The sequence below is a fragment of the Podarcis bocagei genome (genome assembly GCF_964188305.1).
Source record: "Podarcis bocagei genome assembly, chromosome: 5".
NCBI lineage: Eukaryota > Metazoa > Chordata > Lepidosauria > Squamata > Lacertidae > Podarcis > Podarcis bocagei.
In genome coordinates this window covers 4,880,310-4,950,720 of record NC_138129.1, presented here as the reverse complement: position 1 = coordinate 4,950,720, position 70,411 = coordinate 4,880,310, and the positions used below count along the sequence as shown (strand labels likewise).

Genomic DNA, 70,411 nt, shown 5'->3' with positions numbered 1-70,411 from the left:
AATTCAGGTGCTTCTGGGATAGCTCAGTCGGTAGAGAATGAGACTCTTAAATTCAGGGTTGTGGCTTCGAGCCCCACACTGGGCAAAAGATTCCTGCATTGCAGGGACTGGACTAGATGTCCCTTGTCGTCCCATTCCACTCTCCATTTCTATGATTGTATGATTCAGGGCTGGGGGACCTTTGGCCCTCCAAATGTTGCTGGACCACAAATCCCATCATCCCTATCCCACTGGTTGCGTTGGCTGCAGGGGCTGATGGGTATTGGAGTCCAGCCACATTTGGAGGTCCCAGGGTCTGCAGCCGTGCTTTGAAGAGTGGTTAGCAGCTGAATCAAGTACATTGCATATTGTTGTTATTGTTTAGTTGTATAGTCGTGTCCGACTCTTCGTGACTCCCTGGACCAGAGCACGCCAGGCACTCCTGTCTTCCACTGCCTCCCGCAGTTTGGTCAAACTCATGCTGGTAGCTTCAAGAACACTGTCCCACCATCTCGTCCTCTGTCGTCCCTTCTCCTTGTGCCCTCCATCTTTCCCAACATCAGGGTCTTTTCTTCTCATGAGGTGGCCAAAGTCTTGGAACCTCAGCTTCAGGATCTGTCCTTCCAGTGAGCACTCAGTGCTGATTTCCTTCAGAATGGAGAGGTTTGATCTTCTTGCAGTCTATGGGACTCTCAAGAGTCTCCTCCAGCACCAGAATTCAAAAACATTGCATATAAACAGATGTAAAAAAAACCCCACAAAACCATTCCCTGCAGTTGTAATGAACATCGAGCAAGAGAGGGAAGAAAGGGAGGAAAACTTCTCACTATCTGCTTTCTCAAGCCTGCCCCTGCTAGCTATTCCCGAAAGAAAAATTGCGTACTCAAAAGCAAAGCCTGGGAGCAACATCACGTGTACTTTGGGAGCAAGACCCTAAAAGCCTGTTGAACCGTAATCCTGTCAGAAGAAAAGAATTCTCAGTGGACATTTAAAGGCCACAAGGAAGCACCATTCATTTGCTCCACCAATAGTGAAAAGGACTGTTGTTCGGGAAGCGTTCTTGAAAGCGTAACTCTTTAAAACAAACTTTATGGTACTCTCGGGAGGCTGAATTTCAAAGCAGGATTGAAGGGGTCTGTGATCTCCCACTGGGAAGGCTGGCTCGCTTCTGCCTCTGACGTCCTAAGTGATGACTCCTTCGCCTCAGGTGAAATTGAAGCAAATGTCGGAGAATCTCTCCATGCAAGGAACTTGCAGGATTTTCAGGCATGCCCAGAAGAGGTTCCTTAAGACTTGCAACCTTTCTCAGAGAAGCCTCCTGTCGTGTCCCTCCTCAGAACTCATAGGAGGGGGCCAGCTGAGCCAAATTTTCATGGTTTTTCATTTTCTTACTAAAATTGACATTTCCAGCAGACGGGATTTTTTTAAAAATCCATTTTAAAAAGTGCAACTCTATCTCCATCTTTTGCAGTAAAGTGTAGTCGTGTGAATCTACATACTCAGATTTCATGAAATTGTTACTCAGTGATACAGAACGCAACACCTCTGGGCTCTAGTAAATGTAGTCTGACAATCAAATCCAATAATAATTAAACTAGGGAATCTACTACCACAAAATTTTGCCATGCCCAATTTAAGACAATTATAAAAGGGAATTCGGCAGGTGACGGTAGCCAATGGGTCACAAACCCTTGGTTAGTTAGGTATCTACCCTGCTTCCAAAGACAGGCTCCAGTGGATTGAGTGGACAAGATCAATAGAGGGTTCACTTTGCCAACAAAGGTCCGTATAGTTAAAGCTATGGTTTTCCCAGTAGTGATGTATGGAAGTGAGAGCTGGACCATAAAGAAGGCTGATCGCCGAAGAATTGACGCTTTTGAATTATGGTGCTGGAAGAGACTCTGGAGAGTCCCATGGACTGCAAGAAGATCCAACCTCTTCATTCTGAAGGAAATCAGCCCTGAGTGCTCACTGGAAGGACAGATCCTGAAGCTGAGGCTCCAAGACTTTGGCCACCTCGTGAGAAGAGAAGACTCCCTGGAAAAGACCCTGATGCTGGGAAAGATGGAGGGCACAAGGAGAAGGGGAAGACAGAGGATGAAATGGTGGGACAGTGTTCTTGAAGCTACCAGCATGAGTTTGACCAAACTGCGGGAGGCAGTGGAAGACAGGAGTGCCTGGCATGCTCTGGTCCATGGGGTCACGAAGAGTCGGACATGACTAAACGACTAAACAACAACAACATGGCCAAGAAGGCTGTTTCTGCACGTGTTGTAGAGGGAAGTGAGGGGCAGATGGGGCTTGTCAACCTAGGAAGGGAGCCCATCTAGGAGAAGGAAAACTCTGGTCGTAAACCTCTCTTGCCTTGCAGATACACTCATTTGCGAGAGAGGCTTCAGGACTAAAGCCTGAGGAACAACCCATTCCCCTCTGCCTTGCAGGACATTTTCAGGAGAAATAATGGCTAAGGAGTAACCCCTTAGGAGTCCCTAAGAGAGTTGGATGGCGCCTTGTCCGCCTCCTTCCGGCAACTCCCACAGCCAAGCTGTTGCAAAATGTATTGCTCTGCTTTCCTTTGGACCACATCAGAGAGGCTGAGAGGGGGATCTTGAGAGCCAGTGTGGTGTAGTGGTTCAGAGCGGTGGACTCGTAATCTGGTGAACCGGGTTCGCGTCTCCGCTCCTCCACATGCAGCTGCTGGGTGACCTTGGGCCAGCCACACTTCTTTGAAGTCTCTCAGCCCCACTCACCTCACAGAGTGTTTGTTGTGGGGGAGGAAGGGAAAGGAGAATGTTAGCCGCTTTGAGACTCCTTCGGGTAGAGATAAAGCGGGATATCAAATCCAAACTCTTCTTCTTCATCATCCAGTAAGCCTAGGACCTCCATACAAACTGTCCAGGCTTGCCTGTCTTCTGGGGTAGGTGGGGAGGCGTGAGAAACGTTTAGCAGAAAGGAAAACACAATTGTGTTGCCTTCGGCCACCTCACAACAATTCCAGAGAGCTGTTGTTGCCAGGCTGAAAAGGCTGGGTTGTGTGGTAAATGGTGATGCCTTCACATATTCATCACGGAAAGACCATGACTCTTCAGGAAACGAGATGCAATTCAGACCAAGTGCCAGAGCTGATTACTGGCTGAAGACGTTTTGCTTTCCAGGCTCAACATCTCCTCTCCAGGAGGACCTCATAAGAAGTTCCAGTTGCTGTGACTTTTGCAGAATCAGAGCCTCATCTGAGCACCGTTCCCAAACGTTCCTCACTGTGGTTCTTGGTCAGAATTACTTGGTGGTATGGAATGTTGGCTGTGCCGTTAAAGGATCACGGCGGCGTCACAGGAAGGTAAGAAATCCCTTCCTGCTTCGCCCTTTTCCACCCTTCCCAAAAATGCCCAGCTTTATAGGAAGCCACTTCTGAATAATCAGGCAGCAGCAGCTGTTGTTTTTCCATTGCCAATGCACAATCATTTCGGGCTGACCGGTGGATTGAGAAATCTGTTTTCTGTCCTGCTTGTTAAAGTCAGATATTGCTGCAGTGCCCTTCTGCGAGGAGCTGCGAGCCAAGGGAAAACCACGGAGGCCAAGGAGGAATGTGGTTTGCGTGACGGTGGTGGGGCAGCGTGCTAGCTTCTGTGGCCACTGACACATCGTTCTGCTGGCTGCGTGCAGCTGCGCTCAACATCCTCCCATCATCAACTGAGCGCAAGGACGGGTCTCATTTGCCCAATCCTAATCATCCGAGCATGGGACGCGGGTGGCGCTGTGGGCTAAAGCCTCAATGCCTAGGACTTGCTGATCGAAAGGTCGGCGGTTCGAATCCACGCGGCGGGGTGCGCTCCCGTCGTTCGGTCCCAGCGCCTGCCAACCTAGCAGTTCAAAAGCACCTTCGGGTGCAAGTAGATAAATAGGGACCGCTTACCAGCGGGAAGGTAAACGGCGTTCCGTGTGCTGCGCTGCCTCGCCAGATGCAGCTTGTCACGCTGGCCACGTGACCCGGAAGTGTCTCCGGACAGCGCTGGCTCCCGGCCTATAGAGTGAGATGAGCGCACAACCCTAGAGTCTGGCAAGACTGGCCCGTACGGGCAGGGGTACCTTTACCTTTACCTTTAATCATCCGAGCATAACTAGGATGGGCCACCACCTGGTCAGGGGCACAAAAAATAGGCATCATAGAATTGCGGATAGCTGGTTGCAGGCTTGTGTAAGCCTCTCACTTTCATACAATTCAGTACAGTCATACCTTGGGTTACAGATGCTTCAGGTTGCGTTTTTTCGGGTTGTGGACCACCAAAACATGGAAGTACCAGAACTGGCTACTTCCGGGTTTCAGCAGTCGTGCATGCGCAGAAGCGCTAAATCGTGCTTTGCACATGCGCACCGAATCGCAACACGCGCGTGTGCAGACGTGCTGCTGTGGGTTGCGGACGCTGCAGGTTGTGAACGTGCATCCTGCACAGATCACATTCGCAACCTGAGCGTCCACTGTATTGAATTGTATGTTCCTGGTAAGTTCCCTTTTTCCCTCTCTTAAAAAGAATAAACACACAACAATCTGATTTCAAGCATACAAAAGAAGTTTACTCACATCAGTTCACAGATGGATCCCTGAAGGCAGACTTAGTTACAGAAATATACATGTGGATCTACCCCATATGGGGGAATGATCCCAGTGACTGCAAGACAGCAGTCACTCCAGCTCACATGACAAAATAAAGATGGAAGAGAGAGTGTGCTGCGTGCCCTGTCCTTTTGTTACCTGAACACGTAAGGTCATGCCCACCTCTAGTCACATTCAAAGGAAGTATGTCCCAGCTAGGAGGAAACAGGAAGTTTTTGACTGGCTGGACCAAACATTCCCCCACATGTCCACTCTAGGAAAACAAGGAATGTTGTGTTTGACTGCTCCCAGTCGATTAAATCCCACAAAATGGAGCAGAGTCCCCCACCTTCAGAGGTGATGGCGTTTCGTATATTGCCAGTGATTAAAATTTTGAATAGCCAACATGATATCCTCCTGACATTGACTACCACTACCATCAGCCTTGACCATTGGTCACACAGGCTGCGGCTGATAAGACAGAAATCTAATTACATTTTCAGAGGGAAGCATTGGCTGTTCTTGAACGAGTTTTATTTTTTGTTTCTGTGTCTGGTTCAAATGATTAAACATGTTTCCAGGGTGAAGGACAAGTGCAGAGAACCCAAGCAATGTCATAAGGAGTGTCAGACAGGATCAAAGCTCCATCTGTTGGTTTTTTGTGCTGACCTTTAAAGCCCTAGACGGCCTCAAAGGCCCAGTATACCTGAAGGAGCATCTCCACCCCCATCGTTCTGCCCAGACAATGAGGTCCAGCTCTGAGGGCCTTCTGGCAGATCCCTCACTGCAAGAAGCAAAGCTACAGGGAACCAGACAGAGGGTCTTCTTGGTAGTGATGTCCACTCTCCCATCAAATGTCAAAGAGATAAACAACTACCTGACATTTGGAAGACATCTGAAGGCAGCCCTGTTCAGGGAAGTTATTAATGTGTGACATTTTAAGGTATTTTTAATCTTTGTTGGAAGCTGCCCAGAATGGCTAGGGAAACCCAGCCAGATGGCAGATGGGCGGAGTACAAATAATACATTATTATTATTATTATTATTATTATTATTATTATTATTATTATTATTAATTTGGTTCAGCCTCCTATTCCCACGGTGGCTACCTAGACTCTTCCTGGTTTGCTTTCATCTCCTCCGTGGCCTCTGCTTCCTCTTCCTTCGCTGATGCGGCAGACGTGCTTCCAGAAGTGCCACAATGGAAGAAGGAGAGTGAAGGAGACAAGGTCGGTTATTTCTCCAATTTATGGGTTCCGTGCTCCATTGGGAGCCAACTATCTCATGCCACAGTGCAGAACGGGGGGGGGGGGATACTTGTTGTCTTGTCCTGTGCTCTGGTGTGGCCAGAGCATTGGAACCAAAATTGGACACATGGAGGGGAGAGGACGGTCAATGTCAAAACAAGATGCTGGACTAGATGGGTCAGTGGCTGATCCAGCAACGCTCTTCTTATGTAGACTTCTATACGCAGGTTAAACCACAGAGCCTAGGACTTGCCACTCAGAAGGTCTGTGGTTCGAATCCCCACGACGGGGTGAGCTTCCGTTGCTCGGTCCCTGCTCCTGCCAACCTAGCAGTTCGAAAGCACATCAAAGTGCAAGTAGATAAATAGGTACTGCTCCGGCGGGAAGGTAAACAGCGTTTCCGTGCACTGCTCTGGTTCGCCAGAAGCGGCTTAGTCATGCTGGCCACGTGACCCTGAAGCTGTACGCCAGCTTCCTGGGCAAATAAAGTGAGATGAGCGCCACAACCCCAGAGTCAGCCACGACTGGAGCTAATAGTCAGGGCTCCCTTGACTTTTATACATATGATTTAACATGTGCAAATGTGGATCCTCATGGGCCCATGCCCTTGTGATCGGAATTTTGAGGTCTTAGATATATATTAAATGTTCATAAATCTACCAACCAAGCACGTACATAGATCAGCACAGGAAGACCGACCTGAAACCATTTTTGATTCCCAAACTGGCCTCAATTATTTCTCTGCAAGGTCAAAGTGGGAAACCTCACCATTGTCTCTTTCCTCACAAATCCTGTCTTAAGGGCACATTTAAGATATGAATAGGGTGTGAGCCCGTGACCTGGCTCAGGAACTAAGTATTTATCATTACAAAAGACTGGCCAGGCTTCCCAGGCAATCCAATCAAGTGACCATTAAAGAGGTAACCTGGCAGACAGGAGGTAAACAAAGCACTCAGATTTCTGCTGTAGACTGCCCTTTCTGTGATGTATGTATGATGTTTCTGGGGGTGGCCTTGAGCTACAGGGTGGCAATTTCAAAAGTCTATATAGGGACTTGCACACCATTGTTCTGGGTTCCTCCTCCCTCCTGCGTGTGGTGGGTGAGGACCCTGTTGCAACAGATCAATAAAGACCAGGCTTACTAGCTGCTTTGCTTCTCAATATTCTCTGGTTGGCCTCTGTTATTTTCTCCTGCCAATAGGGAACCTACGTAAGGACTCTTTATGGGCTCTTGGATACCCCATAAGGGGGTAAAGGGGGCAGATTTTTGTTTACAACACCCAGCACTTTTTAAGCATCCAGCAATGCCCTCACAGAATTCCCTTTCCTCCTTCTTGCTCTCCCTCTGCCCGACCTGTCAATCAGCTTTAGATGGTTGGTCTGTCCCACTATCTGTGCAACGGGGACTCCATGCAAGGAGCTGTCTCACGCTGCCATAAACACCCTTTGCAGCTCTCACCAGCTAATTAATGGCTCCGTTCAAGTCGCCCACTGCGGTTTTTGTCATTCAGTACCTCCCACAACGTTCCCCAGACCACAGCGATGTGAGAGGAGCTGGGCAGTTTCATGTGGCCTTTGGCTTCCATCATAAAGAAGCCACAGCCCTCGACTCACAGGCTTATGGGAGAGGTTTGCGTGGCTTCCTCTGCTTGCTCCTTGGCCTGGAGGAAAACTGTGAGTTCAGCAGCATTCAAAACTCCTGGCTCCAGCGAACACATTGGCTGCTCAGCTACTTGCACAATGAGTAAGGTAAAAGGAAAAGATAAAGGACATAAGAAGAAGAGTTTGGATTTGATATCCTGCTTTATCACTACCCGAAGGAGTCTCAAAGCGGCTAACATCCTCCTTTCCCTTCCTCCCCCACAACAAACACTCTGTGAGGTGAGTGGGGCTGAGAGACTTCAGAGAAGTGTGACTGGCCCAAGGTCACCCAGCAGCAGCATGTGGAGGAGCAGGGAAGCGAACCTGGTTCACCAGATTACGAATTGAAAGTGACGTTCAGTGATTGGATAGTTACAGAAAGTTGTTACTGTTGCTTTGTAGTTGAGCTCTATATATGCAGGTTGGCTGAACCCTTTAGTTCAGTTCTGTTCTTGCCTGTGAATAAACAAGAGCTGTCTAAAGAATCACTGTGTCGTCTGATATGTTCACCCACAACTTAACAGAAACGTACGGGGAGCCAACGTAGGTCTTTCAAGACCAGTGTTATGTGGTCTGGGTGGTCGCTCCCAGTCACCAGTCTAGCTGCCGCATTCTGGATTAGTTGCAGTTTCCAGGTCACTTTCAAAGGTAGCCCCACGTAGAGCTCATTGCAGTAGTCCAAGTGAGAGATACCTAGAGCATGCACCACTCTGGCAATACAGTCTGCGGGCAGGTAGGGTCTCAGCCTGCGTACCAGATGGAGCTGGTAGACAGCCGCCCTGGACACAGAATTGACCTGCGCCTCCATAGACAGCTGTGAGTCCAGAATGACACCCAGGCTGCGCACCTGGTCCTTCAGGGGCACAGTTACCCCATTCAGGACCAGGGAGTCCTCCACACCTGCCCACCCCCTGTTCCCCAGAAACAGTACTTCTGTCTTGTCAGGATTCAACCTCAGTCTGTTAGCTGCTATCCATGATGATGATGATGATTAAACTTTGGGCCTAAGTTTGGGTTTAGGGCCTAAACAGCAGTGTTGCCAGTAATATGTTCCTGAGCTCAACCTGGCTGCTGCATTCTGAACTAGCCGTAGTTTCTGCATCGGATACGAGGGCAGCCCCACATAAAGCACTCTACAGTAGTCAAGCCTTGAGGTTGCCAGTGCATCGGCCCCAGTCATCAGGTCAAGTGGAAGCAATTAAATGGACAGAATGGAACATTGCCTTTCTTCCACTGCTGATGACGCACGACAGCCCAACGCAAGCACAGCCATAAACCCAACAGGACTATTTTATTAAAAGATAATATAGTTGTTCTGTTTCCCCCTCTGCCTTACGTACTACACTGGTGCAGCTGCCTCAAACGCGGGTTGCCAGCAAACAAAGCAGGATTGCAAACATATTTTTTTCCAACACACCCCCAATTGACTCGGCTTACGTTCCTTACATGGGTCACTGCCTCTGAAAGCTTGCCATGCATTTCCCAGAGCATCTTTCAGATGAGGGAGTTGGGTTTGCAATAGCCTGGTGAAGACTCAGAGGTGATTTCCTAGCCATCTTTATATATATATATATATATATATATATATATATATATATATATATATATGCAGGTTTTTTTTATATATATATATATATATATATATATATATATATATATATATGCAGGTTTTTGGTGTCTTTAATATATATATATTAAACATTCAACACATATTTACCCAACAATTTGCCACATTACAGTTTATGCACGGACACTACACAAGAAAAAGAAAAATACAACAGTAAATAAATAAAAAGGAAATAAAAAATGAAAGTAAGAAGGATAAAATAAACTTCCGATTGTTCTCAGAAAAATAAGTCTTTTTTGTTATTTTTTGCACAGCATCATACTTTGTTTCCTTAATTTCCTTCAGAGAAATATTCTTTAGTTTGTCTATACATTACAAGGATCATTTAAGGTCTGCTAGGATGTTTTTGCTATCAATAATAGGTTTTCAAATATTCTTTAAATACTATCCATTCTTTATTCACCTTCTGAGTGCCCTCTAACTCTCACTGTCATTATTACCAATTGGGATGTATTCTGTCATTTTCACCTGCCATTCTGACTTTGTGGGTGTAATTTCACTCTTCCAATTCATCGCGACCAGAATCCTGGCAGCAGATGTTGCATACATAAAAAGTGATCTTATTTCTTTCTTGATTTCAGTTGACATTATCCCTAATGAAAAGAAGGCCTCTGGTCTTTTTGTGAAAGTGAATTTGAATATCTTTTTTGATTCGTTGTACACAGTGTCCCAAAACTCTTTGATTTTTTTCCCCTGCATTCCCACCACATATGCATATATGAACCTCTCCCCTTTTTACATCTCCAACAAATTTCAGATCTTCAAATATCTGAAGGGCTGCCACATGGAAGAGGGAGCTAGGTTGGGTTTTGTTTTGTTTTTTTTTGCTGCTCCAGAGGGAAGTAAACACGAATTAATGGCTTCAAATGTCAAGGAAAGAGATTCCAATGAAACTTTTTGACAGTAAGAGCTGTTCGGTGGTGGAACGGTCTCCCTCAGAAGATGGTGGACTCTCCTTCATGGGAGGTTTTTAAGCAGAGGTTGGGTGGTCATGTCTCAGATTCTTTAGCTGTGATTGCGTGGCGATTCCCGCCCCCTCCCACAGATGGAATAAATAAAGACACCGGACACCAGAATTTAGGTTGATGGGCGTAAAATGGCCACAACTTTATTGATTACAGGTAAGAGCGGTATTGGCCTTAGGCATTGGCCCTAACAGACTATCCGGTCTAACCGGGGAGGGTTAAGCACCAACAGGGGGAGCCCCCCAGATGCACTTCCGTAGGCGCTCCCCAAGGGGTTACCACTCGGGAGCGCGCTTTAGGCCCTAGCCTCCGTAGGTTTCCGACGAGGCGACACCCCCCGGAGTCCTTTAACGAACTACCCTCCAAGCATTGGGGGAGGTGATGGCGATCCTCCCCCCCGACCTCATTTGCATAACAATACCCCGGCCATTGCGTAACCGCCCAAACCAAGGAGTTTGCTACGAGGTAGGCGAAAAAACCAAGTGGCTTCAAAATTCAGTCAATTAGCCAAATGGAAAAACTCCTACCAGGCCCCTTGCGGTGACCAGCCGAAGCCCATAGCAAAGTCCGAATGCATACCTAAAGGGTGGGTGGGTGGGAAACCGCGGCTGCTGCAGAGGAGGAAAAGGGGCGAGCCCGGGCTGCCCTGACCTTAAGTGCCCCCAGGTAGCCCCGCCCCCAGCACCAGCCCATTGGCTGGCGCTGCCAGATATGAATATTAATGGGATCCCTGAGTCCCGCGGGGCTGGCGCCAGCCCCGCAAGAATGTGGATGGGGGCGTGCACCCGCAACCCCCCCCCCCTCTGTAGTTCGGGAGTGGCTTTCTTGCATTGCAGGAGGTTGGACCAGATGAGGCTTGGACTCTCCTTCGAGCACGACAATTCAATGATTCTATGAGTGGTGAAGGAAAGAAGTTGATGCACAGAGAAGCAGCCTCAGAGACCTTGACTCATGCCATTCAGGAAAGCCACAGTAAATTTGCGAGTCGAGGACCCACCACCCGCATAGGAGTATAATAAGACACAAGGACACATTATTTTAGGTTAATGGGCAAAATTAGGCCACAACTTTTATTGGTTACAGCATGTGAGTAGTATTGGCTTAGGCATTGGCTAAGATTCCAGCTCCCAGCAATACAAGACTCCACCCCACACAGCCGGGAGTCATATCAGGGTTAACAACCAATGGAAGGAGCTTGCTGATGCAAATACAACTGGAAGCTCCCCCATGATGTCACTGGGGGTCGTGCCATGGCCCTTGCCACCAGCAGGGCATCGGACAGGATCATAGCTGTCAATTTTCAGATTTGAAAATAAGGGATCAGCAGCCTCACCTGTCCCGGAGACTGTCTGCAGGATATCTAACAATCCAGGACAGCAGCGGGAAGCAGCGGGAAACGGCACTGAAATTTCCCGCAAGAAAAGGGAATTTCCCGCAAAAAAAGGGAAGGTTGACAGCTATGGACAGTATCCACGACCGCCAGATTCCTTTAATGGAATACCCAAAAGAGGAGGTGTAGATGATGGCCCATACCCAATCCTCCAACACAGCACAAATATTCCAATGCCTAACCGCCAATACCAGAAAGTTGCGGTGAATTGCTACGGGGTAGGCGAAAAAAACCAAGAGGCTGGTGCCAATTTGCCAAATGGATAAAAAAAGTCCTACCAGGCCCCTTGGGCAACCAAGGCAACCAACCGAAGTCCATAGCAAGGTCAATACGCAAAAAGAAACTGACCTAAGAGGGAGGGAGGGAGGGAGATCTGAAGAAAGCAGGAACCGACTGGGAGCAGAGCGCTGCCGCGGCCGTTTAAATACGGCTAGCCCCGCCCTCCAGCCGGCCCTATTGGTCGGTTGGAAGGCTTGGCCGCAGCAGCAGAAGCAATCAGGAGCAGGGAACCGAGCACACCTCCCTGCCCCAGCAGGAAGTTGCTCCCGCTCACAACCCCTACCCTCTGGGAGGAGGAAAGGCCTTGCCATCTTTTCTGAAATGACAGAGTCCCAAGTCATTATCTGCATATAAATGGAGCAACGTCCAGAACTCCTGTCTGCACTACAAAGGAAGCTCTACCCTCTGTCCAGGATTGCCATGAAATTGTCACTACTTTTAAAAAGAGTTCACTAATTTTTAGCAATTAAACAGGTATAATTTTTTTTAAAGAAACAAAGATTTATTTATACAGTGGTACAGCAAAACATCAGTTCAACAAATGTAATAAATATTTGCAAAAATATTTATAGAATGCCATTTCATTTATAAAAAAAAAAAATCAAAGTGGTTGACAACAGTACTACATCAATAGTAAATTAATAGTACATCAAACCATACAGTACAAGCTGTACAAACCACATAAAAGGCTAAAATGAGTTATCAATTAACTGCTGCAGAAAGATGCATTCTGAACTGCCCACATTGTCGGCATCCGTCTGTCTGGAGAGACTATGGAGTGTGCCTCCGGTATTCTTATTTTAAGCGACCAAATTAGAGGCACTTCTCTCATGAGCCAACTTGCTGCTGTTGCCTGCATCGACCTAGTAGAACAGACATAGGCGTAGATTAGAATCTTTATTTGCATCAGCCACAAGGCATGGCAGAATAGAAAAGTTTCTAGCAAGAAGTTGGCCCAGAAGGTGTTGACTGAATGTCTAGCAACAGAGAGTTCCAATGGGCCAATGACACAAAAGGTGTCAGTTTCTAGCTGTTATCGAATGATCCCTAAAGTCTGTTGGGATCTCTTCTCTTTCCCAGATTTTTTCCATGAGCTTGTGAAATTGTTGTGTAAGTTCAATTAGGCCCACTTTGAAGATTTCGGCAGGTATCCCATCAGGTCCACTGGCTTTGTTGTTTTTCATTTGATTAATAGCTGTGCACAACTCTCCCAGATTTGGAGATATTGCAAGCTCATCTTTCACTTGTTTTTGTGGAATTTGTGAGAGGACCTCAGCAGCCACAGGAGAGTTGTGGTCAAGGAGATGTTGGTAATGTTCTTTCCAGCACAGCGCAATAGCTTCTTTATCTTTTAGAAGTGTGGTACTGTCTGTTGGGGATGCGGGTGGCGCTGTGGGTTAAACCACAGAGCCTAGGACTTGCCGATCAGAAGGTCGGCGGTTCGAATCCCCGCAACGGGGTGAGCTCCCATTGCTTGGTCCCTGCTCCTGCCAACCTAGCAGTTTGAAAGCACACCAAAGTGCAAGTAGATAAATAGGTACCGCTCCGGCGGGAAGGTAAACAGCGTTTCCGTGCGCTGCTCTGGTTCGCCAGAAGCGGCTTAGTCATGCTGGCCACATGACCCGGAAGCTGCATGCCGGCTCCCTCGGCCAATAAAGCGAGATGAGCGCTGCAACTCCAGAGTTGGCCACGACTGGACCTAATGGTCAGTAAAGGGTAAAGGGCAAAAATGGCTTAAGAGGGTAACTCTCAGCTTCAGGAGAGCCCAAAGAAATTTGTAACGGAGTGGGCAGTATCCGGTAACTTGATATTTCACTCAGTTTCATTCCACTTTTGATTTGTATACCGCCTTTCTATATTACTATACACAAGCCAGTTTGCAGCAATAAAATATACAACAAAGAACACATGCCTTATAATAATCTGATCCTATACAGTAAGTCGTAATAAAGCATAAGTTTAAAATGGAACGACTTATATCAAATAAAGTAATATTCAATATTCTATTAGAACATAACAGTACACAATTAAATTAACTCTCAAAACATAAGCAAATAATAATTAAAGTGAAATTCACTCTTAACAATTGCAATAATTGCTGAACTATGGTCAGTAAAAATAACTGCAAGTCACAATGCATAAAATGCCACAATGCGTACAAACAAAGACACACAACTTATAATTTTATTTTATTTTTAATGGGGTCTCAACAGGCAGCGACTCTCCAGCAAAGAGATCTTGGGGTCATGGTGAATGAAGTTTGTTTTTATTTATTTCGTAAAATTTACGCAGTACCACCTCTAAGCAGCTTGTAAGAAGTATTAAGACCATCAAGAAAAAGCAGGTAAAAATATATGAAAACAACTGAGATTTACGGTAAAAGAGATTAAAGCACATCAACATGCATGCGCCTTGATTGGGTTGGCGAGACAAAAAATGACTCAAATGGAAAACTTGCATCTATTTGCAGCGGGAGAGCAGATCAATTCTGTCCTAGGAATTATTAGGAATTATGAGGAACGGGAAGGAAATTGAAAACAACTTGCATCGTAATGATCCGACATAAATCTATGGTGACGGCTAGATTTGGAAGATCGCGCATTGTGTGAGTTGCTTCATCTCAAAAAGGGTATTTTCGAGCTAGGAAAACATGTGTTTAGCGGGAACATGGAGCACTTTCCCAAGAAGGGTGCGCTTCATCAACTGGGCGCCTTCCAGCTGGGGCCGGCGGGAGTTATAGTCCAAACATCTGGAGGGCACCCGGTTGCCAAAGGCTGAACAAAAGCATTGCGAAGTTTTTAATTGGGGGGGGGAGAACTACCGTATTTTTTGCTCTATAAGATGCACCCGACCATAAGACGCACCTAGTTTTAGAGGGGGAGAACAAGGGGAAAAAATATTCTCTCCCTCTCTGTGCAGCGCCTCTCCAGTGAAGCGAAGCCAGGAGAGCAAGCGGGATCGGTGCGCACTGACCCCTCTCGCTCTCCTGGCTTCAGCGAAAGCAACGCAAAGCCTCCGGAGGCTTCGCGTTGCTTTCGCTGAAGCCATGGAGCCTGCATTCGCTCCATAAGACGCATACTTTTTAGGAGGGGAAAAGTGCGTCATATGGAGCGAAAAATACGGTAAGAGGGAAACAGGAATCAGCTTCACAAAAATCAATTATGTCTAGCATGGAGAAAGTGGACAGGTTTTCCCTTCTTCTTTTCTCATTATTCACGCCAGAGAATCATAGAATTGTACGGCTGGGAGGGACCACTGGGGTCTAATCCAGCCCCCCGGAATGCAGGAATATTTTGCCCAACGTGGAACTTGAACCCACAACCTTTCGTGCTCTACCAACTGAGCTATGAATCACTTGCTAGATAGCATCCAGAAGCGATTTTGCAACCCAATAATAACATGGATTATATCTAACCGATCACCAATATAAAAACACGGCTGCGTATATACAACAATATTTGATTGATTACCGTATTTTTCGTGTATAAGACTAGGTTTTTTCCCTAAAAAATAATGTCCAAAATTTGGGGGCGTCTTATACATGGATAGATCTTTTCTTAAATTGGAATCCCCCAAAATAGGAGGCGTCTTATACATGGGGGAGTCTTATAGACAGAAAAATACGGTAACTGAAATATGCATAGACTGCCTTTAAGGGTCAAAACCGTCCCAAGGCAGTGTTTGGCAAAACATGTAAGTGGAAGTGCAGAATTTTATAAATGTCTATCATGTCACCTTTTGCTTGCCTTTCCTTCAAACTAAGAAGTCCCAAACGCTGCAAACTTTCTTCATAAAGGAGTCGCTTCATCCCCTTGATCATTTTCTGAACCTTTTCCAACTCCACAGTATTCAATAAGTTTTTCCAACACTGCAATATATAGAGAGAAAGCCACACTAAAACACTGGGTTTTTTAAATGATGGTTTAAGACACACAAACAAACACAAACTTGATGTGGAAATCTGGCAAAGGGAACTCAAGCATGGGATAATGAAAAAGTGAGAGAAAGCAAAATTGACAGATCCCTCTCATCTGCCCCAAAACCATTCCTAGGACTCTGTTGGAGAGTTCTCGTAAGCCTCCTTGGGATTACTCCATGGCAAAGCGATTCGAGAACCAAATGCCTTCTGGAAACTGAGACAACACGTCAGCCCCAACACCTCTGGCTGACTTCGCCCAGCTGTCTCGTACAAATTGTTTCAAAACCTCGCAACAAGCCGTTTCGGGGAATCGTGGAATTTAAAAGTTGGAAGGGTCCCCAAGGGCCAATTTGTCCAATCCCCTCCAGTGCAGGAATCTCAACAAAAGCATCCATGACAGATGTCCATCCAAACTCTGCTCAAAAACCTGTAAGGAAGGAGAGTCCACAACCTCCCAAGGGAGACTGCTGAGCAGCTCTTGCTGTCAGAAAGTTCTTCCAGATCTTCCAGATCTTTAGTTTTGAATCTCCATTCTTGTTACACGAAGCCATCGGTTCAAGTCCTACCCTTGATTCACCAAGCTTGTAACTCTGCAGAGAGAAAAAAGGAAAAAAGAGATTCATTTGGCTTGACTTGTTTCTGAGAAACCCATGCTGGGTCTTAGTAATCACAACATCCTTTTCCTAAGTGCTCACAGACTGTTGAATTATCAGATAGCTGAATAAACAACTATCTGACGTTTAGAAGACATCTGAAGGTAGCCCTGTTTAGGGAAATTTTTAATGACTGATGTTTTAATCTTGCTGTCCATGGAGGCACAGGTCAAATCTGTATCCAGGGCAGCTGTCTACCAACTCCACCTGGTACACAGGCTGAGACCCTACCTGCCCGCGGACTGTCTCGCCAGAGTGGTGCATGCTCTGGTTATCTCCCCCTTGGACTACTGCAATGCACTCTATGTGGGGCTACCTTTGAAGGTGACCCGGAAACTACAACTAATCCAGAATGCGGCAGCTAGACTGGTGACCAGGAGCGGCCGCCGGGACCACATAACACCAGTCCTGAGAGATCTGCACTGGCTCCCAGTACGTTTCCGAGCACAATTCAAAGACGGCCTCAGTCCTGTATACCTCTAGGAGCGTCTCCACTCCCATCTTTCTGCCCGGACACTGAGATCCAGCCCCGAGGGCCTTCTGGCGGTTCCCTCATTGTGAGAAGTGAGGTTACAGGGAACCAGGCAGAGGGCCTTCTCTGTGGTGGCACTCGCCCTGTGGAATGCATTGGCTATCCCTGCCATAGGGAACACCTGAAATTTATTGTTAGTATTTGCATTATTTAGCCACTTTTCATCCTAAGATCCTCAGGCAGTGAAAAGGATGGGCCGCCCCCAAAGACCAAGGCAGTTTCAATTCCATGAGCAGGCCTGAAGCCGGACTGGATTTCAGCTGCTCTCCCAGGGGAAGTGTCGTTTTATGGAAGAGGTCGGGCTGAAGAGAGCGTTTTCCCCATTTTCAGAAAATGAGAAGCCAAGACAGCAGAACTGATGTAGGGTAAAAATGCCCATGGATTCCTTTCCCTGTCTGCTCAACACATGAAAGACCGCGATGGCGATGGTCAAGGTACATATCATTTAGTTTTAGCAGGATGAGTGGTTCCCTTTGCTTAGCTGAACAGCAGATATACCTGTTCTGTTTTAAATTAAAACAAGCTTTCAAGTATCCTGACTCATGTTGCTGGCTAACCATCCGAGATTTAACAAAGCAAATCCGAATCCATTTGCAAAGAATCCGCTGTGAGCAGAGAGAGAACAATTTGCAGGTATTGCAGAGCAAGGAAGGAGCTGGCTTGCAAAGTGTTTGTTGCAACCAAGCTCTCTTCCGGGTGTTTACCACGCTCGGGAATATTCTTTTGGAAAGTCCCGAGGAAATTAAGCCGAACAAAATGGAAAGGTGTAATAGTTTTGAGAGTGGGGGGCTGGGCGATCAACTGTAGAACTGGGTGCTTCTGGGCACCCAAAGGTGGTGGTTTGGAGTCGCTGCGTTCTGTTAGGAGGACTAATAGAATAAAAACAAAGGCTGAGACAGAGTCTGCTTTGCTAAAGAGCTGGGATAAAGACCAGAAATGCCATCAAAGCCCATTAGCTAAAGACTCCACCTGGCATCCATGCTAGGAATTTCCAGAACCCAGAAACATCCCGTTTTTGCTTAAAAAAAAAACCTTTTATGCCTAAAGAGCCGTGCTGAGTCTTCTAAGAACAGAATGTGGGACTGGATGGGCCTGATCCTGCAAGACCCTTCTTATTTTCTTACTTCAAGGACTCGAGGCATAGGAATACAAGCCGCGCCGGCCTCCGGAGGGTCGCGCAGAGCTGCCTGCCCTCCCGGGGTCCGCGCCGGGCTCTGGAGGATTGCGCAGAGCTGCCTGCATTCCGAAGCCTCGGACGCGCTGAAGAGCGCGCCCGGGCTTCGCGCAGCTGTCCGCAAGCCTGGGGAGACCAGCGCGACTCCCTAGGCTTGCGGATAGCAGGCTGTTCTGGGGGCTGGGGTCGGAGGAAGCTCGGGCTTCCTCCGCGCCAGCCCCGTGCCTGGGGGGGAAATAATTTCTTTTCTTTATTCCCCCCCCCAAAAAAATCTAGGTGCGTCCTATAGGGCAGTGCGTCCTATGGGGCGAAAAATACGGTAACTTTTAGGGTTGGCGTGAAGGCATAATCTGGCTCTTCCTCTTCAGGGGTCTCGGTTGCAAGAGGATTTTCTCGGCCCAATACAACGCAGGGGGACTGGACCCACCCACCCACAATGTACTGGCAAGAACGGCTGCTTATGTACATATTAAACCTGAAACAAGTCTGTCCAACAGCCAACATGACTTCTCCTTTACACAGACATACAGTGGTGCCCCGCAAGACGAATGCCTCGCAAGACGGAAAACTCGCTAGACGAAAGAGTTTTCCGTTTGGAGGTGCTTCGCAAAACGAATTTCCTATGGGCTTGCTTCGCAAGACGACAATGTATTGCGAGTTCCTGCGGGTTTCTTTTCCTTCCCCCCCCCCCTTTTTCTAAGCCGCTATGCCGCTTATCAGCTGATCTGATCAGCAGATAAGCCGCTAAAAGCCGCTAAAAGCCGCTAAAAGCCGCTAATAGCGCTAATAGCGCTAATCTGCCAATCCTTCAATGGGCTTGCTTCGCAAGACGAAAAAACTGCTAGACGAAGAGAATCACAGAACAGATTCTTTTCGTCTTGCGAGGCACCACTGTAATCCCTTCTGCACATCATCCAACTATGGCAAGTCCTTGCAAGCTCCTAATCACAAGTCAATAACATTTGCACAGTAACAATTGGCAGGATGGGGGGAAAGGCAGGAGATCTGGAGCCTGGCATTAAAGGCCGAGGTCCACTAGGCTGCCCACTAACAACGTCCCTGCTGTGCGATGGCTTCTCTGGAACACTCCCAACGGCTTCGGGAAAGAGGGAGAAATAGACACGTTTTCTTGTTGGCATCTGTTTCTCTTGACAGGCAGCGGAGTGGGCCTCCAGGGGTGAACTCAAACTGCTGTGTTAGCAGCACCGAAGTGACCTTTCCAGGATGCAAGCCTGGGCAGCATGAGTGGAGGTCCTGGGCTGCCCAGAGAAGACCCCCCCTCTTGACCTCACGGATGGGATCCAAAGGAAAGCAAGATGTTTGGAGACAGCTTGGCTGCTGCAGCTGCCGAAAGGAGGCATACAAGCCGCCATCCAACTGTCTTAGGGACCGCACTCTGCATTTTTGTAGGATTTACTCCATAGCCTATTATTATTATTATTATTATTATTATTATTATTATTATTATTATTATTTTATTTATACCACGCCCATCTGGCTAGGTTTCCCCAGCCACTCTGGGCTGCTTCCAACAGAAGATTAAAAATACCGTATTTTTTGCTCTATAAGACTCACATTTTCCCTCCTAAAAAGTAAGGGGAAATGTGTGTGCGTCTTATGGAGCGAGTGCAGGCTGCGCAGCTATCCCAGAAGCCAGAACAGCAAGAGGGATTGCTGCTTTCACTGCGCAGCGATCCCTCTTGCTGTTCTGGCTTCTGAGATTCAGAATATTATTTTCTTGTTTTCCTCCTCCAAAAACTAGGTGCATCTTGTGGTCTGGTGCGTCTTATAGAGAGAAAAATACGGTACATTAAAACATCAGTCATTAAAAACTTCCCTGATTTTAACAGAAGATTAAAAATACATTAAAACATCAGTCATTAAAAACTTCCCTGAACAGAGCTGCCTTCAGACGTCTTCTAAACATTGTAGAGTTGTTTATTTCTTTGACATCTGATGGGAGGGCGTTCCACAGGGCAGGCACCACTACTGAGAAGGCCTTTCTTCTGCTGAAGATGTCCTACAAGGCAACAGAAGTTTAGGATCCTTCTCCTAGATGGGCTCCCTTCCCAGGTTGACAAGTCCCTTCTGCCCATCACTTCCCTCTGAAGCATGGGCAGAAACCACCCTCTTGACCGCTGGACCCACTCTTGGTCTCATCCGTTCAATCTGCCGCAGCCTGAATTCCCATGCAGGGGAAGCCCCTAGCTCACAGAGGGCTTGAGAACCATTGGCTTCCAATGAGGAAATCCCAACGAAAGAACAGTGGCAAGGAAAATTGATGAGCTATACAGAGTTGGCTGAACTGACATACAAACTGCGGGACAAGGACAAACGTGAATTTAAGGAAGAATGGGAGCTTTTTACAACTTATCTAAAAAGACAACAAAATGAATTGGACTCCTTGGCAGGTTTTGAATAAACATAAGAGTCATACCTCGAGTTGAATATGCTTCAGGTTGAGCGCTTTCAGGTTGCACTCCGTGGCAACCCGGAAGTAACGGAGCGCGTTACTTCTGGGTTTCGCCGCTTTCGCATGCGCTCAAAATGATGTCACGTGCATGTGCGGAAGGGCAAAACATGACCTGCACACGCGCAGATGCGCTGTCACGTCTTACATTCCATTCAGGATGTGAATGGGGTTCTGGAACGGATCTCGTTCGCCTCCTGAGGTACCACTGTACACAAATTTATTAGTTGATAACATGGTAGATATAGATAATGTAAGGACATGTATAATTTTATAACATGCAGAGAGTAATATGTACTGAGAAACCAGAGAGAGGAGCTGAGGGAAGTCTTGGGGGGAAGGGGGGGTTTGAAGGGGGGGGGAAATAATGAATATGATATGTTTTGACAATTTGTTATGTGGAATTTGTTAATAAAAACATTTTTTTAAAAGAGAACCGTCGGCTTCCCTCACCCGGTTGAGCCAGCCAGTCAAAGCAGTTTCACGTGGTGTGACAGCTGTCACATGCTGACAGCTTCTAGGAGCCACAGGTGAGAGCAGAGTGCAGGGTGGGGCCAAAGGTGGGCAAACAACTCCAGAAGGAGCACATGCTCCCCGCCAGAGGTTCTACTCCTCTAACACCCCTAAGGACCCCTGGATGGTTAAGTCCAGTCAAAGGCGACTATGGGGTTGTGGCGCTCATCTCGCTTTCAGGCTGAGGGAGCCGGCGTTTGTCCACAGACATCTTTCCGGGTCATGTGGCCAGCATGACTAAGCCGCTTCTGGCGAACCAGAGCAGCGCATGGAAACGCCATTTACCTTCCCGCTGCAGAGGTACCTATTTATCTACTTGCACTGGTGTGCTTTCGAACTACTAGGTTGGCAGGAGCAGGGACCAAGCAACGGGAGCTCACCCCGTCACGGGGATTCGAACCGCCAACCTCCTGAATAGCAAGCCCAAGAGTGGTTTAGACCACAGCGCCACCCGCGTCCCATTAACACCCCATCCCCTCCAGTAATACAAAAGGAAAGAAGGAATTGGGTGTGTTGTGTATGGAGGTGAAATGAATGTGGTTCATTGTATTGTGTGTATGTGTTTTCTGGTATGGGTGCCATATAAAAATGGAAGAGAAAAAATATTCTGGCTCGCTTCTGCAAATAAGGTCCTGCTGGCACACAGGATCATCTTTTATTTCTGCTTCAAAGTCAATTCCACTCTGGTTTTTCTCCTTCAAGTGCTGGCAGAAGCAGCCGAGATTGAGAAGGGTCCGCAGGGGAGCTCACAGCTCCATTCCTTGACATGAAGAGAACCGATTCCCACCCAAGCCCTCGGGATGAGGTTGAACTAGACGTTTAAATGAAGGCAGCCCCGTATAGAGGAGGGGGTGGGGGAGCCAACGCCAACTTTAAAATTAAAAAAGTGCTAGGGAATATTACGGAATCAAACAATTCATAGCGATCTTCTTTGAATGTATAGTCCACCCAGTCTCTAAGGGCAAGAAGTGGGCAAGAGGAGAGAAAACTGGACCACGCTGCAAATATTTCAATATTCTCCACCCTATTTATGGGGTTGATAAATGAGGTACCAAATTTCTCCAAGGGGAGGGGGAACAATGGTGCTCCTCATGAGCAGGGAGGAGAGCACAGCCTCTTCCTCTCTCCCCATGTTGAAGATGCTGCTACAAGTAAGCAACATACCGTATTTTTTGCTCTATAAGACTCACTTTTTCCCTCCTAAAAAGTAAGAGGAAATGTGTGTGCGTCTTATGGAGCGAATGCAGGCTGCGCAGCTATCCCAGAAGCCAGAACAGCAAGAGGGATTTCACTGCGCAGCGATCCCTCTTGCTGTTCTGGCTTCTGAGATTCAGAATATTTTTGTTCTTGTTTTCCTCCTCCAAAAATTAGGAGCGTCTTGTGGTCTGGTGCGTCTTATAGAGCGAAAAATACGGTAAGTGGTGGGAATGCACGGCCATTAAAGAATTTTGGAATAACATCTACAATGAATTAAAAAAACAATTTAAGTTTTCATTTAAGAAAAATCCTGAAACCTTTCTCATGGAAATAATGTCACCAGATATCAAAAAAAGAAAATAGACCACTTTTTATGTATACCACAGTAGCAGCCAGGATCTTAATCGGAAAAAAAACTGGAAAAGTGGCAAAACACCTACGATAAATGAGTGGCTGCTCCAAATGATAGAATATCTACAGATGGCCATGATGACGGAGAATTAGAGGGTATCCAAAACAGAAAGTACAGAAAGAATGGAAAATCTTTAAAAGAGTATTTGGAAAATTATTACAATAACAAACATCTCCTGGCAGAAATAGAATGATCCTTGTAAAACAACAAGTATGTTTCTTGATATCTGATGAAAACAAAGAAATAAATACAATAATTTGGAACTGTGTGTGAAAAAACTCTAGAAATAATAATACGAGTCTAATCGGAAGTCAAATATGTTTGTTTTGCTTTGTTTTCTTCCTCCTCTTTTCTTTTTTACCCTTCCCTTCACACACACACACCTCTTTTTCTTCCTTTCTTTTTGTGTTTCCTTTCTTGGTATTTCTCTTTGATATGTTAAGAAAAAGATAGAGACAAAAGTGTATTGTGGAAACCTCGGTAAGTTAAAAGTGATTTCTTTATTAGCTAAAGGTAAAGGGACCCCGACCATTAGGTCCCGTCGCAGACGATTCTGGGGTTGCGGCGCTCATCTCACTCTATAGGCCGAGGGAGCTGGCGTTTGTCTGCAGACAGCTTCCAGGTCATGTGGCCAGCATGACTAAGCCGCTTCTGGCGGACCAGAGCAGCGCATGGAAATGCCGTTTACCTTCCCGCTGGAGCGGTACTTATTTATCTACTTGCACGTTGATGTGCTTTCGAACTGCTAGGCTGGCAGGAGCAGGACTGAGCAATGGGAGCTCAACGGCGGGGATTCGAACTGCCGACCTTCTGATCGGCAAGTCCTAGGCTCTGTGGTTTAACCCACAGCGCCACCCGCGTCCCTCTGTACAGGAATACCATCCTGTTATAAGCATTGTGGACTTTGCAGATGGTCCCCTTCTTGATCTCTTACTTGCAGTCTCTCGGATCGCCCAAAAGATAGATTCTTAATTGTTCCAGCCACCCATCATATGCATAGGACCTCAGAGTCCCACTGGGCCAGACCAAAGAGCCATTCATTCTGCCATCTTGCTTCCCACAATGACCTTCCTTGGGGAGCCCAAGCTGTACATGGGGTTCAAGTCCTCTCCCTGCTGTTGCAAACCAGCAAATGGTGTTTCTTGCCCCTGAGCCAGAGAATCTCACTTGCCACCCTGAGCTCCTTGGAGGAAAAGGCAGAATATAAATGCAATAATTAATAAAATATTTTTTTTAAAAAAACAACATATGCCATCTCAGCTTCAGCATCACCCCTTTTTGTCCAGTTTAGGCTCCCATAGCTCTTCCGTTCCGATTCCTACTAATGGAATAAAGATGGCACATTTCGCCTGTAGCCTCCCTCTTCGCCTGCCTCGCTTGCAGAGCACAGCCCACTTCACGTCCCCAGAACAAACTTAGTTGGTCTCTAAGGTGCTACTGGACAATTTATTAATTTTATTTATTTAGTCAGACCCTCCCAATTTGTGATGTATTTGTGATGTATGCATGATGTAATTCTAGGGGTGTTACGGGTATCTTTGTAAAACTGATAAAAGTGGGAGCCATCCTTTGTTCTGGGCTTCTTCCTGCTTCTCCCATGTGGTGGGTGGAAGTCCTGTTGCAAGAGTCCTTAAAAAATAAAAAAAACCAGGCCTGCTGGCTGCTGTTTGGCTCCTATATTTCTGGCTGGTGTCTTTATTTGGCAATCCAAGTGAGCCCAAGGATTTTCCCATAACAGGTTTGAGAAACACGCGTCTTATAGCTGCACTCAGGGAAATAGGTGCCATCAGCTGTTTGTGGAAACAAAAGCACAGAATCATAAGAAATGCAGAGTAAAGCCACAAGCGCTGAATAGAGGTGGTTGCACCCCCAAATGCAGTTCAGGTACCTTTGCAGCTTCCAACGATTACGGGTGTGGGTTTGAAAAACCCACTTTGGCGTTGCTGGCTCCCAGTTCCTCCAGCGATGGAAGCCTCTCCCTTTCCCGACCCAAACACACAACAGAGAAGGGTACAGAAAGCACAAAATTGAAATCTCAGAAAGGGAGCTTTAGAAAGGGTGGGGCGCCCTCCAGTGGGGCTTCTGAGATCACCAGGCAACTTCTATTTGATACCATTGGAGGTTAACTCAAGACCAGGGGTCAGCAAACGTTTTCAGCAGGGGGCCGGTCCACTGTCCCTCAGACCTTATGGGGGGGCGGACTACATTTTTTTTAGGGGGGGAATGAACAAATTCCTATGCTCCACAAATAACCCAGAGATGCATTTTAAATAAAAGCACACATTCTACTCATGAAAAAAACCACTCTGATTCCCGGACCGTCCGCAGGCCGGATTTAGAAGGCGATCGGGCCGGATCCGGCCCCCGGGCCTTTAAGTTTGCCTACCCATGCTCAAGACCTTTGAAGGAAACATGCTTGTTTATTGTATATACAGTAGTACCTTGGTTCTCAAACTTAATCTGTTCTGGAAGTCCGTTCCCAAACCAAAGCATTCCAAAACCAAGGTGCACTTTCCCATAGAAAGTTACAGGTAGGTAGCCGTGTTGGTCTGCTGTAGTCAGACCAACACAGAAGGAATTTTTATTTTGTTTCCCATAGAAAGTAATGCAAAACGGATTAATCTGTTCCAGACTTTTAAAAACAACCCCTAATACAGCAATTTAACATGACTTTTACCACTGATCCATAACATGAAAGCAATAATCAATGTACAGTGCTATAAAATAATTAAGACAGTATTGTAAATGATAAATATTTGTAAAGAAAATATGGAGTTGTTTGTACAATATTATTATTATTGATCTGCTGTAATAAAGCATCACTCCCTTACTCCCGAGTCAGAGGGGCGAGCCAGGAGGCAAGAAAGGCCAGCATCGCAAGCTCACTTAGCAGCAGTGATTCAGGCCCAATCCTGGTGACCTGCGCTCTTCCTCTCTGCCCTGATCCTAACCGGCTTGGGAGTCTCTTGCAAGAGCTGGGCGCATGGAACATGGAACCCTGGGGGTCTCTGTTGCACGGCAACCAGATAAGTCGGCAAAGCAAAGCTGGAGGCCATGTTATCACCCCGGCCTCTGCCCCCCTTCTTCTGTGCCCTTTGGACCATGTGGGGCAGGTGGCAGTAGCCATGGCGGAGAGAGCCCGGAAAACACATGGTCAGTAGTAAAGCATGGGAAGGGTTGGAGGGGGTGCGAGGGGGGGTAGCCTGGCTATAGGGGGCTTCCCCAGTGGGAAGAGATCAGCCTGGGGAGAACAGAGGGAGCTAGGCACAGGCCTTGTTGTTGTTGTTTAGTCGTGTCCAACACTGATTTCAAATCCGGGTACTTTAAGATCTTCCCAATGCACAGAGGATGCAATTCAGAGATTCTCCTGAGTCCTTTTAATTTCAGATTTCTGGAAAGTTAGGAAGCCCCAACATTCCTTAGATTGTTGTTGTTGTTGTATAGTCGTGTCTGACTCTTCGTGACCCCCTGGAGCAGAGCACACCAGGCCCTCCTGTCTTCCACGGCCTCCCGCAGTTTGGTCAAACTCATGCTGGTAGCTTCGAGAACACTGTCCCACCATCTCGTCCTCTGCCGTCCCCTTCTCCTTGTGCCCTCCATCTTTCCCAACATCAGGGTCTTTTCCAGGGAGTCTTCTCTTCTCATGAGGTGGCCAAAGTCTTGGAGCCTCAGCTTCAGGATCTGTCCTTCCAGTGAGCACTCAGGGCTGATTTCCTTCAGAATGGATACGTTTGATCTTCTTGCAGTCCATGGGACTCTCAAGAGTCTCCTCCAGCACCAGAATTCAAAAGCATCAATTCTTCTGTGATCAGCCTTCTTTATGGTCCAGCTCTCACTTCCATACATCACTACTGGGAAAACCAGTAGGCACAGTCTAGTATAAACCAAACCCATTTATTTGTTTATATTTATTTCATAAAAATTTACATACCTGGTTGTAAAACAAACAAACCTCAAAGCAGTCCACCAAAAGAATAAAACAATAAAATTATTAGTAAAAAAACACACAAACCCAGTTATTATCATTATGCATTTATTTATACCCTGTTGGGGTTTACAGATTAAAACATTCCATAAATTGAAAACGTCCATGAACTGTATAAAGACACCAGCATTCTAGATATCTGGGAAGGCTTGTCTAAACAAAGTTCTTTTTAGCAGAAAAGGGTGCAGTGAAGGTGCCTGCTTAGGACACCGTCCCTTTAAATCAGGCCTGTTTGGCAATCGCCAGTGTTTGGGGTCCAGTTTGGGGCAGTGGTTAGAGTGCTGGGCTAGAATCTGGGCGACCAAAGTTCAAATCCCAACTTCAGCCATGAAACTCACCTGGTGGGCCTTGGCCCAGTCAGAGTCTCTCAGCCTCCTAGATCAGGGGTCTGCAACCTTTAAGACAAAAAGAGCCACTTGGACCCGTTTCCGAAGGGGAAAAAAACTGGGAGCCGCAAAACCTGTCATTATAAAAATAACTTTTTTCTCACTTTTTTATTATTTCTTTGTTTGACCCCTCAGAATTACTCCTCCTCATAGAAATAAACGTTAAATTAACAAGTTACCTTTTTGTGTGTGTGTGTTCTTCACTCCCCTTCAAAACAGTGACCAGCGTACATGCCCCCTTTCAATGCAGTGACCAGCGTACATGCCCCTTACAATGTAGCGGGCGGATGGGCAGGAAGGTGACGTCAGGACGGTGCGTGACTAATGCACACACCGCCCCCATGCGACTTCACAGCCAGTACAGCGTCTGCCACAGTGGGGAGTGTCGGGGCGCACAATGCGCCTCCTCCCCTCGCTAGTATCCACCCCGGAGCCGCGGCAAAGGTGTAAAAGAGCCACATGCAGCTCCGGAGCCGCGGGTTGCAGACCCCTGGCCTAGATGCTTAGCGTTATGTACTGAGCTGAACAGGATCCAAAAGGCAGCAGTCTGATTGGTCCTAGAATAGGGTCCAGAATGCAGTAGTCTAATTGGTCCACAGGAGCCACCCAATCCAGCTCCAGGTGGAGGTGAATCCACAACCTGATTGCCCTACAGGTGAACCTGATTGGCCCTGTGGAACGCCCTCCCTCCAGATGTCAAAGAGAAAAACAACTACCAGACTTTCAGAAGACATCTAAAGGCAGCCCTGTTTAGGGAAACTTTTAGTGTTTAATAGGTTATTGTATTTTAGTGTTCTGTTGGAAGCCGCCCAGAGTGGCTGGGGAAGCCCAGCCAGATGGGCGGGGTATAAATAATAAATTATTATTATATTATTATTATTTTCAGGGCAGCGTGTTTGCATTTCTCCTCCTCCTCCCCACTTTCCGCTTGCGGCCTTGCTTTTTCTCCCCCCCCCCCTATTTTTTTTTAATGCTTTATTAATTGAGAAGTGCATAACAGAAATACTCAGTAAATGCAAACAGGAAAAATGGTAACAAATAATCTACAACCATTTGTTCCTCCATTATTTGCCTTTTATCTTGTTTGCAATTCATGCCCGCGTGACCTCCGACCTTCCCTTTTATGTTCCCAAATTATATTTCTTAAATGCACCTTTGACTTGACTGCGGCCTTGCTTTTTCCCCGGCGCAAAACCACCCCGAACCCGGAGCCCGTTTCCGTCCTTCCCGTGCGCTCTGGCGCATAAAAGCACCAGCGCGCACGCCAACTTGGCGCGCGGTTGCCTCGCTTCGCCATGGACGCGATGCTGGCCTTGTGCGCGCTTTCCCGTCGCCGTCGGAACCCCAACGCCCGGCTCCGCGTTGGCTGCCGGGCTTGTGAGTGGAGCGAGCCGGGGACTCTAACCGGGGAAAGGCTTCCTCCTCCCTCTTTTCCCTTTGCGCGCGCGCGGGGGAGGCTCCTTCCCCGGTCGCCACTTTCGCTTTCGCAGCGCGCCTAACCGGAGAGGGACCCTCCTGCGCCGGCGGCTGGTTGTGTGTGCGAGGCCCTTTCTTCTCTTTCTCCTCCTCCTAATCCTTCCTCCTTCCTTCTCTCCTTCCTTCCCCACGTGCAGGCGGCGGCGGCGGCGGCCGGGACGGCGCCATGGCCGGGCTGGAGCTCCTCTACCACTCGGTCTCTCCGGACATCTCCAGCCCGCAGGACGCCTTGATCTGCTACCTGCACTGGAAGCTCATCACGCAAGGCTTCCGCTGCCTCGGCGCCGGCGATGAGGTGAGAGCAGAAGGGAAGGAGGGTTGCCAACGCTCTCCCCCCCTCTCGGCGCCTCTGCCCAGGTGCGCCGCGGCGAAGGGGGCGTGAGATCGTCTTGGGTAGCTGCGTAGTGGCGGCAGGCTGCGGGAAGGGCAGGGGATAAGGCTGGCGTTGCTTTACCAGGCCGGAAAAGGGGGGGGGGAGGTTGCCAACTCTTGCCCCCTCTCTCGGCACCTCTGTCCAGCTGCGTAATCATGCCAGGGGGCGTGGTCTCCACTGGGTAGCTGCGTAGTGGCGGCAGGCTGCGGGAAGGGCAGGGGATAAGGCTGGCGTTGCTTTACCAGGCCGGAAAAGGAGGGGGGTTGCCAACTCTTGCCCCCTCTCTCGGCACCTCTGTCCAGCTGCGTAATCATGCCAGGGGGCGTGGTCTCCACTAGGTAGCTGCGTAGTGGCAGCCTCCCCTTTGGCAGGCTGTGAAAAGGGCGAAGGAGTAGGCAAAGCTTTTCAGCTGTGGGCCGGTCCACTGTCCCTCAGACCTTGTGGGGGGGCGGACTATATTTAGGGGAGGGGGGAATGAACAAATTCCTATGCCCCACAAATAACCCAGAGATGCAGCCCTGTTCAGGGAAGTTTTTAATGTGGGACATTTTAATGTACTTTTAATCTTTGTTGGAAGCCGCCCAGAGTGGCTGGGGAAACCCAGCCAGATGGGCAGGGTGCAAATAATAAATTATTATTGTTATATTATTATTTTAAATAAAAGCACACATTCGACTCATGTAAAAACACGCTGATTCCCGGACCATCCGCAGGCCAGATTTAGAAGGCAATTAGGCTGGATCCAGCCCCCGGGCCTTAGGTTGCCTACCCATGGAGTAGGCTGTCTCCTCTTTACTTCCTGGGGCAAAAAAAGGAGAGGGGTTGCCAACTCTTTCCTCATCTCTGGATGCCTCTGGCCATTGCATCACCGGGCCTCCCAGGCCAGTGAGAAGCAGTGGCCACCAGCCTAGCAGGATGTGGTATTTGTATTATTATTATTATTATTATTATTATTATTATTATTATTATTAATACCCCGCCCATCTGGCTGGGCTGCCCCAGCCACTCTGGGCGGCTTCCAACAAATTATTAAAATACAGTAGTCCATCAAACATTAAAAGCTTCCCTAAAGAGGGCTGCCTTCGGATGTCTTCTAAAAGTCTGGTAGTTGTTGTTCTCTTTGACATCTGGTGGGAGGGAGTTCCACAGGGCAGGCGCCACTACCGAGAAGGCCCTCTGCCTGGTTCCCTGTAACCTCACTTCTCACAGGGAGGGAACCGCCAGAAGGCCCTCGGCAGTGGACCTCAGGTAGAACGATGGGGGAGGAGACGCTCCTTCAGATATACTGGACCGAGGCCGTTTAGGGCTTTAAAGGTCAGCACCAACACTTTGAATTGTGCTCGGAAACATACTGGGAGCCAATGTAGGTCTTTCAAGACCGGTGTTGTGTGGTTTTGGTGGCCGCTCCCAGTCACCAGTCTAGCTGCCGCATTCTGGATTAATTGCAGTTTCCGGGTCACCTTCAAAGGTAGCCCCACGCAGAGCGCATGGCAGTAGTCCAAGCGGGAGATAACTAGAGCATGCACCACTCTGGCAAGACAGTCTGTGGGCAGGTAGGGTCTCAGCCTGCGTACCAGATGGAGCTGGTAGACAGCTGCCCTGGACACAGAATCTTACATGTTGTGCCTTTCCCCATAACTTACTTTCCTCCCCCACCCTCCAAAAGCCCCAGGTGGGAGGTGGTGGTCTCTCCTTCCTTGGAGCTTTTTAAGCAGAGGTTGGGTGGCCGTCCGTCATGCATGATTTACCTGAGATTCTGCATTTCAGGGGGCTGGACTGGATGACCCCCTGGATCCCTTCAACTCGTATGATTCTGTTTTAATTTTGGCTTCCTTTTCCCGTTCTATTATCTCTCTCTCTCTCTCTTTTAAGGGTGTGGCAACCAGAACTGTAGGCTTGCTTTGGTTTTAATTTTTATTGACCTCTGTATCGTAAAAACTACCTAGAGAACTTGGCTGGATATATAGTTTGCAAATGTCATTCTTCCTGCACATGTTGTTGTTATTTACCTGCCCTTCCCCCTAAGGTATAAATAAAAAATATTATTATTATTATTATTATTATTATTATTATTAGGTCCTATGGCACATTGCAGCATTAAAATGTCAGAATTGCTTGTGTATATTTTTTTGTATGACCTACCTTATTTTTACGATTGCATGCTGTTTTTATACTGTGCTTTAATATTGTGACCTGCCCTGGGACCTTAGGGGGAAGGGCAAGTTGTTGTTGTTGTTACTACAATGATAAGGAGCCAATCCAGCTTCCCTCGGAAGGGAGTTCGAGTCTGGAAGCTGCCACCACTGAGAAGGTCCTTTCTAGGCCACATTTTTTTAATGTACATTTTTATTGGTTTTTTTAACATATCATTTCCAACAATCATTTACCACAACTTCTTATCTTATACAATAATTTAGACTTCCGCCAACAACTTCTGAAGATTTTCCATTCTTTATCGCTCGTTCTGCATTTCTTAATTTCTCTATTACTTTTAATTGTCCTTAAGTAATAATTCTCTTCATAGTCTTTCTTGCAATGTTTCAAATAGTCCTCCTTACAGAACTTCTTGCAATCGTACTAGCGTAATCTGTTTATTACAATTGCTTTTCGAATAGTTCCAGGCCACGTTTAAGGACTAGTATCAGACTCAAGGAAGTGCTTGTACTCTTCCTCCTCCCTCCCCAACCCATTTTCCTTTCATGCCGTTTCTTTAACCTGTGAATCCGCTGGTAAGGAATGGAGGTTTTTAAAAATTCTAAGCAACCCGGGTGCCTTTTCAGCTGAAGAGGAAGGTAAAAATGCTTTAAATAGCTAGAATAGTGCCCAAAGTCCACCCAAGTCCACCTTCCACCAGAGGTCAAAGAGATGCAGTCCAGTGAATTTTCAAAAGTTTCACCTGTCTCTTCTGGGGTGTCATTGCACAGCCAGGCGCCAACGAGAGGAAGTCTGAGATGTTGCCTGCCGGGTGGAACGCAGACAGCGACCTGTTCACCCTTCGCTACAGGATGAAGGACGACTCCCGCGACCTCCTGCTGAAGGGGATCATGATGGACGGCAGCATCATCCTCAATGCCATGGTGAGGCGGCTTTGCAGGCGGCTGATAGATAATAATAATGATCTATTATTTATACCCCACCCAACTGGCTGGGTTTCCACAGCCACCCTGAGCGGCTTCCAACAGAACACTAAAATACAGTAACCAATTAAACATTAAAAGCTTCCCTAAACAAGGCTGCCTTCAGATGTCTTCTAAAAGTTTGGTAGTTATTTTTCTCTTTGACATCTGGTGGGAGGGCGTTCCACAGGGCGGGTGCCACTACCGAGAAGGCCCTCTGCCTGGTTCCCTGTAACTTGACTTCTCGCAGGGAGGGAACCGTGAAAAGGCCCTTGGAGCTGGACCTCAGTGTCTGGGCAGAACGATGGGGGTGGAGACACTCCTTCAGGTATACTGGACCAAGGCCGTTTAGGGCTTTAAAGGTCAGCACCAACACTTTGAATTGTGCTCAGAAACGTACTGGGAGCCAATGTAGGTCTGTCAGGACCAGTGTTATGTGGTCTCAGCAGCCACTCCCAGTCACCAGTCTGGCTGCCGCATTCTGGATTAATTGCAGTTTCCGGGTCACCTTCAAAGGTAGCCCCACGTAGAGCGCATTGCAGTAGTCCAAGCGGGAGATAACCAGAGCATGCACCACTCTGGCGAGACAGTCTGCGGGCAGGTAGGGTCTCATCCTGCGTACCAGATGGAGCTGGTAGACAGCTGCCCTGGACATGGGAAGCTGCCTTATGTAGTCTGCTGGGCCCATCTGGCCCAGTATTGTTTCCACTGGCTGGCAGCAGCTGTCTAGGATTTCAAGCCCTACCTAGAGTTGGTGCCCTTGGGTCCTTCTGCACGCAAGGAAGATGCTCTGCTCATGATCTGTGGCCCTTTTCCAGCAGCAGAAAGGTCTTTGCTAGAGCAGGAATCTCTTCATCTCAAGGTCAGGGGTTCGATCCCCACGTTGGGCAGAAAATATTCCTGCACTGCAGGGAGTTAGACTTTCCTGTTTGGTTCAATTGTACTTATTTACCGTATTTTTCGCTCCATTGGACGCACCGGACCATAGGAGGGGGAGAACAGGGGGGAAAAAATTTTCTTGTTCTCCCCCTCTAAAACAAGGTGCGTTCCAGGTACATTCACCAGAGCTTGTGGGGCTGGTGGTGGAGGGAAGCGCTGCTTTCCCCCACCGCCAGCCTCAAAGATCCCTGAAGCCTTTGGAGCGCAGCGCCCCGCTGCCCTGCAGAGGTTTGCGTGCAGCCGTCCCCAAGCTAGAGCAGCGAGACGGAGCCCTCCCTCTCGCTGTTCTGGCTTGGGAACAGCCTTGCTAGCTTCTGCAGGACAGCGGGGTGAAGGCACCGTCCCCAAGCTAGAGCAGCGAGACGGAGCGCTCCGCAGTGCTCCGTCTTCCAGTTCTGGCTTTGGGCTTAGCAGCGCAGCCTGCATTCGCTCTATAGGACGCACACACATTTCCCCTTAATTTTTGGAGGGGGAAATGTGCGTCCTATAGAACGAAAAATACGGTAATTTGAGCACTGGAATCCGTTTTTTCACTGCCTGGGATCAAACCTGCCGTATGAGGATAATTGGAGAAGAGTGCCTCTGACCATGTGCAGAGCGAGATTCCTTCCCAGCTCCTTTAATCCCACACAAGGCGGTACAACTTTCAGGAGGGAGATGTTCCTTGCTGCCCCCCCCCACACACACTCAGTAGGGGCTGGGCTCATATTCTTCCCGCTTTTCCACCTCTGTCCTTCCCAAACTCAGCTCTGTCTCTTTTCTGTTTTCCCTCCAGGATCCCAAGTTACAGAAAGTGACAGCTTTGACCTTGAAAGTGTCCGACTTCGTCGACCCGGAACACCTGGCTGATTTTGACAAGTAATTGCACCTCTTTGTAAAGGTCTTGGGTTCATTCGGAAGAAGAGCGATGTCTGTTTCCAAAGGGGCCCCTGGGTTGGGGGAGACATGTGTGGCCTTTCCACAGCCGTGGGAACATAAGCCGAGAACCCCCAGCCAGATCAGATGTGCATGGGGAAAACTAATCATCTTACGTTCAATAGTGGGCAAGCCAAACACATATACAGTGGTACCTCGGGTTAAGAGCTTAATGTGTTCCGGAGGTCCGTTCTTAACCTGAAACTGTTCTTAACCTGAAGCACCACTTTAGCTAATGGGGCCTCCTGCTGGAGCACGATTTCTGTTCTCATCCTGAAGCAAAGTTCCTAACCTGAGGTACTATTTCTGGGTTAGTGGAGTCTGTAACCTGAAGCTTCTGTAACCCGAGGTACCACTGTAGTACATCATTTTATTTGCATGTTGTCTTTCCATAGTTCAAACCATGCTCAAAGGCAGTTTGCAACATGTAAAAGTACACCATTGCAAACAAAACAAAAGGAGTCAGAAACAAGAAAATAATAATAATAATAAAATAATTTTATTTATATCCCGCCCTCCCCAGCCGAAGCCGGGCTCAGAGCGGGTAACAACAATAAAAGTAACACAGTTTACATAAAATCATAATCAATTAATTGAAATGCATTCTAAAATCAATTCAAAATCAAATTAATGGCAACCATTGGGCTAGAGTTCTGATAACACGGAGTCATAGAATCATAACAGCTGGAAGGGACCTGAGGGTCATCTAGTCCAACCCCCTGCCGTGCAGGAATCTCAGTTTAAGCAGGAATCTCAACATCAAAAAGTACACGGCCAAATTAGGCATTTTCCCACTGATGGGTTTATGAATTATATCCCACCTTTTCTCCAAGCAGCCCAAGGCGGCATGCACTGTTCTCCCCCCATCCTTGTTCCATCCCCCTAACAACCCTGTGAGGTAGCCCAGGCTGAGAGGAGCAACTGGGCAGGCTTTTTCAGGAGACATTGAGTGACTGAGCCTGAAACCTCTTGTGGGCTTGTTCTCTGCCAGCAGTTAGATACCTTAGACAGCCCTTTTTTAAAGAAACATAATGGGGCCCAGGATACTCTAAATATTATTTTTTTGTTGTAGAGTAATAATAATAATAATGCAGTCATACCTCGGGTTACAGACGCTTCGGGTTGCGTTTTTTTGGATTACAGATGCGCCGAAACCCGGAAGTACCGGAACGGGTTGCTTCAGGGTTTCGGTGGTCGTGCATGCACAGAAGTGCTAAATTGCGCTTTGCACACATGCGGCGCTGCAGGTTGTGAATGCTGCAGGTTGCAAACGTGCCTCCTGCACAGATCACATTTGCAACCCGAGCATCCACAGTAATAAATTTATTATTTATACCCCACCCATCTGGCTGGGTTTCCCCAGCCACTAAGGGTGACTTCCAACAAAAGATTAAAAATACATTAAACCATCAGCCATTAAAAACTTCCCTAAACAGGGCTGCCTTCAGATGTCTTCTAAATGCCAGATATCTTTGACATCTGATGGGAGGGCGTTCCACAGGGCAGGTGCCACTACCAAGAAGGCCCTCTGTCTGGTTCCCTGTAACCTCACTTCTTGCAGGGAAGGAAACAACTATAAGGCCTTCGGAGCTGGACCTCAGTGTCTGGGCTGAATGATGGGGGTGGAGACACTCCTTCATGTATACTGGACTGAGGCCGTTTAGGGCTTTAAAGGTCAGCGCCAACACTTTGAATTGTGCTCGCAAGCGTACTAGTACAGTGGTACCTCAGGTTACATACACTTCAGGTTACAGACTCCGCTAACCCAGAAATAGTATCTCGGGTTAAGAACTTTGCTTCAGGATGAGAACAGAAGTCATACGGCAGCAGCAGGAGGCCCCATTAGCTAAAGTGGTGCTTCAGGTTAAGAACAGTTTCAGGTTAAGAACAGACCTCCGGAACGAATTAAGTACTTAACCCGAGGTACCACTGTATGAGCCTCAATGTAAGGTCCAGAGACACCCTTGTTATAGCAGTTAAAACAGTTTCCCACTGTGTGGTTGAAACGGAGATCTCTAATCCTGCCTTCTCTCCCGCCTCAGAGTGTACCAGAACACAGAGGAGCTGCAGGCACAGGTCACGGCCCACATCGTCTCTCCCTTCGAGGCGGCCAAAGAGAGGAGCGTGGCCAAGGAGGAGCCCCGGCGTGAGCGGAACCCGTCTCCTCCCAACCCTCCTGACCATGACCCGCTGTGGATCCCGCCTCGCCATCCCCACGGCAGCCGGCAGCCCAACTGGTAAAGCCCCTTGTAATGCGGAAGAGAGTGAGGAGGGACTGGCTTTGGTCCAGAGGTTGCCCCGGGGATGCTCCTAGCATAGCTGTCAACGTTTCCCCTTTTTTAAGGGAAATTCCCTTATTCCGAATAGGATTCCTCGCAAGAAAAGGGAAAAGTTGGCAGCTGTGGCTCCTAGGTTCACATGTGCAAGGCTGGATCCTAGCACTGAGCTGAGCGTTGCTTAGATTTCCTTCTCTTCTCGCTTTATTTTTAATTTGCATTTTATTTATTTGTTAACATTCTTACATTACATCGGTAAACGTTGTCATATTATATTACAGAACTTACTATAATATAATTTCCAACGTGTATACATAAATTATATACGAATTTTATATATCTAGAAAGAAAATGAAACAACAAAAAAAGAAAGAACAAAGAGGAAAAAACAAATCCCCCCTCCCCCCAAAAAATCATGTACACATACCAGGACACTAGACTTCCTGTTTTTCCTGTTGTATATTCCTTTTTTTACAAATGAATGTACTCTTATTATGTTATATTTCTTTACATATTATCTCATACATTCCTATATAAAAATGTGCTCCTGGTCTTATTTCTCAACTCAGTCTTACTCCAACGTCAATCAAATGCTAGCATAGATAGCGAACCTTTACAGTGGTACCTCGGGTTAGATACGCTTCAGGTTACAGGCACTTCAGGTTACAGACTCCGCTAACCCAGAAATAGTGCTTCAGGTTAAGAACTTTGCTTCAGGATGAGAACTGAAATCGTGCTGCGGCGGCAGCGGGAGGCCCCATTAGCTAAAGTGGTGCTACAGATTAAGAACAGTTTCAGGTTAAGAACGGACCTCCGGAACGAATTAAGTACTTAACCCGAGGTACCACTGTACTGTATTTTTGAACATATGTTTTATATCTATCCCACTTTTCCATAAATTTTTGTTTTGAATTGCCTCTCAGGGTATTGGTTAACTGCACCATTTCAGCAAATTCTTGTAGCTTGTAATGCCAGTCTGTTACTGTCAGGGCTTCTTGTTCCTTCCATCCCTTTGCCACCAAAGTCCGAGCTGCGGCCGTTGCATATAAGAACACCTCCATAAAGGCCTTCGGGATGTCCCTGCCAACAGTGCTTAACAGAAATGCCTCTGGTCTTTTAAAAAAAGTTATTCCAAACATTTCCTTGTCTTCTCTGATCTAATCCTGACAAGACAGTAGTACTGTTTTGGGGGGACAGGGGGCGGGCTGGTCTGGAGGATTCCCTGGTCCTGAATGGGGTGACTGTGCCCCTGAAGGACCAGGTGCGCAGCCTGGGAGTCATTTTGGACTCGCAGCTGTCCATGGAGGCACAGGTCAATTCTGTGTCCAGGGCAGCTGTTTATCAGCTTCATCTGGTACGCAGGCTGAGACCCTACCTGCCCGCGGACTGTCTTGCCAGAGTGGTGCATGCTCTGGTTATCTCCCGCTTGGACTACTGCAATGCGCTCTACTTGGGGCTACCTTTGCAGGTGACCCGGAAACTGCAATTAATCCAGAATGCAGCAGCTAGACTGGTGAATGGGAGTGACCACCGGGCCCACATAACACCGGTCCTGAGAGATCTGCACTGGCTCCCAGTATGTTTCCGAGAACAATTCAAAGTGTTGGTGCTGACCTTTAAAGCCCTAAATGGCCTCGGCCCAGTATATCTGAAGGAGCATCTCCACCCCCATCGTTCAGCCCGGACACTGAGATCCAGCACCTAGGTCCTTCTGGTGGTTCCATTGCTGCGAGAAGTGAGGTTACAGGGAACCAGACAGAGGGCCTTCTCGGTAGTGGCACCCACCCTGTGGAACACCCTCCCTTCAGATGAGAAGGAAATAAGCAGCTAACCTATCTTTAAAAGACATCTGAAGGCAGCCCTGTTTAGGGAAGTTTTTAATATTTAATGCTGTGTTGTTTTTAACATTCGATTGGGAGCCACCCAGAGTGGCTGGGGAAACTCAGCCAGATGGGTGGGGTATAAATAATAAATTATTATTATTATTATTATTATTATTATTATTATTATTATTATTAGCCGAGAGTGAAAACACTGTTTCCGTTTCAGGCCAGACCCCATGGGGCCCTTCGCTGTTGGAGGAGAAGACCTGAACCCTTTTGGGTAAGTCAGTCCCCTTTACCTGAAAGGCTGTTCTTTAAAAAATAAAAATAAAAAGTTTACAGCTCATGTTCCCCCATGGATTTTCTTCAATCTCCCCAAATTCTTCTTGCTCAGGAGCCGGAGCGGTGGGATGATCATGGATCCGCTGCGTTCAGGGTTTCCAAATCCCATTCTCGACCCGTCTTCAGGACTCCCCAACAGGCTGCCTCCAGGATCCGTTCCTCCTGGCGCCAGATTCGACCCCTTTGGACCCCCTGGGGCAAACCGGAGTGGGTAAGTAGGGGAGCAAGTTTGCAGGGAGGGACAGGGAAAGACACTGGCCTAGGATGTCAGCGTTGAAAACATTGCTGCGTTCGAGACATTTTCATGCCAGGGGCGGGAAATCGAAACAGCTGCTCCCTTTTCACTAATTGAACCAATAATTAAGTCAACCCGTACCCAGCAGAAACAATAGCATCCTGTCATCTGCAGGAGCTGCAGAGATTTAGCTAGGTTTTAAGAATGGGGCCTGCTTTTCAGGGTTGCCATAGTTCAGAGTCAGTGCATCTGCTTGGAATGCAGAATGCTGCTGGTTGGATTCCTGGCGTCTCCAGGCAGGGAAGGGAAGGGCACACACTCTCTCTCTCTCTCTCTCTATATATATATATAAAATTTGTTCTTGCATGTGAAACTGAAAATGCAAAAATAATCTCCCTCTCTCTTCTCTCTCTCAATATATACACACACAGAGACACACACACACAGAGTTTATTTTAGCATTTTCAATTTTACATGCAATACCAATAAAATAAAATAAAACCAAACTTAATAATAATAATTTATTATTTGTACCCTGCCCATCTGGCTGGGTCTCCCCAGCCACTCTGGGCGGCTTCCAACAAAGATGAAAAATACATTAAAACGTCACACATTAAAAACTTCCCTGAACAGGGCTGCCTTCAGATGTCTTCTAAATGTCAGGTAGTTGTTCTCCTTGACATCTGCTGGGAGGGCGTTCCACAGGGCGGGTGCCACCACCGAGAAGGCCCTCTGCCTGGTTCCCTGTAACTTGGCTTCTCGCAATGAGGGAACCGCCAAAAGGCCCTCGGCGCTGGACCTCAGCGTCCGGGCAGAACGATGGGGGTGGAGACGCTCTTTCATATAATAGAGACATAATTCCCCTTTGACTTCCCTCCCCCGCTTTTGTGGATCCTTATATAACGCTTTTCTTCTGCATCTCCTCCATAACTCCTATAAATCCTTCGCCAAATCCACCATTCAAATTTTTGCTACAAGTTTTCCATCAAGCCTACTGATGAATGTCATTGTTTGCAATCATTTTTCAAATACATTATAAACCTGGGCTGGGAATGGCTCTTGCTGGAAACCCAGCCAGGGTAGAGAACGCTGCTAAAGCTGACCTGATGGTCTGGAATTACAGTGGTGCCCCGCAAGACGAATGCCTCGCAAGACGGAAAAACCGCTAGATGAAAGGGTTTTCCGTTTTGGAGGTGCTTCGCAAAACGAATTTCCTATGGGCTTGCTTTGCAAGACGAAAATGTCTTGTGAGTTCCTGCGGGGTTTTTTCCCTCCCCCCCTTTTTCCCAAGCCGCTAAGCCGCTTATCAGCTGATCCACTAAGCCGCTAATAGCGCTAATCCGCTAAGCCACTAATGGGCTTGCGTCGCAAGACGAAAAAACCGCAAGACGAAGAGACTCGCAGAACGGATTCTTTTCGTCTTGCGAGGCACCACTGTATAGAGATAGGAATGCAGGAATCGCCTCCCCCAACATGGGACTCAAACCCGCAACCGTGAGATTAAGTAGTCTCATAGCTCTACTGATGGGTGCATCTCCAAGTCTGAGTATAACACAGCTTCCTTTGCATAACCCCCAGAATTGCATAATAAAACAAATGCAGACAAACGGGCTGAAGGCCCCCAACCCATTTTCTAGCAACTTAGACTCTAAACCAGGGGTCAGCAAACTTTTTCAACAGGGGGCCAGTCCACTGTCCCTCAGACCTTGTGGGGGCCGGGCTACATTTTGAGGGGGGATGAACAAATTCCTGTGCCCCACAAATAACCCAGAGATGCATTTTAAATAAAAGCACACGTTCTAATGTAAAAACACGCTGATTCCTGGACCGTCCGCAGGCCAGATTTAGAATTAATAATAATAATAATAATAATAATAATAATTTATTTTATTTATACCCCGCCCTCCCCAGCCAAGACCGGGCTCAGGGCAGCTAACACCAGGTATAAAAACAATTGGTTGAAATACAACTTAAAAAACAAGATTGAAATACAACATTAAAATGCAGCCTCATTTCAGCAGAAACTCAAAAAACTTTTTGGGGAATGAAAACGTCAAGTCTTCACCAAGGCCAACTATCCAGACTGGTCCTACGTGGGCCAGAAAAAAGCTAGGGAAGTCCCCAAGTAGAAGTTCCATCACAGAAGGAGAAAGGAAAAAGGAAAGAGGGGATCAAGTTGATTTCAAGCCAAAGGCCAGGCGGAACAACTCTGTCTTACAGGCCCTGCGGAAAGAAATCAGATCCTGCAGGGCCCTGGTCTCATGAGACAGAACGTTCCACCTTAGTTTGCCTACCCATGCTGTAGACGGAATGGGTAGCATTTTATTCTTGCTCACCCTTGAATGTGGGGAGTGGCGGTTGATGCTCTTTGTTCGCCTTCCAGGCCAAACCCCGACCACCTGCCACCACCCAACTACGACGACATGTTCATGTGAGGACTGCTGAGGAGCTGCTCCCCTCGGGTTGATCGGCACTCATCTCTGACCCCCCAAATGTTTGGGGCACGGGCTTCCGTCTGCAAGCAGGCCACCACCCTGTCTCCTGCTTTGATTTCCCACCACATAAACCGGAAGAGGAAGGCGTGTGCATAGAAATGTGTATATATATATATATTTCCCCCCTCTCTCTTCCCCTGCTGCCCCAAACACTTTAGGTTGACTTCCCCGTCACCCTGAAACGGCAAGCGCCCGTGAAAAAGGACGGCTGTGCTCTTAACATCTGCTGGTGGGTTGGTTTTCGAAGGATGCGAAGGGCCAGGGAGGAATTGTCCCGTTCCAAAACCTGGGTGTGCCCAAGAACCCAGTTGGCCACTGCTGGGTTCTGACGCCAATCATAGCAGGGGCAGGTAGGGAAGAGTTGGACCAATCGAAAGCCCGCCCTCCAAAATGCCTCCGCCCTCCCCAGCTTGTCACTCAAAACAGTTTCCAACTTAAAAACCCCTTTTTTCCTTGAAAGGCCATTCCCACCCCCTATTTTCCTAGCTTCTGATGAAACCAACTGGCTACCTGGCAAGAAAAAAAAAACCACCCACAAAAAAGGCTTTTTCTCTTCCCAGGTGGCACATTTGAGTTGGCACAGAGCGGGCTGGTAAGAAGCTGAAATAGCAGCAGGGTGAGCGGGTGTTAGTGGCAGGCAAATTGAGTTGGCTCCTTGGTCTGGGCTGAGCTGTTTATAAACAGTGTTTTGCTGCTTGCATCCCTGTCTTGAGATGATGTGTTTTGCTTTTTAGAGGGTATCTCTTGCATGCTGGCTCGAGAACAGGTTTCCCAAACTGGAATTCCCTCCAGAAGTCTAGGACTATAATCCCCATCAGGCTCAGCTTGGGGTGGGGGAGGCAGCTGGGTCCCCAGAACTGCCTCTGAAAGCATAGTAACTGTGGTTCCCCTTCTCCAGCTGCCACACACACACACACACACACAGCCGTCCCCAGCAAAGTAGGCCCAGATCAACCTCTTTGTGTTGCATGCAAGGACGTGGACTTCCTTTGCGGGCTCTGTGCCTTTTGAACTGCAGGCTGGCAGCAGAAATTCAACAGGTGAAGTTTCCTCCTTTTATACTAAGGAACAGCATCCCTCTCCTCGCTCGGCTGCTGTTAAGGGAACAGATCCATTAAAAATAAAACACACAATAATATTGGATAGCGTACATGCAAAAAAAGGTCAATTGTTTATATCTGTCTCTGCCACTTGCGGACTTGGATTCTGTTCCCCTTAAGTACAAAAGGGCTTTTTATGCTGTTTTGGCTTCTCTGGGGACGAGGGCTTGAAGTGGAGGCGAACATATTCTACCCTCTCCCTTCAGGATAGGGAGCTGGCCGGCCAACACTGCAGGGCTGTGTGGAAAAGGCTTGCCCCGCCCCCCTCTCTTTGGCCAGAAATGGCGTTCTCTGCCTTATCTTCCAGGCGCTGCCAAACAGCGTTTCTCGCACAAGGGGAACCTGTGACCCTCCGGTCATCGGATTCCCATCAGCCCTGAGCATCGGCCATGCTACCTGCAAGCGCTGATGCGAGTCCGTCAGCATCCATAGAGCATCAGCCTCTCTGTCTCTGATGCGGCTGAAAGACTTAGCAGTATACTCTGCCTTAGAGCAAGTTCCCGCAATCCTTTTCCAGCACGGTGGTCACAGTGGCCTTCGAGTTAGCTTTGTGTGTCTGTGAAAGAGAGAGAGAGGACAGTTTTCTTCCTCTACTTGGCGAGTTTCTATTATTCCGCCCCGTCCATCCCTTCAAAGAGGAGGCACTGCTGTGATTTTTCAGGTCAGCTGATATTATCAGATTGTTTTTTCCTGCAAGGCTTGCAGCCGCCACAAGATGGCTTAAAAAATAAATAAATTGAAATTGCGTGATTCTCTGAGTGGTGCAGCTGCTTTGCTCTTCACCACGTCACTAGGAGGTCTTGGGAACTGCCTGCCAACAGAGATGGCAACATTTCTGCTTGGAGCAGTTACCACACCAGGCAGGGGGCTGTTTGGGTGTGGGCTGGCAGCACATGACTTCTGAAAGCCATCTAAGCTCTTAAGAAGCACAGGGAGTAAACCTGGAGCGTTCGTTTCCCCTTGGGGTGTTTCAGTGGCTTGGAGACTTCCAAACTGCTTCATTTTCTACTTGCTTGAGAACAAAAAGCGGGCGATCCCTTCTCCACAGGGACTTAAGTCTCTACAGACAGGCTGTGATTTGATATAAGGACTGTGTGTGTTGTCATAGGGGTGACCTGAGGAGGTGTGTTGCAAGTTAACCCCTTTAAAGTAATAATAAAAGTTCGTGCTCTTTCACGCGGTGGTGGTTGATTCTTTGGGCGATGACACTCAGACGACTACCATAGATCCATAGTCCAGCCCCCTGCAATGGGAATCTCAGCTGGGTAGTGTGGAGGTGTGCTCTCTGTGTCACCAGGACTTAAATGCTGGCGAGAAGCACGATGTCAAAAGTATATTGCATGTTCTTGCTGGAGAGAAGAGGCTTCTAAACCCTAGCCTGTTCTTTCCCCGCAAAGCCCCATGAGGAAGGCATTGGGTTAAAGAAATTTTAAAAAATTCAAATAGCTGAATCAAAAGCTAAGGCAATGGATAATAAACCATTAGGCCAGCTCCCACCATAAGGTAAAGGGACCCCTGACCATTAGGTCCAGTCGTGGCCGACTCTTGGGTTGCGGCGCTCATCTCGCTTTATTGGCCGAGGGAGCTGGCATACAGCTTCCAGGTCATGTGGCCAGCATGACTAAGCCGCTTATGGCGAACCAGAGCAGCGCATGGAAATGCCGTTTACCTTCCTGCTGGAAGGTTCCTGCTTTTGAACTGCTAGGTGGGCAGGAGCAGGGACCGAGCAACGGGAGCTCACCCCGTCGCGGGGATTCAAACTGCTGACCTTCTGCTTGGCAAGTCCTAGGCTCTGGTTTAACCCACAGCGCCACCCACGTCCCTTCGCCCCCACCATACTGGACTACAACTCCCAGCCAGCATGACCAATACCCAAGGATGATGGGATATGTAGTCAGCCTTTGTTGGGGGCAAACATTCCCCGTTCCTAGTATAAAAGCAGACTCGCAAAATAAACTCCAGAACTGTAGTTGTCTGCCTCTGGTCCATTTTGCCAGCTGATGTGCTCAGTGTGTGAATTGAATCAATTCCACCCCATTTGAGAAATACTTATCTCTTGTTATCCTAGCGGACTGTTATTTGATTAAAATAATTGCCACTCACTTAATTGTTTGCCTTCAGATAGGATTGGCTGGCTAATCAATTGAAATAAACGAGCCTGTTGCCGAAATTTCAGTACAGTCATACCTCATGTTACGTTTGCTTCAGGTTGCGCGTTTTCAGGTTGCATCCTGCGGCAACCCGGAAGTAACGGAACGGGTTACTTCCGGGTTTTGGCGCAGGCGCACAAAATGACATCATGCGCAGAAGCGGGTTGCATTCTTTTCAGGTTGCGAACGGGCCTCCGGAACAGATCCCGTTCGCAACCAGAGGTACCGCTGTAGATGTGCCTTTCGAGATAAGAAATGAATGGAAAGACAATTTAGTAAAGGAAAGCAAGTACAGGGGATGCTTGGGTTGCGAACGTGATCCGTGTGTGATCTGCGCACATGTGGGTTGCGATTCAGCGCTTCTGCACATGCGCGGCTGCCTAAACCCGGAAATAACGTGTTCTGGTACTTCCGGGTTTCGGCAGTCCGCAACCCGAAAAAACGCCACCTGAAGTGGCTGTAACCTGAGTTATGACTGTATCAACCATGGAAGGGAGGGTCATCTCAGCACCAATACTCATTCAAGTTCTCCCTGTGAGAACTACCCCACTAGCACATAAGAGAAATGCAGCTGGCAGACTAGTTAACTCCCAAGATGTGAGCAACTGTAAAAAAAGAAAGAAACTGCAGCAGGGAGTCCCGCAAGTAGTCTCAAAGTAACTCAATAGGATGTTGAGAGGTGCAAGCTGGAACAGGAACACAGATCTATGTATAAAGGGTAGAAAAAAACCATCTTTCTGTCTGGGTGGGTCACTTTTGTCCCAGGAAAATGCAGAGAAATAGCTTGTTGGTGTGAATCAGGAAGAGAGTGTTTCTGGTCAGTGGGGGAACTAAAGAATTTAATGCAACTGGGATTAAGCACACAGGATTTCGCTCACGGACCACGGACTACTGTACAAGTGAGAGAGGAATGAAGTGGCTGAAGCTCTGGACAGAAGCACACTGCGCTGCAACACTTAGTTTCAGGCTCGAGTCGGTCGTTGCTGATTTCTTCTTCTGTAGCAGCAGCACACCGGAAACAAAGTAGCTGCAAAGAACAGCAAGTGTCCCTTTAAATATAAGCCCTTCTTATTAAATGATCGTGAAGATAACCCTTTACCAGGATTAATTTACCAAAGCGCTACTATGACTGCTTTTGGCAGCAAGCTTTGTAGCGATATTTTGACCAAAGAACTGGGAATGGGTGGCCCAGAGAACATCGGTTTTTGGTGTAGCTACCTGGCTCACTTCAGGCAGGTATGTTCCCCTCCCCCAACCTCCACCTTTGGGTACTTGTGTGTTTTCCGTCCACCAGTTCCAAAAACGCCATGAGCAGCGTGTGACCCCAGGGGCCCTCTGAAAGAACAGCAGAGAGATGTCAAGTATTACAGGATCAACTTTTAATTTGATGGAGGAACACAGTGGGGGATGGGGGAAGAAATATAGACAAATACATCATTGGGGGGAACATTTCTTAAAACACCCTCAGTCACCTATTGGGTGTTGCTGACTGTGACTACAAACGGTGGAAACACAGAACTGCAGTTTTGTTCCCCGGAGTTGGCAAAAAAAGACCCTCTGTCCCTTGAAATCTCTAGCGCAGCCTCCGCCAACCCTGTTTCCTGCCCAGGTTTTGGGCTACAACTTCCATCGATTCCATCCAGCAGGGCCTCGCTACTGTTAGCCCCATCATTGTACAGCTGTGTTCCCTAGCGATGGTGGGAGTTGAAGCCCGAAACCTCTGGAAGGCTGACCTAGAGCCACAGAAGCTGTTTCAGCCTCCCTCCTTGGGGAGGTCAGGGTTTGGGGTCTGTAAGGCAGGAGGGGCTGGTGGCCCTTTGGCTAATGCCCCACAGCTACCTGGCTAGTAAGGGAGAGTCCCTATAACTCAGTGGCAAAGCATCTCCTTTGAGGTCCAAGACTCAGACCCTGGCTTCTCCATCTGGGGGAAGAAGCCTAGGAGAGGTGGTCCTCAAAGACCCAGAGGAGATGTGAAATTTGGCGATAGACGATGCTTGGCTAGGTGGACCACTGGTCTGGTCGAAAATAAGGCCACTTGGTGGATATCCCTACTAGAGAGGGCCTCTTCTGCTCTTCGCTTGGCTGAATGAACAAAGAACGACTGCTGGTCGTATTAGTACTGTCCCTTTTTGCAACAGCTCCACCTAAGTGTCAGGCGTGGTACGGAAAGTGGAAGCGATTTGGTTGCTACCAAGAGCTTTCCTGGGGTGGCTCTCCAAACTTCAACTCCCATCAGCCAGCACGGCCGATGCTCAGGGATGATGGGAACTTGAGCGCAGAAAGATCTAGAGAGCCACAGGATCCCTATTCCCTCTCTTAGGGCTTTCGCTTGACCCATATTTTGGTCATATTGTGTTCCGATCAGTTCCCCTGGGTCTGAGAGCTTCTCTCGTCATTCCACCACCGTGCCTTGGGAAAATCCAGTCTTGCCCACTGAATTGAAGCCCTGGTAAGCATAATCTGATGGGGAGAAGTACAAACTGACTTGGGGAAGGCTGGCTGAGTTATAAACTATCATCGTTTTTACCGATGAAGTCCAGTAGTTGCATTTTATGAATGCTGAGCCTTAATTTTACAAAAAGAAGACCTGTTACAGAGACCTGCTTAGTCATCTTCCCAGCTCAGCTCTCTCCTTCCCCTTTGAGTGTTAGTTGAAGGCGCAAGGCACAGCTCGTAATTTTAGGTTCGGTTAAAGGCTTGTTGTGGTCAGTGCTGCTCAGATGACAACTGCAATCTGAGCAGGGACCAGAGGAAGCTGTGGGGATGGGTCTAAAAAGGTTGGGCTGCTGGTGTAGGCGATGCTGAGCTGGGCAGACCAAGAGTCCGACTCAGGAGATGGCAGCGTCCTAAGCGTCACAACCTCCCTGCTCCAGATACACAGACTGGCCTCATCACTCAGAAGCATCTCAATGTCAGGGCCTCCTCTTTACACTAAGGCCTTGACCGTGGTGGCCCCCAGGAAACCCTGCGCCCTTCCTTGTGATCCCTTTGTGTGCAACAACCAAGGGCCGGCCCAATACATTTTGCTGCCCAAGGCAAACCAGAAAATGATGTCCCCCCCTTGGAAGTGTAGTTAGATATAGGGATAGGGACGCCACCCTCTATGCCTCTCTGTCAGAGCTAAATGCACCACCTACTTTGCAGCTGACTTGAGTCTCTCTGGTGGACTGAAATATGCCTTTGGGTGGAGAGAAGGTACTGTAGTGGTTGGAGAGCGCCAGGCCAATTCTGCGCCCAAAAGATGTCCACAAACCTGCCGGCTGGGAATCGCTTGCAGGCGACCGCAGTGCCTGGAGACAGACAGTCTTGCTGTGCGTCCACAGCAGTGACCAGAGAAGGAATGACTGCTGGGAGGAGCGCAGAGAGATGTCTCTCCCTCATCGGTCTCTGCAGCCACAGCAGGCGCTGCAACTGCCCAATGGTTTGACTTCACTCTTCCAGTGTCCCCCAAGACAGACGGATGCCAACCAACCAACCAGTGGCTGAAGGGTGCTCATCTCACAGCCGCCACCACCCTTACCTGAATGGAGGATAAAAAGGGATGTGCACGTATGAATAGACTACACCAGGGAGGAGGAGGGAGCAGGAAGGGAAGCAGATGCGCCACTCGGATCCAATTCTGCCATCTCTCCCAGAGTGCCGTTTGAGGCGGCTGCCTCAGGAAACCTCATAGTAGTGTTGGCCCTGCTCCAACCACAACGCACAGGTTCCAGCTTCCAGCTTGGGTTAGCTGGACAGTTCGCCAGGGTTGCATCCTGCAAAGAGTCATACGACCAGCTGATCAAGCTCATGCCAAGGCCAGAGACATTTTTAGGTCAACGCTGGTGAGGAGCTGCTGCCAGCCGTGGAGTCAGCGAGGCCAAGGGAGGAGAAAGAGGAGGAGAGGGATGTGGCTCTGCTATCCAGTAGAGAACAGCTCTTGGTCATCTCTGACCATCACCAGAAGCTCAGCTCTGTCTTTGCCGGTCCTGGAAGGATCCTTTAAAAAAGTCCCATATGCTCAGAGACTTTGCGCCTGTTCATTGGGGGTTATAGGAAGCCCAGAGACCTGTTCTTTAGATGTCCCTTTTATGAAGAGGCACATAGTGAGACCATTGATCCCCTGCTGGTGAGGCTCGCTGACCTCCTGGAAAAGCAAAAAAATTGACCTTTTCCTGTTAGGCAAAGATCATAAGACGACCCGGATGGTCGCCAGATTCTGTGTAGGCGCAGACTATCCCCCGACCCAAACTAGTTCGTTAAGAAAATCCCCAAACTCGTTTCCATGGGTGACTCTGGGTCATCTCTCTGCGGTAGCTTATCTTAAAGTCTTAAGTGTCTACACGCTTATCGCATTTATAAATTTTAAACTTATTGTTGTACATTGTTTTAAATGTTTGCTTTCCTTCTGGGGTTGTGCCCCCAAGTGTGTTTTATAAGCTGGTCTCTGACCGTAATAAATTTATCTATCTCTGACCATCTCCTGGTGGATGTTCCTCATAGCATCTTTCCCACTTGTCCCTAGAGGTGAACCTGTCTCTGAGTGAAGACGCTCTTCTGTGCAGGTATAGGGCTGGTTGACAGGTCTCCTGAAGTTTTAGGGGCTTAGCTTCCTTTTCAGAACTTCGTGTGGAAGGAGCAAGATTCAGAATGTTTGGAAGGTTCAGGTCAGATTTTTGAAAGCCCTTCTTCACGCAGCACTTAGTTAAACTATAGAACTCGCTCCCTTGGGAGGCAGTGATAGCCAACAAAATTTGGATGGCTTTCGAAGAGGATTAGAGGAATTCAGGGATGAGAGGGTTATGGGAGGGGAGAACGCTCTTGTCGTGCTTGTTGGTTTTCCACAGGCATGTGTTTGGCCATTGTGAGAACAGGATGCTGGACTAGATAGGTTATTGGCCAGATCCAGCAGGCTTTTATTATGTTCTGAAGTTCTTAAAATCTCAGGGCAAGGAGCCAGGGTCAAGGGTGAAGGCTACGTTCTGTTTGACTAGCAAATTTTGCCTGTTAAAGGTAAAAGGTAAAGGATCCCTGGACGGTTGAGTCCGGTCAAAGGTGACTATGGGGTTGCGGCGCTCATCTTGCTTCCAGGCCGAGGGAGCCAGCGTTTGTCCACAGACAGCTTTCCGGGTCATGTGGCCAGCATGACTAAACCGCTTCTGGCGCACCGGAACACCATGATGGAAGCCAGAGCGCATGGAAACACCGTTTACCTTCCCGCCACAGTGGTACCTATTTATCTACTTGCACTGGTGTGCTTTAGAACTGCTAGGTTGGCAGGAGCTGGGACAGAGCAACGGAAGCAAACTCTGTCACAGGGATCTGAACCGCCAACCTTCCAATTGGCAAGCCCAAGAGGCTCCGTGGTTTAGACCACAGCGCCACCACCCGCGTCCCTACTTTGCCTGTTAGCCCTGTTTCACCAGACCACAGCCAGGTATTTTCTAGATCAGTGGTGGCCAGACTTGGCCCTCCAGCTGTTTTGGGACTACAATTCCCATCACCCCTGTCCACTGGTCCTGTTAGCTAGGGGTGGTGAGAGTTGTAGTCCAAAAACAGCCAGATGGCCAAGTTTGGCCACCACTGCTCTAGATGTTTTGGACCATCAACCCTATCGGGACTTGACATCTTTCTGCAGGGTCTGCAAGACAGAGCTGTTCCGCCTGGCCTTTGATTTGGACTCAGACTGACCCTTATGTTTCCCTCCCCTTATGGTCTTGATCTATGGGCTACTTTTAAAATGAGGCTGCATTTTAAATTGCATTTTAACCTGTATTTTAAATTGGCCCCCCCCATTATGTTTTTATTGTAATTTTACTGGTGTTAGCCGCCCTGAGCCTGGCTCTGGATGGGGAGGGCGGGGTATAAACAAAATTTACTATTATTATTATTATTATTATTATTATTATTATTATTATTATTATTATTATTGAGCAGCCTTGCCAGGGCAGAGAGAAATTCAGCATTTTGTTTCCAACAGTGGCCAGCTCAAACATACAACACCACGCCCTGCTATTTGTCCGCAGAATCTAATTTTCAGGGGTAGACTAGCTCTGTACAAGGAGGCTCCATTGAGCAATTATGGCAAAGAGCCAAGCTGTGCTCCGACAACTCGTTTCTAAAAAGCCATCTAAGTCAACTCCTGCAGATGCCATAAAATCATTACTTGGAATCAGTGAAAGGAGCAGATCCTTCTATCCATCCAGGTCAAATCTCATCGAGGTCAGTTCACCAGATGACCCCCCCCCCCTAAGACTTTCTAGTAGTATGTGAGACGGTGTCTCATAATTTAGAAAGCCTCTATCATCTCTTCCCTGCACATTCATTTATGGAACTTGCAGAAATGCCTATTTTGCTGCCTCCCACCCACCTACCTGCAAGCGCCTTTATCTTTAATAATTGCATTTGAAAGGGATGTTATGTCACACTCTGCAAAAAAAATCTCCCCATTCTTCCCAGCTACTGAAGACACAGGTCAAAGGCTCTTGTCTTTGACATCTCTTCACTGTCACAGAATCACAGACTCGTAGAGCTGCAAGGAACCCCCATGGGTCATCTAGTCCAACCCCCTGCACCACAGGAATTAAAGCTAAAGATCCCTGGCAGGTGAACACCCAACCTCTGCTTTAAAAACCTACAATGAAAGAGGGTCCACCACCTTCCCCGGTGGTCTTGACGCCCACTTCTCCCACAGTATGAATTCTTGTCATGTCCCCATAAAAAGGTAAAGGGACCCTGACCATTAGGTCCAGTCGTGGCCGACTCTGGGGTTGTGGCGCTCATCTCGCTTTACTGGCCAAGGGAGCCGGCGTACAGCTTCCGGGTCATGTGGCCAGCATGACTAAGCCGCTTCTGGCAAACCAGAGTAGCGCACGGAAACACCATTCACCTTCCCGCCAGAGCGGTACCTATTTATCTACTTGCACTTTGACATGCTTTCGAACTGCTAGGTTGGCAGGAGCAGGGACTGAGCAACGGGAGCTCACCCCGCCGTGGGGATTCGAACCGCCGACCTTCTGATCGGCATGTCCTAGGCTCTGTGGTTTAACCCACAGCTCCATCCACGTCCCCATGTCCCCATATATGATGCTTTATACAGTCACATTCCCGTGCTGTCTGGTACTCAATATCCTCCCCATCCCACCCCGGATTCTCTCATGCTCTGATATCTATCTATCATCTATCTCTAACTCTACAATCATTTAAGCTTGCTGTCTCTAGCATTAAGCCCGCTTTATTTCCAGGGGCACAGCACAATCGCCACCACCCCTGCCTCCATCGCCAATTGGAAAATTAGCCTGGCTTCGCGAACCTCACAATCATCCAGGACTCAGCGGTTCTCAACCTGTGGGTCCCCAGATGTTGTTGGACTACAACTCCCATCATCCCTGAGCTCTGGCCTTGCTAGCTAGAGGTGATGGGAGCTTTAGTTCAACAACATCTGGGGACCCGCAGGTTGAGAAAGGCTGATCTAGTTCAACCCCCTGCAGCAACCCTAATCCCAAGTGCAATATTTTGCAGGGATGCGAAACCATTCCTAGGGACCCAGGTCTTAGTGTGGCAAAACCTGCCCTGTCTCTTCTGCTACACACATTTTCAACAAGCAATTTCTCCTCTCTCTTTCTCTCTATTTGCAAACCGATTGCCCCTAATATGTGCATTTTCCATCAAGTTACCATATTTTTCACTCTATAAGACGCACCAGACCACAAGACGCACCTCGTTTTTGGAGGAGGAAAACAAGAAAAAAAATATTCTGAATCTCAGAAGCCAGAACAGCAAGAGGGATCGCTGTGCAGTGAAAGCAGCAATCCCTCTTGCTGTTCTGGCTTCTGGGATAGCTGCGCAGCCTGCATTCGCTCCATAAGACGCACACACATTTCCCCTTACTTTTTAGGAGGGAAAAAGTGAGTCTTATGGAGCAAAAAAATACGGTACTTGGCTGGAGAAGTGCAAAGTTCGGAGCAGTGTGAGTTTTGCCGGATGTCTGAGTTTGGGTTCGCATCTTGCATTGGAAAGGGAGATTTGGGCAAGTCCCCCTTGAAATGCTCTCTTGACCTAAGGGAATTCCCATCAGCATCAGCCAGAGTCTGGGATTGGCGAGTTACATAATCTGGCTGCATCTACAGGACACTACATTGACTACCTCAGGTGCAGCCAATCTAGGGCAATCCAGTGATGGACATGCTTGTGTGATGAACAGAGTTTAAAACTCCTGTCATGCAGCCATGTGCACAGATACCCTCTGGAACGTTCTCCAGTGCAGGCTGCCTTGAGATCTGTCCCAGAAACTCCAGCGGGTGCAGAATGCCGCAGCGAGACTCCTTACGGGGTCTTCGCTGCGAGATCACATTCACCCGGTGCTATACCAGCTGCACTGGCTCCCGGTGGAGTACAGGATCAGGTTTAAGGTGCTGGTTTTAACCTTCAAAGCCCTATACGGCCTATGACCCTCATACCTATGGGACCGCCTCTCCTGGTATGCCCCACAGAGAAACTTACGGTCTTCAAATAAAAACATCTTGAAGGTCCCAGGCCACAGGGAGGTTAGGCTGGCCTCAACTAGAGCCAGGGCTTTTTCGGCTGCGGCTCCAACCTGGTGGAACGCTCTGTCACAAGAGACTAGGGCTCTGCGGGACTTGACATCTTTCCGCAGGGCCTGCAAGACAGAGCTGTTGCACCAGGCCTTTGGCCAGGGCACAGCCTGACTCCCTCCTTTGGCAATCTTTACAAAACTTTAGTTTATGGTTGCCATCAATTTTGATTTTGATTAATTTTTATAATGTTTTTATAATGTTGCACTATTTTAGTGTTGTTAGCCGCCCTGAGCCCGGCTTTGGCTGGGGAGGGCGGGATATAAATAAATTTATTATTATTATTATTATTATTATTATTATTATTATTATTATTATTATTTATTATTATTATTATTAAAGCCCTTTGTGGCTTAGGGCCCTCGTATTTATGGGACCACCTCTCCTGGTATGCCCTGCAGAGGACCTTAAGGTCCATGAATAGTTTAGAGGCCCTAAGGAAATCAGATTATCCTCCACCAGGGCCAGGGCCTTCTCAGTGATGGCTCCGACCTGGTGGAATGCTCTGTCCCATGAGACCAGGGCCCTGCAGGATTTAACTTCCTTCCACAGGGCCTGTAAGACAGAGCTATTCCACCTGGCTTTCAATCTGAACTTAGCCTGATCTTTTATTCCCCTTCCTTCCCTCCCCCTCCCCTTTTTGTGAAGATTACCCGCTCTGGGATCCCACAGCTAATTCTCCCCTGGTCTCCTCGCTGGCCCAAATAGGACTAATTTAGCCAGGTAGCCCTGGTGATCATCGAATGTTTATTGGATGGATTTCCCCCCTAAATTGATTTTTGAATTCTGAATTTATCGCTATTCACGTTTTATACTGTATTTTATGCTGTTTTTTGTTGCATCAATTGGTGTTTTAAATTTGTTGTTAGCTGCCCTGAGCCCGGTTTTCTGAACCAGGAAGGGCGGGGTATAAATAAAAATTGATGATTATTATTATTATTATTAATGCAGCTTGCAGATTTCTCATTTTGCATTGAAGCAGAATCTTTCTGCTTTGGCTACGGAGAGAATCCCCCCCCCCACTTCCCTACCCTGGTGAAGGGCTGTAGATCAGTGGAAGAGCATCTGCCTTCATGAAGACAGTCCCAAATTCAATCGCCAGCATCTCCAGGTAGGATTAGGAGAGACTTCCTGCCGAAAATGTTTGAGAGCTGCTGATAATCAGTGTAGACCAGTGGGGGTCAGTGGGATTGCCACGGTGGGGCGCTAAGAGGGATGGGGGAAGCAGGCTAGGATGATGGAGGTATAAATGACCCCCAGGCTCTGAAAAGTTGGCATCACGGAATCAAGTTTTGTTGAATCAATCAAACCAAATGGCTTTAGTTGGATTTTGAATAAATATGCAATTAATCGTTACTGCTTGAATTTGATGTCGGGGACTGGCTTGGGGACAAGGAGTGGTTGGGGGCACTTTGCCAGGGAACCCCACCTCCAAGGGAAACCCCCAGAGGAGGAAGGCTCAGAGCCCAGGGATTGGCGGTGCGATGTTGAGGAGAGGTCAGAGGGGGAAGATTGGGGTGGTGTTCCAGATTCTGAAGGAGCAACAGGGTTTAGTGAGCAGGGGGAGCCGGTGACAGAGAGCAGTTCAGACTCTGAGGCTGAAGCAGGGCAGTCAAGAGGCTGCTGAAGAACCCAGGGAGTCTCCCTCGCCTGCTGCAACCAGCTCCTCTCCCCTCTGGCCTCCAAAAACAAGCAGAGTATTGAGGACAGCAGAACAGAGGTGGGCAGACACAGTTTGAGACTGCTGGGGAAACATCCGCGAGGGGGGGAGCCTTAGAAGGGCTGGGAGCAGGGACCTTAAGTCCTGGCCACTGCTCCATAGGGGCAAGACCTGCTGTAAAATGTTGCAGAGTTGCCTGCCATTGCGTTCCATAAGACGCACCTAGTTTGTAGAGGAGGAAAACAAGAAAAAAAATATTCTGAATGAAACGGTGGATGTATGATTTTTGTGGTTCATGCTGTGGCCACAGACATGTGATTTGACGGTGAGTTTGGGGTAGCCCAATGCAAAAATCCTAAGGATCCATGTGGATCCCTGCTTTGTAACCACGTTTTTGTGCCATTGTGGCGTCCCTTTTTCTCTCTCCCCGATCGCTTGCCGATCAGCTGCTTCCTTTCAACACTCCCTTCCCTCTTGTTTGCCTTAGTGTCTTTTCCTTAGCTGGAGCAGTTTTTTGCTCCCCCTTTTCTTCTAATTTCTCTCCTCATTGCTTTAGTCTTCCTGTCTCCTCTCCTTGCCAGTTTGCTCTTTACCTCCCCCCTCCCAGGCATCCTCCTTTATCTCTAGCGTCCCTTATCTCCCTCCCCGATCGCTTGCCAATCAGCGGCTTTGTTTCAACACCCTCTTCCCTCTTTCCAAAAAAAAAAAAAAAAGCATTATCTGCTTTTTGCCCCTGCGCAGTTCAGCTCCAGGGACCACGCATTCGCTCCATAAGACGCACAGACATTTCCCCTTACTTTTTAGGAAGAAAAAAGTGTGTCTTATGGAGCAAAAAATATGGTAATTTGATGGACACCTGACTGTTCCTTTGTGCTGACCTGCATCTGACTCCAGCCTTGACCATTTCTATCATTTTTAGTGGGTCGTGCAAACTGCCATTCTGAATAATTGCCTTTTATAGGGTAGGAGGCACTGAAGATGAGTTTACGGAGCCAAGGAGCAGTGATTCCCCACCCCGTTCCCAGTTGAGGAACCACTGGTGTTTCCTGAGCTCGACAGATCAGCAGCCTGATTCAGCCTAAAGCAGCTTCTTCTGTTCCAGTGTCCACCCCTTAGGAGAATTTTCCAGGGTCTCCTTAAGGAACGGCGCAGGAGCAAGACAGTGCCCGCATAATTCCATTAAAGCCTCATGAGAAACAGCCTTTACTTTATAATGCAAATCCGAGCCTGTCTCCTTCGCCAATAAACCGGGGCCTTCTGCAGATTTAATCTCTTTAACGGGCTGATCGCTCTTAAAGGGCATTTAATCTTATTGAGAGCGAAAGCAATTGATGTTCGCTCAGCGAGTTTGCTCTTCGGCGGTGACCTGATGGATGGCGGCCTGGCAGGCGTGCCAGGGACGTAGCGGGGGGAGGGGTGTCTTTTAATCCAGCTTGGATTATTATTCCAAAAGGAACAAGGCAGGTGCTGCGATTTCTATCAAAGAGCGGCTCATACGACTCTGCTGGCAGTATCAGTACATTTAAACAAGGCCCCATTACTTACCGTATTTTTTGCACCATAACACTCACTTTTTTCCTCCTAGAAAGTAAGGGGAAATGTCTGTGTGTGTTATGGAGGGAATGCCTACGGGTGGCGGGGGGATCTGCTGCAGTCGTGAGCAGAGGATCCATGGTTCCCCTTCCTTCCCTCCTCCGAGGCTCACTTTGAAACAACAAAGCGGGAGAAGAGCTGCTGAGTGGGGAGGAGAGAGGGACAGAGAGCCTGCTTCTTTAAAGGAGCAAAGCGGGAGAGGAGAGGAGCCTTCTCCCCTTATACCCCTCTTCTTCATTATTAGCAGCATCCTTCTCCACCCACCCCACGCGTGCTCTTTGTCCCTTGAGTGCTTTTCCTTCCCTCCCCACTTTAAACGTGGTTACAAACCACAGATCCACATGGATCCTCAGGATTTTTGCACTGGGTCACCCCAAATTCACCATCAGATCACATAGCATGTGCATGGCTACAGCTTGCACCAAAAAAATCATGCACCCACTGTTGCCTGGGGCCGCAGTGGTGCAAAAACGTGGTTACAAAGCATGGATCCACAGGGATCCTCAGGATTTTTGCATTGGGCTACCCCAAACTCACCGTCAGATCACATGTCTGTAGCCACAGCATGAACCACAAAAATCATACATCCGCTGTTTCGTTTAGAATATTTTTTTTCTTTTTTTCCTCCTCTAAAAACTATGTGCGTGTTATGGTCGGGTGCGTGTTATAGAGCGAAAAATACGGTAGTTTGATTCCCTTTTGGGACAGCTGCATATTCCTGCAATGCTGGGGGTTGGACTAGATGATCCTCAGGGTCCCTTCCAACTCGACAATTCTATGATCCAATGTTGTTCTCCAAGATTAATTTAAAGACATAGGAAACTGCATTATACTGAGTCAGAGCACTGGTCTATCTAGCCCAGTATTGTCTACACTGACCAGCAGCTACTCTCCAGGGTGTCAAGTCAGGCTGTTTCTCCCAGCCCTACCTGCAGATGTCGGAGATGGAGCCCTTCCTTCTGCATGCCAAGCAGCTGCTCTACCTCCGAGCTGCAGCCCTTTCTACCAAAACACAGGCCGATATCCACCAGGTCAGTGTGCAAGAGCAAACCTTTTTGGTGAACATTGTAGGATGCGGGTGATATTGGAGGCACAATATCCGAATGGCAGCCGGCTGGAGAAGGCGGGCTTAGCTGGTTTGGTGCCCAGCCATCAAAACTGGCCAGTGGCAGAAACTGAATTGATTGACATACAAGCATCATCCCTAAAGCTCTTAGTGTGCAATGCTAGGTGTGTGCCGACTCTGAAATACAGCAGCCCTCTCCAACAAGGTGTCTTCCAGAATTGCCACAATTGCCACCAGCCCTGGCTATTATTAGAGCAGGCATAGGCAAACTCGGGCCCTCCAGATGTTTGGGACTACAATTCCCATCATCCCTAGCTAACAGGACCGGTGGTCAGGGATGATGGGAATTGTAGTCCCAAACATCTGGAGGGCCGACATTTGCCTATGCCTGTATTAGAGTCTTAGCCTTCGTTGGGGATGGGCTGTAGCGATGCTCTATTCAGAAGGTCCTGGGTTCAGTTCTCGGCATCTCTTTGGCCAGTGACTGTTTCTCAGCCTAGCCTACCTCACAGGGTCGTTGTGAGGATTTAAAAAAAAAAAACAAGGCAGCAGGAGAAGTATGCCACCTTGGGCTACTCTTTGAGGAAAGGTGGGATATAAATGTGATACTAAATAGATATTATTTCTGAAGGGAAGTGGGTGACCACTCCTGACACCAAGGAATCCACGTACTGGTGTAATTTCATGGTGCCATTAGTTCCCAATCCATTAGTGCCCCTGCTGGAGGGAATCATCTTAGATCATGCAGCCCGAAGAGCAGGAGTCACACACTGAGTGAGAAAGACCACGGCCTCAGAATTAGATAAGATGACAGGAAGTATTCGAAACCTGCCGGACCAGAGATTTTCAGAGGACTGGAATAAATATGTGAGCTATTTGAAAAGCAATTGTAATCAACAGATTACACTAGTTTTGTAAGGAGGAATATAAGAAATATTGCAAGGAAGATTATGCAGAGAGTTATTAGTTATGATAATTATAAGTAATGGTGAAATTAAGAGATGTAAATTCAGTGGAAAAGATTGGAAAATTTTCAGATGGGATTGACGGAAGTAAAAAAATTGTATAAGGTATGAAATTGTGTTAAATGATTGCTGAAAATGATATGTTAAAAATTAATTATATAGAGAAAGAGGGAGAGAGAGAGAGAGAGAGAGAGAGAGAGAGACCACGGCCTCCTTCTCCTCTGCTCTTTGCTTTGATCTGCATCCTGGATTTCTGAATGGAGAGGGCAGGAAAGGGCTGCTAGATGCCTTGTGATCAGCACACAAGCAACTTCCTCAAAGCATCCGGACTCTGCCAGTGCTGGATCTAGAAACACCATTCTGTACTAGTTTTAAATTCTCGCTTTGGGGGGGGGGGGAAATATATGAAAATGTTCAATTAAAAAAATAATCAAATTTTGAATATTAAAATTCAATTGAGCCGGACATTAGATAGAGGCGTCATGAAGAAATTCAGATTAGGAAACCATCAGGAGAAGAAATAACAGTGCTTGGAGAAGGAGAATCAAACTAGACTGCTGCAAATTTTTGCAAGCAAGCACAAGAGGGAATAATTTTCCTGAGATTTCTTTTTCTAAAAAAATTTTAAAATCATTTGCATCTCTAGGGCTTGATGCAGTAGGGAGAGATGGTACAGTCCTGAGAAGGCAAAACAGACTGTACCTGTTCAGGATGAAGCTGGAGAACCACATTTCTGAGTAAGTGTGTGTGAGAGTTGTGTGTGATTTTTAAAGACAAGCACAAAACGGAGTTGGCTGGGCTGCAGCCTATCTCTCCGATGTGCTTATTTTCTCTCTGCAATGACTCTTTTTAAAACGAGTGACTATTCCAAAAACGTGAACAACCCCCACTATGTGTGGTACAGTCCACCCTCCCATCTTCTGCTGCTGTGCTTGTAGATTCAACCCTTGGCTAGTTTAACTCCTGCTTAGAGGCCTTTTCTTATATTCCCAGTTTTAAAACAAATACCGTATTTTTTGCTCTATAAGACTCACTTTTCCCCTCCTAAACAGTAAGGGGAAATGTGTGTGCATCTTATGGAGCGAATGCAGGCTGCGCAGCTATCCCAGAAGCCAGAACAGCAAGAGGGATTGCTGCTTTCACTGCGCAGCGATCCCTCTTGCTGTTCTGGCTTCTGAGATTCAGAATATTTTTTTTCTTGTTTTCCTCCTCCAAAAACTAGGTGTGTCTTGTGGTCTGGTGCGTCTTATAGAGTGAAAAATACAGTACTTTTTTTCCTCCTGCTTCCAGTTATAAGCAATTATAGGAATTTCTGGGGGCAACGAATGGACAGATTTGAAGGGGAAGTGATGGTGCGGCTTTCAAAACAACGCTTTCCCTCAGTTTCTCATGATCTCAATACTGAGTGATACACATTTCCTGGGCTGTGGCTGCACATTTTATATTTAGCTGAGAGTGGCACTTTAAAAAAATATTAGGAGGGGAGATTTACCGGCAGTTGTACCTTTTAGAGGTCACCTTTCTGAGCGATATCCATTTTTAAACTTCCTGCTGACACATTTTCATTTGCATTGCCCACATGCCGGCCTTCATTAATGTTTCATGCTTTGCATTCGAGACGTAATTGTATCTCCCGACTGCAGCGAGTGCCTCCCTGCATCCGAGGCAGGCGACTTGGCGGGCCAACCCATTGACGAGTTAGCAGAACCGCGGAAGGTTCTTTGAAAGCGCTGCTCCCTTCCCGCTTTCCACGGACAACTCAGAAACAGTTTGGACATGGTGTTCTTTTCCCAGCGAGGCCAGGGAAATAGGGTTTGCTGGTGTGGCAAGGCGGTGTGTTTGTGAGTCAGGCTGTGTGGCTGCGCGTGAAGGTGTGGCTTCGACAGACCAAGCATGTTGCAAGTGCGAAAGTTGCAGCAAGGTCTTGGGAGCTCCAGAAAACCCATACAAACCATGGAGCGGTTGGGCATGTTCTGAACTTTTGCTGGGAGCGGCGACGGTTGCACACGTCTTCCAGATGGAACTATTGCTAAGAGTGTTTGCTGCAGGGAGGAGTGGAACGAAGGAACCCAGCTCAAAAGTACAGGCCTTAAACTGTGCTTCGTAGTATACAAAGAATTCCAAAGAGGGCCTCTGAAATGTGGCTTTGGCTCTGTGTCTTCAGCATAGGCGATTTGGTTGTGCAACAGTTTTTTCAATAAAAAAAAGTTGTGGGTTTTTTTTAACCACAGCAGTGGTGCAGTACGTAGCACAGAACAATTTCAGAGGGGGACCACGAGTTTTCTTGGAAATCTTTTCTTAAGTTGCCAAAATATAAAGCAACATTTAGCTTCCTAAAGTCCGTCCTCATCCTTTTGTGTGTAAGTGAAGGAGGCATTTAAACAAGAGGCGACATTTCCTCTACTGTTCCCCCACTGAGGTGCAAAGCTATACTTAAATATGAATGTTGAACCTTTCCCCTCCCCCAACCCCCCAGCAAATCCTCATATGAGCTCAGTGCTTTTAACTTGTAGAATAGAATCAAAGATTTGTAGCGTTGGAAGAGGACCCTTCATCTAGTTCAACTTACATCACCTACGAAGAAACGTCAGCAGCTCTGGCTGGTGTTTGTGACTTCGGTCATCTGAATGACCTCATTCTCGACCAACGTCTGCCCCCCTTCTCCATTCAGCTGCCTCATCCTCAGGTTTATAGACCCGTAAGTCTTCCGGGGAGCCCTGGAAGCCGGGAACGACCTCCTCCGGTAGAGCTCCCCTTTGTAGATAGAGACCATCAGGAGGGTGGAGAGCAGCATCCCACCCAAAGTCAAGAGCCCCAACCCTGCGATGATGCACTTGTCCAGGTGGGAGCCCAGGTGGGCGTAATACATCTCCAGCCTCTCCATCTCCCGGGCGGACACAGAATCCGGGTCGACTCGCGCCTCCCGCGGGATGCTGTAGGCGACAATCACCAGCAAAATCCCGCTGACCAAGAAGACTAAAGCCAAGATGAAGCCATAGTCCACTGAGTTGCCTGCTGCGTCCGGCAAAGGGCCATCCTCGGACCGTGGGGAGAGGTCTCCCCTAGGGGGTGCTGTGTGCTCCCTGAGGCTGCTTCCTGTGCCTTGACGGGTCCGGAAGGAAATTTCTGCCTCTTCCTCTTCCTCTTCCTCCTCCCCCTGGTAAGAGGCGTTCTCAATGCCCAAGCCAGGAGCTGTCCGTGGTGATGAAGGTCCCCCTTCTGGGACTCCCCGGCTGGGTCCAGGTACATTCCCCAAGACTGTCAGTTCCAGGGGCTGTGAGGACGCCATTGGGATGCAGTCGCCTTGCTCATCCCTCTCAGCACTTCAGCTGCTGGGGCAGAAGAACGGAGAGGAGGAATCAATGAGAACCATTTGCACCCTGGCCTTCATTCACTGAATGCTCTGGTTATCTCCCGCTTGGACTACTGCAATGCGCTCTACATGGGGCTACCTTTGAAGGTGACCCAGAAACTACAACTAATCCAGAATGCGGCAGCTAGACTGGTGACTGGGAGCGGCTGCCGAGACCATATAGCACCAGACCTACATTGACTCCCAGTACGTTTCTGAGCACAATTCAAAGTGTTGGTGCTGACCTTTAAAGCCCTAAACCGCCTCGGTCCAGTAGACCTGAAGGAACGTCTTCACCCCCATCTTTCAGCCTGGACACTGAGGTCCAGCTCTGAGGGCCTTCTGGTGGTTCCCTCATTGTGAGAAGCAAAGCTACAGGGAAGCAGGCAGAGGGCCTTCTCGGTAGTGGCACCTGCCCTGTGGAACGCCCTCCCACCAGATATCAAAGAGATAAACAACTACCTGACATTTAGAAGACAAGACTGGGCTCAGGGTGGCTAACACCCGATATAAAAATAATTTGATTGAAATGCAACTTAAAAACAAGTTTAAAATACAACATTAAAACATTAAAATACAGCCTCATTTCAATGGAAACTCAAATCAAAAACCTTTTTTGGGGGTGAAAGCGTCAAGTCTTCACCAAGGCTAACTTTATGGACCGGTCCTACATGGGTCAGAAAAAAGCCAGAGAAGTCCCCAAATGGGAGTTCCATCACAGAAGGAAAAAGGAAACAAGAAGAGAGGGAGGGAATCAGATTACAATCAAGTGGTGTGCAATTTTTGTTAATTAAGTGTGTCTCTTGAGCCTGGTGAGGTCGGTCTTGATCTTGCCTGCACCCTGTGTGATCAAGCGGCTGTTATCCTGACTTTGCTGCAGCCTGCTGGCAGGGCAAAAGCTCTGCCTGAGGCACCTCCTTGCAGGGAAAGTGTGGCTGAGTAGACACCTTTTGCAAGCGGAAGAGACAATGTAAAGATCAGCAGAAAAGGAGGTATGCAGGAGTCCACCAATCTTACACACACACACACAAACACACACACAAACACACACACACACTTGGGATTTTAAATTTTCTTGTAATCCACAGAAGTTCTACACAAAGCGCCTTCGTGGTAAGAGTGCCGGACTAGGATCTGGAAGTAAAGGTAAAGGGACCCCTGACCGTTAGGTCCAGTCGTGGCCAACTCTGGGGTTGCGGCGCTCATCTCGCTTTACTGGCCGAGGGAGCCGGTGTACAGCTTCCGGGTCATGTGGCCAGCATGACTAAGTCGCTTCTGGCAAACCAGAGCAGCGCACGGAAACGCCGTTTACCTTCCCGCCAGAGTGGTACCTATTTATCTACTTGCACTTTGATGTGCTTTCGAACTGCTAGGTTGGCAAGAGCTGGAACCGAGCAATGGGAGCTCACCCCGTTGCGGGGATTCGAACCACCAACATTACGATCGGCAAGTCCTAGGCTCTGTGGTTTAACCCACAGTGCCACCCGCGTCCCTAGGATCTGGGAGACCAGGGTTCAAATCCTTACCCAGCCAGGAAGTGCATTGGGTGACCTTAGGCCAGTCCCAGTCTCTTAGCCTAACCTACCTCACAGGGTTGTTGAGAGGATAAAATAGAGGCGAGAAAGAACCATGCATGCCACCTTGAGCTCCCTGGATATGAATGAGATATAAATGTCTACCCACTCTGGAAGAATGGCAGATGAAGGTGATCGACTACATGGAATTGGCTGAGATGACTGGCAGAATCTGAGACCAGGGAGAAGAGTCGGTGAAAGAAGATTGGAAGAAATTTAAAGACTATTTAAAGAAATATTGTAAAATGAATGAATGTTAGAAAGATGTTGGATAGAAACTAAGCGGTTTCCAGCTGTAATGCTTTAGGAGATATGAAAAAAGGATTTTAAATGGGTAAAAGTTTAATGATAAGGATTTGCTGAACTAACAAACTGAAATGGAATACAAAGAAGGGAAGTATGAGGAGGTCAGAGGAAATAAGGGTATGGAAGTTATGCTATTGAAAATTAATGTTTGTTTTTAACTGCTTATTATTTTGTATGTTTATTTTTTATTTTTTCTTATATTCAAAAATTCTTTCAATAAAAATCTTTTTTTTAAAAAAAAAAAAAAGAATGAGATATAAATGTAATAAGCAGGAGCAGCAAGCAAACCAATAGCCACTGGCAGGCATTGCTGACTTTGGACACATTTGCAAATTGGGGATATTGTTGTGGTCACCACACAAACACACACTATGGCCAATCACACACCACAACCTGTTTCGTCGGCTATAACAGAATGCTTTTTTCTACTGGCAGGGGATACTCTTGGGGTGTCAGACCTAAACCCAGTGGGACTTCTGAATAAGCATGCATAGGAACTTGGCCATCAGACCCATTGACCGTCAACGAAGGAGACAAAGCCATAACTTCATTTTACTGCATCATGCGCATCCTTGGACACGTTGCCCACCTTTGTGGGTTGCCGTGGCTGCTATCCAGCATGACCACCACACACACACTCCTATGCACCATGCCATTTATTTCCCTACTCTCTCCCTCTCACACGTGCACATTTTCTGTGTCTTTTCAACCCTGCAGGGAATAGTCTGGGATTCCCCTGGTGAGGTTGCAGAGCAGCAGGTGTGATCCTGATCAGCACCAGGATGTGGGCCCCACATTGGTGCACTCCTAAAATGAGAAGCGAGAGAGGAGTTGTAAAATAACAATCAGCACCGGGCTGCCTGCACAAAGCAACTTCCTTCTCACACCCACACAAGCTGTGAGAGGGTAGTAGGATTGATCCATGGCTGCTCAGAACACACCCTTCACTCAGGCATAATAATAATAATAATAATAATAATAATAATAATAATAATAATAATAGTTTATACCCTGCCCATCTGGCTGGGCTTCCCCAGCCACTCTGGGCAGCTTCCAACAAAATATTAAAATACCGTAATACATCAAACATTCAAAGCTTCCCTAAACAGGGCTGCCTTCAGATCTCTTCTAAAAGTCTGGTAGTTGTTTTTCTCTTTGACATCTGGTGGGAGGGCGTTCCACAGGGCAGGTGGCACTACCGAGAAGGCCCTCTGCCTGGTTCCCTGTAACCTCACTTCTCGCAGTGAGGGAACCTCCAGAAGGCCCTCAGAGCTGGACCTCAGTGTCCTGGCTGGATGATGGGGGTGGAGACGCTCCATTAGGTATACAGGACTGAGGCCATTTAGGGATTTAAAGATCAGCACCAACACTTTGAATTGTGCTGGGAAACGTATTGAACGAATCACTCTAGGGCAGCCTTCTTCAATCGAGGTGCTCTCCAAATGTTGGGGAAGACTGCTCTAGGACAACCCGCCTTCCTCTTCCCCACCCTGCGCAGTTACCGTAGGGAATAGCACCAGAGTGGCCCATCTAGTCCAAAATCCTGTTTCCACAGTGGCCTGTGGAAAACCCAAAAACGGGATTCGAACACGAGCAACTCTCCCTGCGGTTTCCAGCAACCAACGTTCAGAAGCGCTGCTGCCTCCAGCCGTGGAGCCACGGTGTCTAATACTATTGCTGTCCTTCGTGAATTTGTCTAATATTTGGGCTCACGCATCCTGGTCCCTGGTGCCAGCATTGAAGGATGACTTCATAGCTGCTGCTGCTGCTGCCTCCTCCTCTCCCGCGCGTCCCCAATCCCTTCCACCCAGATTACAACCTCTTATCATTTAGGAATAAGCTTTCCCCACGCCCTGCCGCTGCCTCAGACACGCATGCAGCAATCCTCTCCGCCTCCCCAGCAATGGAAGCCCCAGGGAATAAGCGGGTGGGCGCGCACGGCTGCCTATTCCCCACGCACGCCCCCCACTTCCCGCTGCCCCGTCGTACCTGTCCTTGCCCGGCCTGCCTGCCTGGCTGCCGCGGGGCGCATGCTGCCTGTCTGGGGACATCCAGCAGGTCCTCCTAGCTGGGGGTCAGCGCTGCAAGCGACCATGGATGCTGCCGCTGTCTGCCGTGCGCTCCTCCTCCTGCGATGGTCGTTGCTCGGCCAGCCTGGAGCGAGGGAGTGGAGTGGAGGCTGGGCGTAGGGGGCGGGGGGGAGAGAGGTGGGCTGCTGGCTCGGTTTAGAAGGGGTTTTAAACCGGAGTGAAAGGGGGGGGGGAGGGGAAAAAAAGACAATGCCAAAATCCTGCAGCGGCGCCCCCTGGCGACGGCCTCGGGCGCCGCAACTCGGCTCGCGCAAGGCGTGGCTGGCCGCCGGTCGCTGTCCGTTCAGCACCACGGCGCCGCAGTCGGCGCGCCGGTCTTGCTCCTTGCGAGTAGGTGGGAGGCGTGCAGGAAAGGGAACCGACGGTCCGCTTTCTCGCCTTCCTCTTCACCGCCCCCCCCTTCCTCCCCACAAACTGATCTTTCCAGCACTCTTTCCGTGCAATGCAACCCTCCGCGGTCTCTTTCTCTCTAACCGGAAAATGGAGCCTGCAGCCTGATCCTTTTCCCCACACAGACACCCCCACGCACCCCGGGCTCTGGCTGTGCTAGGATCGCTCTACAAATCGCGCACCACCACCACCCGGCACCAGCGCAAGGGAGAAGGGAAACGGGGCCAACCCGTGACCCGAGGCTGCGGCGCAATCGCCCGATGGCACCTCCAGCTCCGCAATAAGCTGCTGCGCGCCCCCTTCCTCCTGCCCTAGAGGCCTCTGGGGGTGGGGGAGAGCCGGGGGGAGGAGCTGCCTGTTGCGGAGTCTCCAGCCTGTAGTCTCCTGGGGGCCAGAGGGAGGGAGGGGCGCGGGGAGAGTCGCTTCTTACCTCTCCCACGGCGGCGGTTGCTGCAGGCAAAGGTGGGGCCCTCTCCGCCGCCAGGGACCCTCCCCTACTCACCCCCACCCACCCAGCAACTAAAGGAAAGGGTGGGAAGGAAATGCCACCACCACCGCAGCTTCGTGCCAGCTGGCTCCAGGAAGGCCAGAGGATGGGGAGGGCCCCTCGACGCAGTCCCGGGCTTGAGAGAGAGGAGCTGCGGGGGGCATGCGGGCAAAAGGCGGGCGAGGGAACGGGCAGAATTGGGCATCCCGGATTGGGCAGGGGGTGCAATGGCTGCTGCCCGGAGGTATATGCAGACTCCCATCTTGATCTCCAGGAGGCTGCAGGGACCCCTGCGTAACCGCCGGCTGGATGCTGGCTTGTGGGTGTGTGAGACTGCATTTGTTTATTTGTGGGTTTATATGAGGCACCCTCCAAAATAAGCTTTAACGGTCTTCGATCTGCAGCGCTAGCACTGTTACAAGATGCCACACAATGCTCGTTTTGCATTTGTAAGAGCAGGATCTTTTAGTGCGCAGCAATTACCCTCTGGAACTCCCCGCCTCTTGACCTCAGGCAGGCGCGTTCTTTTCGGCCCTGGCTAAAAACGTTTTTATTCAGGCAAGCCTACCCAGGATCTGTTTTTAGTTTATTCTGATTTTGTATGATTTAAAAGAGTTGGGTTTTTGTTTACTTATAATTGCACTGTGTTATTCTATTTGTAAACTGCTTTGAGGGTGTGGGTGTTTTAAAACAATCAAATGGTGTATAAATATTATGAAATAAATAACAACGTGAATAAATAATGGGAAAAATACTGTGGCATGTTGTGTCTTTAAGAGGAATGTAGGTTAAGGTATTGTTACGAGTTTGGTGGGGTCAGTTTGGATGACCATCTGTCACAGATGCTTTAGCTGAGATTCCTGCATCGCAGCAGGTTAGACTAAAGGATCCTTGCGGGTCTCTACCATTCTATGATGCCCTATGTACTTTCCAAACCTGTGCTCCTCAGATGATGATTGCAGGGTCTGGGTCAGTGGCGTCACAACAGGGGGGAGTGCTCCCCGGGTTCCATGTCTGTGGGGGTGACAAGAAGTCACCCCGCGGGGGCTCGCAGCAGCACAAGCAGCCATCGCACCACTGCAGCCACATGTGGAGGATCCTGTGTTCACGGCTGCATCCATGAGCAGAGGATCCCAGCGCCAGCGGCAAACCGCTATGTACAGCACATGTGCGGCATCGCACGCATGCACTGTACGTAGCGATGCCGCACATGCGCTGTATAGCGGTTTGGCGGAGGCGGCGCTCCAGTGCTGTACGGACAGTGCCGGGATCCTCTGCTCACTGCTGTAGCGGCGATGGATCCCGGCACCATCCATATGGCACTGGAGCGGTAGTGCCGGCAAACACCTAAGTACAGTGCATGTGCGGTGTCGCTACATATGCCGCATGCATCGTACGTAATGACACCACACATGTACCCTACATAGCAATGCCTGCCCCAGGTGTCACAACGCCTTCCTTCACCCCTGGTCTGGGTCGGTTCAGATGCAGAGAGGCAGCCCATGAGGTACCGTGGTCCTAAGGCATTCATATTATTATTATTATTATTATTATTATTATTATTATTATTATTATTATTATACCTCGGGTTACAGACGCTTCAGGTTACAGCAATTCAGGTTACAGGCTCCACTAATCCAGAAATAGTACCTAGGGTTAAGAATTTTGTTTTAGGATGAGAACAGAAATCACGCAGCGGCAGTGGGAGGCCCCATTAGCTAAAGTGGTACCTCAGGTTAAGAACAGTTTCAAGTTAAGAATGGACCTCCAGAACAAATTAAGTTCTTAACCCGAGATACCACTGTATTATTATTATTATTATTATTATTATTATTATTATTATTATTATTATATTTATAGACCACAGCAACTCCCCCCTCCCTGACCCTCAAGTCTGCCCTGTTGCTGCACTGAGTACCCAGGTGCGCACAGGTGGGTGAAACCATCTCTGCCATGCTCACCCACCCAGGCCCCAGGGATCCAGACAAGAGCAGTCTCCTCATCCACAATCAGATCATGGATGGTGGAGGTCTTCCTCTGAGCTGACCTGGCGTTCAGCAACTGCAGCCATAGACCCAAGGGCTGCCTGACAGCACAACCGCAATTACCCAGATTGGAGGAGGGACTGGCCTATGGCACAGTCACCAACTGCCGTGTGCCCCTTACCTGGCCTGCCCCACCACCCACAACATAACTCCCCTTACCAAGAACCACTGTGATTGGCAGAAGGGGGAGCTCGCTTTTCCTCCAGCTCCTCTCTTCCCAGGCACATCTCCCCTCCAACAACAACAAATTAAAAAAACAGGTTTTTTATATGCTTTTTATTGAGTTTTTTGTAACATATTCAAACAAAATAAATACTCTAAAGTTCAGCAATCATATGTCTACTTATTTACTACACGCTCAGTCGCGCACTGACTTCCCTCCCTCCCTTCATCCGGTTGTCGTATTAATTTTTCTCTTTCACAGGTTCTTATTTGCATTCTACACACATCACAAGATTTATTTTAATCCTGCTACAGTCTTTAAACTTCTACAGTTATTACCTATATACTCAACAAATTTACTCCATTCCTTTTTGAACTTTGTTTCTTCTTGGTTACGGATCCCGTGGGTCAGGTTTGCTAATTCTACATATTGGACCATTTTTGTCTGCCACTCCATTCGTGTTGGTATTTCCCGAGTTTTCCATTTTTGAGCTACTAAGATTCTGGAGGCAGTCGTAGTGTACATAAATAGTCTATGGTCTGCTTTTCTTAATTCATCACCTATCATCCCCAGCAAAAAAAGCTTCTGGTTTCAAATTAAAAAACAGTTAAAGCAATTGTAGCAATTGTCTCTGCCTTGCAGCTGGCGTTGAACTAGGAGATGTAGACGGGTTGCAGGTGCAGAGGTCATGAGACGCCCGCCGCTCTCAGCTGCTGGGGCAGGCATGCCTGATGGCGAAAGGGGTTAGAGCAGGCTTCTTCAACCTTGGCCCTCCAGATGTTTTTGGCCTACAAGTCCCATGATCCCTAGCTAGGGACTGAGAGCCAGTGTGGTGTAGTGGTTAAGAGCGGCAGACTCGTAATCTGGGGAACCGGGTTCGCGTCTCCGCTCCTCCACATGCAGCTGCTGGGTGACCTTGGGCCAGTCACACTTCTCTGAAGTCTCTCAGCCCCACTCACCTCACAGAGTGTTTGCTGTGGGGGAGGAAGGGAAAGGAGAATGTTAGCTGCTTTGAGACTCCTTCGGGTAGTGATAAAGCGGGATATCAAATCCAAACTCTTCTTCTTCTTCTAGCCAGCAGGACCAGTGGTCAGGGATGATGGGAACTGTAGTCCCAAAACATCTGGAGGGCCGAGGTTGAGGAAGCCTGGGTTAGAGGATCGAAGTCTCTCCCTTACTCTCTCTCCCTCCTGTTCGCTGCCTTGCTAAAAACAGCAGTCCCTTGTGCCAGGTGCTGCTTGGCACTCTCATTCAATTCCATGGGGCCTGTGTGAGAGAAGCTCCTATCATTGTGCCCCATGCATTGGGTATTTTACCCCACATGGAAGTGGGGCAGGACGCAGCTTTGTGGAACAGCTTCTGCCCCATCAAAAGACTCAAACCTCATGGGCTCCTTCCTATAATTGCTGGTGCAATTAACAAACAAAGCCTGAGAACGCCAGCTCAGCTATCCTCAGATAGCCTTTTGCCTGTTTCATTACAACTTGTTCGCATTGGTAACTATTTCATCCCCAGCCCAAACTTAGGAAGCTGTGTAATGCAGAGCCACACCCTTGGTTCATGCGTTCTGCCTCAGCAAGGACTCTGAGCCATTCTAGGGAACAGGCAAATATGTATTGAATAAGCAAAGAATAAACCACTGAGCCTAGGGCTTGCTGATCGGAAGGTCGGCGGTTCGAATCCCTGCGACGGGGTGAGCTCCCTTTGCTCAGTCCCAGCTCCTGCCAACCTAGCAGTTCGAAAGCACATCAAAGCAAGTGTGGTGTAGTGGTTAAGAGCTGTAGACTCATAATCTGGTGAACTGGGTTCGTGTCTCCGCTCCTCCACATACAGCTGCTGGGTGACCTTGGGCTAGTCACACTTCTCTGAAGCCTCTCAGCCCCACTCACCTCACAGAGTGTTTGTTGTGGGGGAGGAAGGGAAAGGAGAATGTTAGCCGCCTTGAGA

The 70,411-nt window shown here is 48.3% G+C and overlaps 2 protein-coding genes and 1 long non-coding RNA gene across 7 annotated transcripts; 1 reads left to right on the top strand and 2 right to left on the bottom strand.

Moving 5' to 3' along the window:
• Positions 1–25,592: 25,592 nt before the first annotated feature.
• PSMF1 (proteasome inhibitor subunit 1) lies at positions 25,593–43,226 on the top strand. Its single transcript, XM_081196608.1, has 8 exons — positions 25,593–25,742; positions 28,574–28,731; positions 31,734–31,886; positions 33,640–33,722; positions 35,822–36,016; positions 38,105–38,158; positions 38,273–38,431; positions 40,839–43,226. Exons 1-8 carry the CDS (start codon positions 25,715–25,717, stop codon positions 40,888–40,890), a joined length of 882 nt encoding a protein of 293 aa, XP_081052734.1. The 5' UTR covers positions 25,593–25,714; the 3' UTR covers positions 40,891–43,226.
• Positions 43,227–45,559: 2,333 nt separating this feature from the next.
• On the bottom strand, positions 45,560–66,300 carry TMEM74B (transmembrane protein 74B). Of its 5 annotated transcripts, XR_014008608.1 has the most exons (3): positions 65,279–65,557; positions 59,562–61,380; positions 45,560–48,326 (listed from the first exon to the last, which is right to left on the bottom strand). XR_014008608.1 is itself a non-coding variant. In XM_081196694.1 (2 exons), the coding sequence occupies exon 2, from the start codon at positions 61,344–61,346 to the stop codon at positions 60,645–60,647; it is 702 nt and encodes a 233-aa protein (XP_081052820.1). In that variant the 5' UTR covers positions 61,347–61,389; positions 66,200–66,300; the 3' UTR covers positions 58,031–60,644. The 5 variants fall into 5 exon arrangements, 4 of the variants coding, with proteins under 4 accessions (XP_081052820.1, XP_081052821.1, XP_081052819.1 ...); XM_081196694.1 differs by lacking the exons at positions 45,560–48,326; positions 65,279–65,557 and adding an exon at positions 66,200–66,300 and having other exon boundaries at positions 58,031–61,389; XM_081196695.1 differs by lacking the exons at positions 45,560–48,326; positions 65,279–65,557 and adding an exon at positions 66,200–66,269 and having other exon boundaries at positions 58,031–61,386.
• On the bottom strand, positions 53,351–57,431 carry LOC308587775. Its single transcript, XR_014008525.1, has 2 exons — positions 56,709–57,431; positions 53,351–55,973 (listed from the first exon to the last, which is right to left on the bottom strand). It is a non-coding gene; the product is annotated as an uncharacterized lncRNA (long non-coding RNA).
• Positions 66,301–70,411: the final 4,111 nt, after the last annotated feature.

Coding starts and splice junctions, on each gene's coding strand:
- PSMF1 (XM_081196608.1), top strand. CDS start 25,715: ATGGCGGAGAGAGCCCGGAAAACACATG. Junction 31,887..33,639: donor GCATCATCCTCAATGCCATG/GTGAGGCGGCTT, acceptor TTTTCCCTCCAG/GATCCCAAGTTACAGAAAGT. Junction 33,723..35,821: donor CACCTGGCTGATTTTGACAA/GTAATTGCACCT, acceptor CTCCCGCCTCAG/AGTGTACCAGAACACAGAGG.
- TMEM74B (XM_081196693.1), bottom strand. CDS start 65,340: ATGTCCCCAGACAGGCAGCATGCGCCCCGCGGCAGCCAGGCAGGCAGG. Junction 61,381..65,278: donor GGCAGGCCGGGCAAGGACAG/GTACGACGGGGC, acceptor CAGCAGCTGAAG/TGCTGAGAGGGATGAGCAAG.